We start from the raw sequence: 72089 nt of genomic DNA, 5'->3' as shown, positions 1-72089 counted from the left end.
TCATAGAATACCGAGGAAGGTGTTCCCCTAAGGAGGAGGGGTTTGTAATATCCATGGGTTAAAAGTTCATGTAATAAAGTTATGTTGTAGCCGCTACAACTACCCTCCAAAAGTTTTCCAACACTTCGATTCTGGACCCTCCCTTCTTATCTATAGCATCTCATCTCGCACTAATATAGGTATTCATGCTTCGACTCAGACTTCTATTTTCATTTTTTCTTGTGCTTGTTCACATAGATGATTCTTCTAAGTCACAAGCTGATCTCCCAGCTTCGTATCACAGTAGTTGTGGGCTTGCATATAGAAATTTCACGATCCTTGAGGAAAAGTATCTTTGATGATGGGAATTATGTAGTCTTGACTGCCAGTGAGCCCTAAGCTCAGAAACTGTGCAGTCATGGGAGACAACCCACCACTAAGCCCATAAATTGTGCAACCCTCACTGAGCTCAAAAAATGCACAATGCATTGGGACAAAATGTTTCCCAGATCCCCAAAACTATGCAGTCTTTCCCAGTAGTGTGCATGGAAAGTTTCCCCAGAAAAAGAAAAAAAGTAAAAAACAAAAAAAACAAAAATTATCCCTAAAAATAGGGATCTATTTTTAGTATCTCGGAGGAGGTACTTGCACTATTTATAGAAACTTCTGCCAGGTATCGCTTTTTCCTTAATTTTAGGCATGCGTGTCATAAACCCTAATTTTTCCAAATCTATTTAACCGACAGCTCTAGAGATCATTTTCACAGTTGATCTTGGAGCTACATCATTCCCGAGGAGATCAAGAAACCTCCAGTGTGATCTTTGGTGCTTTTCCAGGGGAGTTTTTTTTGTCATCTTTTGCCACTTTTTCTATCACTTTTTGTTGTTCGGCTTTTGTGAAGGTTGTTTCACTTGTTTATCTTCATGGTTGTTGGCGTTTTAACTTTTTTTTTAACTTATATAAGTGTTGTTCTAAGTTTTTGATTGCCTTTCCCAAGTGTCGCACTAGTTTTCCTATTCTTGCACCCATGGTCGTCATTGCAGCAACTCTCCTCTATTACTTCATTTTCCTTCCATTTGATTAATTTCTACACTTAATACACATGAATTTATATACACTTAGTCAAATATGCACTCAGCTTCAAACAATCTCTCATATTTGCTTGATTTCACACTTCCCTTGGGCATATTTGGGTTTCCCTTGATGGTTTTCACTTTGCCGAGTTGGCACTATGCAATCCTAAGTCTCAAGCCACATGTTTGGCCTCTGAAATTGCACATTGCATAGTCCAAGTTGGCTTGAAATACACATGCATAGTTCTAGAAGCCATCCTTCCATCCTTGGCCACTGAGACTATGCAATGCGTAGTCTCTCCCAGGCCTCTGCCCAGGATGAACTCGACATTGTGCAGTTTCAACCATCAAGCTTCCATTCTAGCTACTGAGATTGTGCAGTGCACATTTCCGATAGAAAAACAGTCCCTCTTATTAGAGAAAATTATGCAATCCTCCCCATTTAGTGCCTGGTTTTCTGATTGAACTCACCTTGTAAGTTGTTTAGCTTAAGAATGACATTTTCTTGCCATTAGTTTCCTTTCTGCCCCACAGGTAGAGAAGTTGTTGAGCACCTCTCCAGTAGTCACCATTACCATGGCATCTAAGAGAGTTGCATCAAATTAAACCACTCAGATCAGTAATGGGGAAGCAGTTGAGAAAACATCAGTTGATTTTCTAGTGTATATAGATACTCAACTGTTTATAGAGAAGGGATCATCATTGACATGGAACCATATTAAAGATGTTCTTGCAAAGTAATTTGAAGAAAACTTAGAGGACTGAAAGGTTTATCTCAACATCCGACATTTAGGGCTATACAAGGTTGCATGTAGGTATCCCACCTTGCTGTGTGCAGATATCATTAGATGGATTATCTCACACATGGATGAGAAAAACATGAAATTGAGCAGTGCCATCGAGAAAAATCTTTCCACTTGCCAGGCATAAGACTTTAAGAAAATGTATCACTTCCCCAAGCTAGTAATACTTTTGGACTCACCCTTCTATTCCACCCACATCTATTTGAACACAAGGGACATTGTTAAACATTGGGTGAAAGAGCCATGAAATTTTTGACAGACACCCACCCATGTCTACAAGACAAAGTCCCTCAGGAAGGCTTACTAGCTCTTTGTTATCTTTTCTTGTACAACACATGGTCAAGAGAGCATGGAAACCTTTCCTGAAGGGTGGGCAGTCTTATTGGACCAGTTGGTGAATGATGGGAGGTCATTCAATTGGTCAGATTTTTTGGCTCAACAATTGAAGGCCCATGTAGCATAGGCTCAGAATCTGCCCAAGGGTGAGTGACCAAGGTTCTATATGCCTGCATACTTGCTAGATGCAGTATGTGCGCAATATAAGTTCCATAACATGAACTAGACATGGACACCATGAGTACCTGTCATACATATCTATTGAAAGTTTCTTTCGGAATACAATTATTGAGGAGCGATGGCACAGATAACTGACCACTTCATCTCTCATTGTACAAGCTTACCTTTGAATAATATCCACCTTGCATTTCATGAGAAGCAATGGAAACGATATTAGACATCGTGGATTGGTTTTCCTCACTGGGTGGAACCTTCATTAGAGTGTTCTGTGGAAAGAAGCCTCTACATGTCTTACCAAGGTATGCCACTGAAAAATTGATCATGTAAGAAGTATCATACCATATCACTACAAGGTTGTCAACATCACTGCACAGGAAGAAGAAATCACCATGGCCCACCCTTCCTTTGCAGATTGGATTATACAAGATAAAGAACTTAAAATTTGTAGATGTCGAGGCTAAGGAGATAGTGAAATTTGAATTCGGCACTAACGAATTTAATATGAATGATTCTCGCAGAATTTACAAGGACCACTATTTCTAGAGTCTACTTTCTGTGGATCAATAGGGAATTTCACTGGCCATAGGAGGATCCTTGGAGGTACTAATACAATGCCTCCAAACTCTATGAACCAGTTAGTTTAGCAAGGACTTCATAGGCTACTCCAAAAATAGCAACAGATTTGGAAGTAGTAGTAGCTAAAGGAAGCAATCACGTGTAGGACAAGGGAAAGAGGAAGAATTATGATAGTCCAGAAGGAGAGAAAAGTTGCAAGATGAAGGAAAATCCCATTTTTGCGAAAGAAACCTTGGAAAAGGAAGTGAAGAGGAAGCAGAGGATACAAAGAGCAGAGTGGAGGAGGAGAGAAAAGAAGAGGTTGCAAGAAGCAAAACTGAGGTTGTAGGAGACAGAGAAGAAGCTAAAGGAAGAACAAGAGTTAAGGAGGAAGGAATGAGAAGAAAGGAAAAATAAAGAAGAATAATAAAGGCAAGGCACAATGACAGAGGAAAAAACACCGATACAGGTTGAAGAATAGGAACAAGAACAAACAAAAACTGAGGAGTAAGATGAATAGATGCATGATCGAGAGCTTGCACAATAGATTGTTCAATTGATCAAAGTAATAGACATGGATATGGAAAAAGAGCCACAACATGAAGATGTTGACCTAATGGTGAGAGCACCACAGGTCATTGCTTAGTCTCCACCACCTCCAGTAGTAGATTCAGCCCCAAGTGAGCAAGGGGACTATTTTTTACTTAATGATAATCTGGTAATGGATGTGTACAATATATCAGTCGATGAGTTCCAAAAGAGGATTGTAAAATAATGGAGAAATTAATTTTTGGATGATCACACGTCACCTTCATTCATTAGAGAAAGGGTGATAATGTGGAACACCAGGAAAGATCCCAATTCCATTGGCAAAGAAAACTTGGCCTATGCAGGAGCAACAAGATCAAATGTTCATCATTTGACAGCCGAGAATGGGCAACTAGCACAAAGCTTGCAGGCTTCCAAGCAAGAGGAAGAATTACTTCGAGTAGCAATGCAAAATGCAACTTTTGCATTGGAGGAGATGAGAGCAGCGATACTTAATGAAGTATCAACAATTGGAGTAACCATGCAGAAGCTCTATGACAGGTTTGTCACTGTACATAAAGTAGTTGTCTGTTTCCATGTTTTATAGAAGTAGAGAAAATATTTTGTTAAAAATCTCAAAAACATACAAGTTTCCATTTCCTATGTGCAAGAATGGACAATGTGGTACAAAGGGGGCCTGCTTCACTTAGTGAAGAAAATAAAGCCACAAACAAACATGCAGAAGGAAAAGGTTCAAATGTTGATTCAGGACAACAAGTAACTCACTTCATTCATTGGAATCATCCAGACCTCATATGTATGGTTATTCAACAGTTTGGATGTCTTGATGAGAACACACTAGATCCCATCAGTCGGTTCCCTCACCAAAGCTAAACCCAAGAACCGAGTCTAACAAGAGTTTGAAGAGTACTTGGAGTAGCTGAGACATAATTACACCAGGGAATACTTAGAGCTGAACGCACAGAACATGGAAGATGTCATCGATGGTCCTTTCAAAGTCAAAACAATGTTGCGCATGCTTCAAAGCAAGTTGGAAATAGGTTCCAAGATAGTGTACCTAAATTCCATGAAGGCTATAGTCTACTTCCATCTTGACACTGTTAAGAAGTTTGGGGACACCATCACACAGTACCAAACTTGGCATCAATATGTGACCAAGAAGCAGCAAGTGGAGGTCATTGAGCTAGACTTCTCCCAAACTCCAACATCATAGTGTTGTGTCTTGTTATGATGTCAAGTTGTCTCTACCCTATTTTGTATTATATGGGTACAAGTGTAAAATGCAATATTATTTGTAATTATGTTGTAAGTGAAATTCCAAGTGTCAATATTGGAATATGAAAATTCATCATGTAATGTAATGTATTATTTTGTGAAGAAGTTGAAGAGCCACGAGGGTAGTCCAAAGGTCCCAAAGGGGAGTTGAAGATTCAACCCCCTCTTGTTATAAATAGAACCTCATAACTCATTTAATGGGCTTTTGGGAGCCAAGCTTTTGGAGAGGCTTAGGCTTAGAAAGAGCTTGGGAGTATTGTGAAGAGCCTTGGATTCTCCATATGATAGAGCGAGTATACTTCTTCAGAGGAGCAAGTGTTCTCAACTGTAATATTACACTACTGGGGCTAGTGGTCGTTAATGGTGTATGTATGGATGGAACTTCCACTTATAATAATAAAATCAGAGCCAACACGCTTTCATGCATATGTTTTTAATATAGTAGGACTATTCTTGTTGTATTGGAAATGTATGTTATTTAACTTATGCATATGCTTATGAACTATTTCATCTGCATTTGTATGAATATTTTTGAATGTGTGTTGTTGTGTTAATTCATCACTTTGACTTGTGGACTATTCTGCATCTTAGCTTGTGACATCATTTTTCTCATGTGTTCCTTTCAAGTTGTGTACTATTACATGCTTCCAAGGGGTGCACTTCCTTCTCCCTTTGTGTGTTGGAACCTTCATGCATTGCACTTGACTCTCTGTAGGGTCACACACTTTCTCTCGCCCAAATTTATCATACTTCCATCTGCACATTTCTGCAATCAAGGAATAACATTACCACCCACTACTGGGACTCCTAATCCAAACGATGTGAGGTCTAGTTGAGACTTCATATCGGGGAGATACCCTAAATGTTGGCTGGTCCAACATCGTCAACATTTATTTCGCTAGAAGGAGGGCCAGATGACAAGTTCAACCCTTGAAGCCTTTTTTGAATTTTTGCACTCATTTACTGACTTCTCACCAAATCATAACCCCGACATGTTTTTTAAGGCATGAAAATATGAAAGTGTGGTGAGAATTATAGATGACTTGTCCAATTTGAAATTTAATGGCGAGGGTGAAATAACATTGTTTGACCACACCGCACAGTTTCTTGATTTCTGCATAGATCACAATATCCATTGTGAGGATGACTCGATTCACTCTTTCGAACAAATTTTCATTAGAGAACTTTTGAGGTCTAAAATGGGCCTCTTAAGAAAAATGTACAACCAAAATAAACTTTATAACAACCAATAGGATTCAAGATGATGATAATGACCATGGGGGATGGTTCACCATTTTTGGGGAAAAAGGTAAAAAGATTAAAAAATAATAAAACTACTTTTTCAACTTGTATTTTCAACTTATCTCCCTAAGGTTTTACTCAAATTTCGAGTGGGAGTACTCGTTGGATGCAAAATTTAATTCCTCATCTAAGGAGTACCCATGTTGTATACTTTAAATGGACCCTACTACACGAAAAAAGAGAAATACATGAAAAATCGTGATTGCAATCACATTTTTCATGTATTTCTCATTTTTCATGTAGCACAATCCATCGAAAGTATGCAACATGGGTACTCCTTGGATGAGGAACCAAATTTTGCATCCAATGAGTGTTCCCACTGAAAATGAGTAAACCCATAGGGAGATAAGTTGAAAATAAGAGTTGAAAAAGTAGTTTTTTCTTTTTTCACTCTATAATTTGGTGATGTAATCTAATATTATTTTATTATTTCCACTATTATTTTATAATTAACTTCGGAACTACATTTTAGACCTCAAAATTACCCCAATTCATAGAGTCACATTGTGCTTTCGATCTCTATGATCGTAAAGCTCTTAATAAGAAAATTTTGAAATTTCAAAAATCACCTGACGAATTTGTTCAGTATTTTCACGATCGTTTTATCCATTACTGGTTTGAATTTCCTGAAGATAAAGTTGATTGGTATTTATTGGTAAACAAATTTCTATATCTTATTCACATTTTAGAAAATCTACACAAGTTAGAATCTTTCGAACCTCTCCAAACATACCTCAGTGTTAGAGCTTCTAAATCTACGACGGTTAAGGTTGCTATTCCAAGTGACCCTCCATCCCCTTCTCATCAAAGAACTCTAGTTACGCAAGTTGAGGTGGGAGAAGTTGAGAAATCACCTATTGATCTGCCACCACCTTCTTCTACCTGACTTACTCAGAATTTTAGCACAGGTTTGGACTGTGAGTCTGATGGTTGCTATAAGTGTTATCTCCTTGTCCTTCATCCTTTGGTCCCTCTGATCATCTAGATTGTGGTGTGTTGTGTTCACCTATTGCGAATCTCTCTTTTGATTTTTATGAGGATGAAGTTATGGATGGAGTTGTTATTGAATAGCCAACCTGTAGTATCATTTTTTATGAGTATGTGTGGGAGTCTAAAAAAGAATATGTGGCAAAGGATGGTCTCCTTTTGTCCATACCTCTTCCATATTATCTTGAGATTTTCCATGATTTTGTCATTCCTGTTCACTCTTGTGAAAATCTAGTTTCTGATCATTTGCGGGAATCGTGGAATGCCAGTTTTTCATTTGAATGCAGAGAAGACAAATATTTTTTGCCTCATTGTCCCAATCTCTTAGCTTACCTTTCTATGAACATAGAGGGTGAATTTCTCATTTTCCATCATCCCCTCTTTATGATTCATCAGATCATGAGGATACCTCTGTTTTTGATCTTGAACTTTCTGATTGTGGTTGTCGTGATCTTTTCATTGATTTATTCAATCACGATCTTGATTTTTCCATTGTTGATCTTTCTAAGCCATCGATCTTTTGATGATACTTCTTCTGATGAATTGTAACCTCCCCAAGTTGTTGAGGCACTTCAGCCCAAGCTCATGGTTCTGTTAGGTTCTCATAGCCTTGAGGTCAGTTCCACTTTCAATTAGATTTTTTTTTAATCTTTCCAGGCTCCTCATCACTTTGTACATTGAAAATAAATCTATTTTACAACTTTTTCATCCTCCATCTATATAACACGAACCTATCACTCTGCCATTGGAGGAGTCGTACGTAGAAAGCAGTGTTGCAAAATGGAATTTTTCTTCTTTCTTCATGTTTGCTCGTTTTTCAAGTTCAAAAGTGTGTACCTTCTTTCCATCGACTCACAATGTGTTTAGACACCATGGTACATATATAGAGTTCCTTTGATGTGCTTTCAGTTTTTACTTTTCTATGGGTACATTCAAGGTTTGAACATTATGGTTTGTATTGTATTGTCTTTATTGTTTACTGGTTTTCTTGTATCTCCTTTTTGACATGCATGCCTTCGCCTACATAGGCTAGCCAATGCATTGGAAGTATCACTTTATGTAAGTTGGCCTATGCTCTGTTTAGGTTAGGAGTAGGAGTAGTTGTTTTTTTTTCTTGTTTTCCTTGGTTTTCTTTTATTCGCTTTTCCTCCACTTCTTTCCTTTACATTTTAGTTGTAGATTAGTTTTCACATGGAACTGTGTTTGGCTTCTAAGACAAGCTCAGTGAAATCCAAGAGGAAATTGTACTGCTATCAACACTTGGTTAGCTATATATTCCCTCTCTTTATGTGAATATTGCATTACTTCTAGTCGATGATACCCTGATGGAAAATATGTCCTTTTCAGAGAGATTCATGGTGAAATCACGATTCTTGAACTTTTAACAAGTATTGCCTACTCTAACCGGTCTTATATTTTCGGTTAATCATTGTCAACTAAGTCGGGTATAGTAAGGAGAGGGGGAAAACCTTAATAAGTATGTCAGAGGTATATATAAATATCCTTCTTTGAAGGGATAACCTATTCTTCTCTCAAATACATTAGGATCCATCTTCCACCCCATGAAATGAATAAGTGCTTATTCATAGTTATCTAAACAAAAATGAAAATAAAAAAAATGAAAAATGAAATAAAGGGTGAAAGAAGAGAAAGGATTCCTACGGAAAGAGGTGAATCAAGTAACTCCACTGGGGTACTATCCAGGCTCGCTGGAAGCAACGAAATTCTTGTGTTTGTGAAGTGACTCCGCTGGGGTAATGTCTAGGCCTGCTAGTAATAGATAAACATTAGAGATGAAACTAAAACTCTGACAATCTATTTTACTTGTGTATCTATATACTCCTCATGTACAATCGAAACAACTCAGTCTGGCTTGGCTTGGTATGTGTGTTTTCGATGAAGAGAATGGTAGGGACTATATCTTTTACTCAAGATCGATCAAAGAACTAAACAATACTTCTGGAAGAGTTAGAACTTCTTTGCATGAGATAAGGTCCATATAGAAAGATGGAGTTTTACTAGTGTGTCACCAATGTTGTAATGACTACAACCACCCTCCAAAATGTTTGGTGTGTAGCCTGATTATCTTCCTGATTTAGAGGTATTTGTTTCAGCTGAATGTATAAACCAAGGAAGACTATACACCCCTCCATGTGGGGGGGGGGGAGGGGACTTCCCCTCCCTACTCCCCGCGAGGGTCCAGGGGCTAGCGCCCCCGAAGCCAAAAAATGGATGTAAAATTTCCTTGTAAAATATTGTAATTTCGTAGTTAATATGGGTCATTCATTAGGCAAATGATCTAATAGTAGAAGTTATGCTTAATTTAGGGTTTTTAGCCCTAGAAGGAAACCCCTCGATTTATATAAGGGAATTTCATTTCGACTTTTTATATGTGTATTTTGAGAAAGAAAGAGAGAGGAGACTGTGTGAGAGTGAAGAGGAAATTAAGAGGATCTTTTGTAGGTTGTATCTCTTCATTGTGCTAGACAATATAAAAGGAAGGATTGACTATTTTTCAGTGGACGTAGACCAAATTGGGTGAACCATGTATATCTGTGTCTCTCTTGTTCTATGCATTTTCTTTGTTTGTGTTTCTACAATATTTTATGTGTTCCATTTCTATGTAATATATAATTTTCTCACACGAAATTTGCCTACACTTCAATTTTGGAGCCTCCCTTCTTATTTGCAACAACTCATCTCGCATTGATCCAGTTATTCATTCTTTTACTAAGACTTATATTTTCATTTTTTCTTGTTCTTTTTCACTTATTTTATTCTTCTAAGTCACAAGTTGATCTTCCAACTTGGTATCACAACAGTTCTAGGCTTGCCTCTAGAAATTGCCCAATGCTTGAGGGAAAGCAACCTTGATGATGGGAATTGCGTAGTATTGACTACCAATGATCCTTGAGATTAGAAACTGTGTAGTAATGGGAGACAACCCAACATTGATCCCATAAATTGTTCAACCCTCACTGATCTTAGAAGCTGCACAATGCACTGAGCCGAAAAGTTGCCTAGTTCCCCATAATTGCACAGTCTTTCCTGACAGTGTGCATGGAAAGTTTCCCCAGAAAAAGAAAAAAAAAAGAAAAAAAGAAAAAGCATCCCTAAAAATAGGGATCTATTTTTAGTATCTTGGAGGAGGCACTTGCATTATTTTTAGAAACTTCCACCAAGTGTCAGTTTTTCCTTGATTTTAGGCACGCACATCATAAACCCTAATTCGTCAAAATCTATTTAATCGATGCCTCTAGAGATCATTTGCACGTTCAATATTGGAGCTCTAGCATTCTTGATGAGATCGTGGAAACTTTAGTACGATTTTTGTTTCTTTTTCGAGTGAGTTTTTCTTTTGTCGTCTTTTGTCGCTTTTTCTATCGCTTTTTGTTGTTCGGCTTATGTGAGTTCTTTTTCACTTGTTTCTCTTCATGGTTGTCGGTATTTTAGCTTGTTTTCACTTGTAGAAGTGTTTTTTTAAGTTTTATATTGCATTTCCCAAGTGTCACATTAGTTTTCTTGTTTTTGCACCCATGCTCGTCGTTGCGACGAATCTCCTCATTTATTTCATTTTCCTTCTGCTTGATTAATTGTTGCACTTGATTCATATGCATTTATCTACAATTAGTGATTTTTCACTCAAATTCACAGAATCTCTTAGATTTTCTCGATTTCACACATCCCTTAGGTAGATATGGGTTTCCCTTGGCTAGTTTTCACTTTTCTCAGCTGGAACTATGCAATCCTGAGGCTCAAGCAACAAGCCTAGCTCTGGAATTGCGAAGTGCATAGTCCATGATGGCTCCAACTACGCATTGCTCAGTTCTAGGAGCCAACCTACCATCCTTGGCCACTAATACTACGCAAAGTGAAGTCTCTCCCATGCCTCTGCCCAGGTTGAACTTGACATTTCACAGTTTCAACCATCAAGATTCCATCCTGGTTGTTAGGACTGCACAATGCGCAGTTACCACAGCCAACCAGTCCCTCTTGTCAAAGAAAATTGTGTAATCCTCCCCATCTAGTGACTAGTTTGTTGCTTAAACTCACGTTGTAAGTTTTTTTGCTTAAGAATGACATTAATTTTCCATTAGTGTCCTTTCTATCACATAGGTACATCAGTTGTTGAGCACCTCTCCAGCAATCATTGTTACAGTGGAATCTAAGATAGCTGCATCAAAGGAAACCATTGAGAGCAATACTAGGGAATTAGTTGAGCAAACATTAGTTGATTTGCTTGTGTATGTAGATACTAAATTGTTTATAGAGAAGGGATCATCACTGACATGGAAGAAGATTAAATATGCTTTTGCAAAGGACTTTGAGGAACACTTAGACAACCGATAGGTTTATCTTAGCATCTGACAGTCAGGACTATATAAAGTTGAATGTGGGTATCCTGCCTTCTTGTATGCAGATATCATCAACTGGATTCTCTCACATGTGTGTTAGGGTCCTATAATAATAGGATTCATACTTTTGAATTGGATATGATCAGCCTTGTAATATTGTACATACTTTTGCTTTTTGCAAAATGTTTTCCTATATTAAAAATAAAAATGTAAAGAGGATAAGTCCTAAAAGAAAAATCAAAGGACTAAAAGAAAAGGATTAAAAAAGAGAATATGAACCCCACCAAGAAGAGATCAAAATAGATTCTGAAAGTGATGCAAATTAAAATTCCACTACTTTTTACTTGCCTTGCAAAATAAGATTGTGTGCAGCTTGTCAAAATGCCACAATCCATGATGGTCAAATAGTTTAATCTTGATCCATTCATGCTTTAAATTTCATGTTGGTAGATAGAGAATGAAGATCTATCCAAACTGTTTAATCTTGGCATATTAGTAGTTAGGTAGAGAATAATAAGGAGCTCATCAGTTTAATCTAAGCCCTCAGAAGTTATAAGGTTAGAAATAGATAGTTTTCTTATCAAAGAAAAACAAATCAAGGGTCAGCAAGCTCAAGTGCACCCAATAAATGAAGAGAAAATGCTAGGGTAAATAAAGGGTAGGTAGAAGATGCTTTGGAATGCACAAGGTTGCTAGCTCAAATACACCTTCATCATGATTAAATCCTATGTTTTTATGTGTAGGAGGAACTATCAATGGAAAAAGGACATTCACAAAAATTTTGTATTACTTTGGGTATTTACCCTAAAAAAGTTCTATAGGATTTAGCCCTAAATACTGAAGCTTATTCACTAATTTCCCCTTCTTGATTCAAAAGTACCCTTCCCTCTTCATTTCCCCTTGTAATAACCCTTTCCCTTCATTTTAACTCTTTTTCCCCTTGATTTCACACTTTCCCTAGACATTACCCTTTAGAAATCATTTTCCCCATATTAATTTCCCTTTTTCCTTGAAAAACCTACTAAACCCCCTTATCCTAAGTTATTTCCTAACCTATATTCCCACTTTATGTATATTACCCCCCCACTATATAAATCCTTGACCCTAACTAAACGTTTGATTATATGTAACTTGCCCCATTATTAATCCCCAGGCCTCACCAGTCACACCCCGACTCAGTCCTTGCAACTCTGCCGCATGATAGCCCTCCGATCAACTACTCCCAGATCTGATGGCCCATACTCAAATCGTGCACTCCCATATTTTGACAATTAAAATTCCAAAAGCACACGAGATTTGTGGTATTGCTCGGGCACTCTTTTGCGACATGGTAGGCCCACATTATATCGTGTGCTCTCAAAAAAATACCGCCCTTCACTCAAAAGCAGTGCAATATGAAATAAAACCACGTCCCAACGTAGTATGAAATCTCGCACTATTCATACTTTAATCATCTCGCGCCAAAAGTTAACCGTTGTCAGTTAAAAGCCAAAAAGCCGCCCTTTTACCCTGTTTTAATTTTATTTCCTTGAAAACACCTCTGCAGACAAACTCTAAACCCTGAGGCTCAACTCAACCATTCTAACCACTTTTACAACCAACAGACACGACACAATCCAAATTCAAGCAGCACATAGACAATTGAAGTCTCAAAAACTTCTGTTGCTACCGTAGAACCCTGACTGCACACCAAAACTCCATTTTTCTAGGTATTCTTGAAAAAACCAGAATGGTCCTCTACTTAAGCTTTACATATTAATTATAAAAGGTTAATTAATTAAAAACCCTACCAAACTAAAGAGACCTATTTTGTATCCAAAGAAACCCTTGCCTGCAGACTGTATTCACACTTCCCACTATTCTTGAAGTCCTGAGTTTACTCCTTGATCCAGAGAAAGAGTAATTCAATAGAATAAACCAAATTATGACTTCCCAAAGCATTCTAAATGAGAAACCCATGCAAAACCCTCACTTGGATGTTGACCACCTCCCTTTGGCTTGCAGAGATTTCCAAACTAAAGACAGTTTCCCCAAGCCATCTATTAAAACTCCACTGCTGGAGTAAAGACAAATTCTTGAACCAAAATGATGAAATTCATCTATGGGAATCCAATTTTCCCAAATACTTATTCCCACAGGCATCCTAGTTCCGTGAAATAATCCATCTATGCCAAAATTGTTATATCCCAATCTCAAGAGCCATAGTCTCTCCTCACAAGTAGATTTTGTTTAAAATCACTGAAAAATCAATAAACCAAATGCTGCAGACCTAGCCAAACCCAAATGAAACCCCATTTTCCATTGAAAACCTACTTGAACTGTATTTGAAGTTGGACCTTCCCAAGAGGGCTCAAATATTTCAGCCTTTCATTCTAGAAGAGTCTCATACCTCTACAGACAGCCCCCCATACTCTCCTACCATTTTCTCTAAGAGGTCCAGACAAATTGTGACCATGCTCTCTTGTATTCTAGGATATACCACTAATGAGCATGTGGATGAGCCTATACATGCTTTCCTCTCCATTTTCTTCCTAGGAAAGCCTCGAGCAACAGTCTTCAATTTTTCCCAGTTCTTGGCAAACAGAATCCATGATTAATTGATCAGATTTCCAAATGAAAGAGTATTTAAATACTCTTTAGTGTTGTTCCACATGTTCTTATATTTCCAGTCACATAATTTTCCAGTCAATATCCATAAGTTGGACACTAAGGGCCATCTTAGATCAGTCATCTTTTCAACACCCTTAATCCAAAAGTATTCCACTATTTTCAGTTACAAAGAGTTCATTGATTGCTTTGTGCATCTAGTTGTAAATATGCTAAACAGTAGCAATCAACCTAGGATCATTGATGAGATAAAAATAGTTTTTCAGTTGTCTAAGAACAATAGAATAGGAGACTGGTATCTATACCAGCATCATACTGAAATTAGAATATATGGATGCCAACTCACTCCCTTTAAGCTGCCCAAATATCTTCCCATGAGGATATTTGCATTAGAATATATTAGGCAAATTATAAACTTAAATGATGTGAACTTCCTATTAGCTAGGAAGAAAACACAATTCAAGATAAAAAAACCAGTTTGGTCCTTTTATCTATAATAATAGGGAAGCTGTAGAAGAAGAAAAGAAGTGTTTACGGGAAATGAAGCTCAGTAGCAATTTTAAATGGTAGTATGACCCTCTAGGAGTCATAAACAAACTAAATCTCAAATTCAAATTAATCCCTTTTATGCATGAGTTCAGGGTAGACATTGAAAAATATGCCAACCAGTCAGAGTGATTGGAAAATACCTTGATAGATATGGAGAAATATATGGATACTAGTTCCATTCTGCATACTCCAGCCCTGCAGGAAAAAAGTACAAAAAGGACCAGGGAAGAAGGTTCTTGCTAAAGCATAGATACAACACATGATAAATTTGGAATCATGTACAGGAAAAAGACCAAGATAAATCCTGTAAATGATCAAGAAGAGGTCATTGAGACAGTAAAGACACTTCAAATCATGGATAGAGATATAGGGGTCAGAGAAAATACAACTCCATTAGTTTCAGAGGAAACTCATCAACCATCCAGCTCTAATACTCATAACATTCAGAAACAACTTATCATAGAGGTTTCATCATCAAGCAAACCAATGGATAAGGAAAAGGACATAAAGAAGAAGTATAAGGAGATCAAATTAAGAAATGAGGCTTTGAAATCTGAAACATATTCCTAGTACATCAGACAGACTCCTGGCAATCAGAATAAGTTGATGTTAGCTTTTGACATTAAAACTGGTAAAATGCAAATGACCTTTTTGCAACCTACAGTCCAACAGCCTAAGTCATCAGCAGACTACAGGAAGACAGAGTTTGAAGCTTTGGCCAGGGATGTTCACCCTATTGATAAAATTGAATTCCATAAGCATGTAGGTGAAATTATATACTCAACAATGACCGACAAGGCCACAAGTGTTCAAAAACTTCAAAACTCTCTAGACAACATCACAACAAATTTTAGGGTAGAGAAAGCATCATCATAGGCAAAGGATAACAGAATCAAGTCACTAGAAGACTTGGTTATTGAAAATGGATATAATCCAAATGATATCAAGGCTGCAGAAAAACTAATAAAGAAGAAAAATGAAGATATTTCTGCTTTAAAGAAGCAACTAAAGTTACCCTCTTCTAAACATGCATAGACCAAGGAGGTCCTAGAGAGCCAAAGCCAGAAAGATGAGATGATGGACTTCATTCTCCAGCTAAATGCTCAATTAAAAGAAATGGAGAATAAATTGGACAATTTAATATAGCTAAAATAGACCAGCATTGAGACAGCTACTGCTACTACTATTCCTACTATTATTACAACAGTTTCTTCTACTTTGGCAGCTTCATTGGCCCCAGCATCTCCACTAGCTACATCACTTCCAACTACATCAACAACTACTTCAACAACAGGTTCAACAATAGCAACTCATCCTAGTGATGAAGCAACTAAATTGGTCAAGGCCATGGAGGATATGTCCTTCCAGACCATGGAAATAAATAGGCTTAAGGAGCAAATGAAAATTCTTGAGGATGAGAATAAAGTGGCTCAGATCATGCATAAGAATGAAATTCAGAAGACAAACAGGTTGAATGAAAGGATACCGAAGTTTGAGAAGGAATTAACAATGGAAGAGCCACTAGCCCAAGAAAAACAAGTTTTATGGGCCAATATCATTGACTTAGTCAATGATATTTGGCCATCTATACAGGTGATCTTTGAACAAAATGATTTAGGTAAAGAGGTTGGTGAAGCAATTCAAAGGGTAAAGGTCGAACTTGGAAATATGCCAGAAGAAGCCTCAAGAATAATGCAATTCCTTAGCTCGAAGAATAAATATGAATTGCAGGAGCTTGGTATAACTAATAGAACTCGTACTATACTAGAGGTGAAGAAGGTAATCACGAAGAGGAACCTGATGATGCAGCTTGAGGACAAATGCCAAACAGTGGAGCTAGCTATAGGAAGGTTCATGTTTTAAATTGATGCTTTGAGGCAGAAAGGTCTGCCTAATCCATTGGTAATAAATGACAGGTTAATTCCACATGAATACTATGACAAGAGAATCAGAGAAGTGGAAAAGGAGCAAGCCAATAGTTCCACCATGAAATGGATCCCTACAGGAAAGGTTCTTTACTAGACTTTTGAGAACCTCTTTTACCTCCAGCATGAGGTAAAAGATCTTTTTGTAAACAAGCCCACCTTTGAAAAATACACAGAAGCTGATGAAGTCTACAGAAGAATGGTAAATATTAAATTACTAGATACAGATACTTGGAAAAATTGAATGATTTACTCTGAAAATGCAAGGTAAATAGTGAATATAGAGCAATGAAAGAAAAGCAGCAGATCAACTAAGTAAAAGAGTCTCAAATGAAAAAGTATCAGTCAAATGGAAAAGTAAAAGAAAAGCCAGCGTAGAGCAACAACAAAGGAGAGAAAGTAGCAAAAGATCAAAGCATAAAACAAAAAAGTCAGTAAAAGAAGGGACAACTAGCCTTTTAGTTTCCTAGGTGTCTCTATCTTCTTGCATGAAGATATTTATTTTCCTTGAATAATTCATAAAAAAATTTAGGATATTTTGTAACTATTTTTTGTACAAATACTTCATAATTCGATGAATAGTGTGTGGATTGATGAACATTTCTATAGTTACATTAATTTGAAAACCTGAGGGTTTTATTGTAAACATTTTCAAGTCAGCAGACTGGACTGAGTAATAAATGCATTGCATTACAGGATTCTTGTGTTGGGCCACTTCAGTGAAGTATCTTTCATTTGTTGAATTGTTATCTTCTTAAGTTTTTTCACATACATACATGTTTTCAAATTTAAATGAAATAAATGGAATTTTACTTCAGAATTTGTTTAAGTACACTATGTCTTGAAAAATTATTCATTTTTATGTTTTCTTCTAATATCGAGAGTAGGGAATTATTCATTGCTCCCTAGTTTCGATTGACCTCTTTCATTTCCTTCATTATTCAGTTTAAGGAATCCTTGATTTCTCCTTGACCCAGATTGAAAAACCACTTCACCATCCAGCCTAAAAGATCTGAAATTACTCGGCTACCTTGCCCTGTGAACACTATCCTTAGAACTTGATTCAATCTTGTTTTTTTGACATTTAGAATCCATGGCCCAATGGTAAAAAGACACTTATCTATCCATCTAAATCAGTGATTCCACCACCAAATCAAATCAAAAACCAAGAAAACTTAAATAACTAGCCTAAAATCAATTAGCTCAACAAAGTTAAATCATTAAGAGAAAGCCCTCTCTGAGCATTAGGAAGGCTAGATCTTGATCTCAAAAGTAGGTTTGTGGTTACCTCTATTATTTCTTTCATGAAAACCATAGGGAAATTTTAGAGTGATAGCATAGTGGAAACCATATTGGGGAACAAGTCCTTAGTTCAATAAACCTTAAAGGAAATCCAAAATCTCATCTTTGCACATTAAGGCCATTTAGGGTTGTAAAATATTTCAATAAAAAATCAAAAAAATTAAAATTCTCACTTCCAGAAGAACATACTTTACCAGGGCACATCCAGATCCAAACCCTGCTATAATTGTTGATAATCCAGACAAAACCTTGAGAAAAAACAATAAAGTATAAAGTCAAGAAAGCATTAGTTAGCTAACCAAAGAAAATTCACTTCCTAAAGAGTTATCAAACTTAGAGGATCTTCAATTTGATTTATCATTTGAGCATTCATTGTTTCGTACCAAATCTGAAACTTTAGTTCATGATACTGTAGTAGACCCTTCTTTTCTTCAATTTATTGAATCAAGGAAGACTACTAGACATCCTGATTTAGATCAACATGTTCTAGACACCTTTGACAAACTTGATACTTTAACCTCAAATTTTATAAGACACATAGATGAAGCTTATTTTCAACAGTCAGTTGAATTAGTTGCCCTAATTGCTGATACTCCTAAGCCTTCTACCATTCTTTCTGAATCTGTAAATTCATCTTTATTTAGTACCACCACATCTATTATTTCCACTACAATTCATTCCATAGAACCATTCATCCCCAAGTTCCCTCTTCAACCTAGAGTTTTATTTCCATCTCCAAATACCCCAAGTTCATATTCTAGCACTTCTGCTACATTTTCTAGCCCTTCAAGCTCAGCTGTAAGCCCTTCAAGTTCATCTTCCAGCACTACTACTTTAAATCCTATCCAAGATAAAATATTAGCCATGGCTACCAAATATCCTCCTTTTACCTTACCAGCTCAAGTGCATGCCATGCCCCAAGACTATCAAAGTAAAACATTTCAGTTTGATGGTACTAGTTAATATACTGCACAAAAACATGTAAATAAAATGAATGATTACTTTGAATTACATGAAATTGATGAAGAAGATGTACAAATGAGATTATTTGCATAAACACTAGTAGGAGATGTCAAGAAATGGTTTAAAGGTATACCTGCTGGTCATATTGTTTATTTACCTGCTTTCCATAGATTGTTCATGAATAGATGGGAAAGGAAGAAAAATCCTTTACAAATATTATCTGAATATGAAAACATTAGAATAGCTCCTAATGAATATGTTCAGGACTATTGTAGTAGGTTTAACAGTGTTTACAATGAAATCCATGCAAATATAAAACCTCCACCAGATTTAGCACTAATTGAATGTCCTGATGGTTTTGACACTGATATGTCTTACCAGTTGAGAGAAAGAAACCCTCCTACTTTAGAACAAATGCAGAGTGATGCAGTTAGTGTAGAAGCTAACCTGTTTGCTAAAAGAGCTAGAACGAGGAGTGAAAAGAGAGTTACCATTAAGGAGGAACCATCCACTTTAGATGTTAAGATAGATACTTTGGCTAAAAGTTTAGAAAATTTAGTGGATAGATTAGAAATTATGGAAGAAAACCACAATGGGAAAATCAACAAGAAGGCCCTCAGATAAGAAATCCAAACTTTAGGAAGAATCCCAATATTGGTAAGCTTAGAGAAGGGGCACCTGATAAACATATTAGACCACCTTTCCAAGAAAACTATGTTGAAAGTTCTCACCAAAATGAGGAAGATGAAGAAACTCAGATTAACTTAATGCAAATAAATGATGGTAATACTATTTTTCTTACCCAAGAAGAACATGAATTACGCATGTTACAACAATTACAATTACATTCTGGAGAGTCCTTCGATTATAAACAAGGTTATGAATTTTCCATTAATGAAGTTCATAAGAAATATAACCTTAGGAGTAGGAAAAACATAGAAGCCCCTACTAATAAAACTATCCAAACTCAGACCAAGAAAATAGTGTGAGCTTCTGTAACCAAAGTGCTGCAAATTCTCTCGAGGGAAACCCAAAACCTCCAAAGATTGCAGCCAATCCAAAAATTATAGACATTACAAATACTATTGTTAAAACTTTAGCTGATATTCAAAAATCAGCTGATGTTAAAACTTCAAAGGGTGTCCAAGCTTCAGATTCTATTCAAATTTCAACTGCTTCCCAAACTGTTCCAAAACAAAGAATTGAAAATAGTAAAACAAAGGATACCCAAACACAAACTGAATTACCAACTGAAGATAAGAAAGATAAAACTACACAAACTCCAATTGCCAAGGAAGAAATCATTCAGTTAGGGAAAACACAGACTCCTTTTAATATCCAAAATGAAATTTCCAAATTAAAAATATCAGTTCCTTTAATAGAATTGATAAGAAATGATTCATACAAGGCCCAAATTACTGAAACACTCAATATAGATGAAGGAGAAGACTCTGTTAATATAAATGCTAACCAACCATAATTAATCTTTGGTCCTGAGTTAAATGGAAAACATGAACAAAGTGGTATTCCTCCATTCTACATTAGCTTGACTATTCATGATCAAATCTTGCACACTGCTATGTTAGATTCAGGAGCATCTCACAATTTAATGCCTAAAGAAATCATGGAAACATTGGATTTAGATATAACCAGACTATACAAAGATATTTTCTCTTTTGTTTCAAGTAAATTCAAGTGCCTAGGCCTGATAAAAGACTTGTTTGTCACTCTAGTTCAATACCCAGGTAAGAGCATTGTCATGGATATTGTAGTTGTTGATATCCTTCCAAAGTATGGAATGTTATTGTCTCATTCATGGGGAGAAAAATTGTAGGGATCTCTACAGTTAGACATGTCTTATGCCACAATTTCAGTATTTGGTTAGTCCAAAAAGCTTTATAGAGAAACATTAATGGAATACATGGTCAGTAGTACAGATAAACCACATAACCATCCTATTTATTCTGTACATTCTGATATGGATTCTTTCATTTTATGTAATTCAGACACTGAAAAGGAAAATAATGTAGTTGTCAAACAAGAACATAAAGAACCTGACAATGAAAATATATTTCATGAATCAAGGTGGTAATTAGACTTTGATGGTTTAGTGAACAGATTAGGAGCAGGTGCACGAGTTTGGATTCATAATATGAAAAATAATCATTCTCAAGGTCATGCTTATAGATTAAACTTTAAATGAACAAACAACATGGAAAAGTATGAAGCTTTAATGTTAGGATTGCAAATAGTGATAAACCTTGGAGCCAAGAGAGTTTCTATGATGGGAGACTCTGAGTTAATCATAAAACAAATTATAGGGGAGTATTCTATGAATAGTCCTAGACTTAGCCAATACAGAGAAACTATTATAGATCTGATTAAAGAACTTCTTGAAATTGATTATTCCAAGGAAATAGAACATGCAAGCTCACAGTTTGGTTACTTTTTCTAGCACTTGTAGATTACCTTTTCAACCCAATCACTAGTACACTGCAGAGGTAAGACATAGGCCTGTTATACCTAATAATATGAAATAATGGTAGATTTTTTCACAAGATTATCAAATCTATGATTTTATGAATGCTGAGGGAGAATTCCGAAAATGTAACATAGATACTGATTGTACGGTAGATGACATCATAGATGGTAAGATAAATGTAAATACTGTAGATAAACCCACCAAATTCACTAAAGTAGAAATAGATAAGTTAGAAAAAGTAGAAATAGAAAAATTAGTTAATGATGATTTTGAGATCTTAAACCTCAAGAATAACTTTTTGCTTAAGGGATTAGTCCCACTAGAAGATTTATTTGATTCAAATGATATATCTAGAAAACCAAAAATGGAGCCTTTAAGATCAGACATAAAAGAATGTAACCTGGGAACAAAAGAAAAACCTAAGCTTATCAAATTATCCAAAGCCTTACCTCGAGCTGAAAAGCTGAAATACATAAGTTTGTTTAAAGAATTTCAAGATGTCTTTGCCTAGAGTTATGAAGACCTCAAGTCTTATGACACCAGCATTATTCAACATAAGATACCCATCAAAGAAGATTAGAAACCCTTTAAACAAAAGTTTAGGAGAATTAATCCAATTCTTATGCCATTAATTGAAAAAGAAGTAAAAAGGATGTATGAGGCACAAATCATAGCACAAATTAGATATTCAGATTGGTCTCTAATTTAGTCACTATTAGAAAGAAAACATGAGAAATTAGACTCTGTGTTGATTTGAAAAACTTGAACAAAGTATCACTAAAGTATTACTATTCCCCCCCAAAATGGACCACATTCTCCAGAGGGTAGTAGGGTCATCTAGAATTTCATTGCTTGATGGATTCTCTGGATACAACCAAATTTTAGTTCAACTAGAGGATCAAGTAAAGACTGCATTTACCACAACCTAGGGTACTTTCATGTAATTAAAGATTCCTTTTGGATTGATGAACGTTGGAGAAACATTCCAAAGAGCAATGGACATATCTTTTTCAAAAGAAATCCATGATTTTCTAGTTGTTTACCAAGATGACATCACAGTGTTTTCCAAATTAGATAATGAACATCGAGATCACCTAAGAAGAGTTTTTATTAAATGTAGAAAATTTGGTATTTCCTTTAATCCCAAAAAGACACTCTTTGGGCTAGAAGAAGGTAAACTCTTGGGACGCATAATTTGAAAAGAGGGCATTAGAATTGATCCAGCTAGTATAGAGGCAATCCTAAATATCACTCACCCTAGGAACATCAAATAATTACAATCATTCTTAGGTAAAATAAATTTTCCTAGAAGATTCATTTCTAACTTAGCAGAACTACTTAGAGAATTGAATAACATGTTAAAGAAAGATTCAACACTTAATTGGATAGTAGAGGCTAAGCAGTGTTTTGAGGCAATCAAAGAAGCCCTTACTAAAACACCTACCCTCATAAGCCCTGATTTCAAAAAATATTTTATAATTTTTTCCTTCGCTTCAGAACACACTATTGCAATAGTGTTGCAAAAGTATGATCAAGGTTATGAGCAACCTATTGCATTTTTCAGCAAATCTTTGAGAGATGCTACACTAAAGTATAATATAATGGAAAAATAGGCACTTGCTTTAGTGAAGGCTATTAAATATTTTAGAGTGTACATTTTACACTCACACATCATTGCATATGTTCCAAATTTAGTAGTAAAGGACATTCTAACACAAAATGAGCCTGAAGGAAAGAGATGCAAATGTATTGCCACTATTTTGGAATATGATATTGAAATAAAGCCCACAAAACTAATCAAAGGCCAAGGTTTGGCTAAACTCATGGATGAATCGAATTGTCAGGCCTTGGGTATAATTTCATTGGTGCTCTAGATGATCAATTAGAGATGGCGACTCCACAGATCAGTGAAGTTTTTTTAGATTCACCTTGGTATACAGATATCATATTTGTTTTACTAAATTTACAAGCTCCTCCTAGTTTATCTAGAACTAAAGGTAGATTCTTAAAAATGAAATCAATGAAATATTGTATCATAGACAATGCTTTATTTTGGAAAGATAATGGTGGAATTTTGTTGAATTGTTTATTAAAAGATGAAACTGACAAAGTTATGCAATATTTTAATGCAAGAGATTGTAGAGGACACCTATACTGCAAAATAAATGATGATGAGATTTTAAGGGCAAGTTTTTATTGGCCCACCCTTTTTACAAATGTCAATAAATTTGTAACCTCTTGTCACAAATGCCAAACCTTTGAAGGCAAGAAAAAGCTATTACCTTTGCCCCTAAAACCCATCTCCACATAAATGCCATTTTAGCAGTGGGGTCTAGACTTCATTGGTGAAATTCACCCATCCTCCTTAGCCCAACATAAATGGATTTTGATAGCCACCGATTACTTCACCAAATGGATAGAAGCCATCCCTTCTAAACAAGCCACTGATTCTATCATCATCTCATTCCCTGAAAACAATATCCTTTCAAGATTTGGATGCCCACAAAAGCTCATTACTAATAATGCAGTTGCTTTCAAATCTAAGAAAATTATAGACTTTTTTTAACAAATATCACATTACCCTTGGCCATTCCACTGCCTATTACCCTAAAGGTAATGGAGTTGCAGAATCCTCAAACAAAAACCTTGTTAATATCATCAAGAAATTGTTAGAAGACAATAAGAAGACCTGGAACAAAAAGTTGGTTAATGCCTTATGGGAAGACAGACTCACTACAAAAAACTCCATTGGTACATCTCCTTATCAACTAGTGTATGGAATGGATGCTCTTTTTCCATCCTCTTTAGGAGTACTAGCGATGAAAATGATTCAAGAAATACAAGTAGAATCCAATGATATCCAAAGGAGGATAAATCAAACAATACATTTGTAGCAAACCAGGGAAGAAGTTTATGTAAAATCCCAAGTGATCTAAGATAAAATCAAAAAGATTTTTGACAAGAAAACCAAAGCTGATGATTTTTACATAGGTGACAAAGAGCTAAAATGGGATTCCAGAAGAGAAGAAAAGGGTAAACATGTTAAATTTGATTTCCTATGGAAAGACCCTTATATCATTTATGGTTAGAGAGGTAACAATGCATTTTTCTTAACGTAGTTAGATGAAACAATTCTACCAGGTGGACTAGTCAATGGTAGAATGTTGAAGCATTACTTCTCCCCAGGTCAACATTAGTTCATTTTGTTTACTTTGCTCATTATACATAACATTGAAAAGTTTAGATTGGATTTGATGATTATTTTTGAGGTTGAAGCCCAAAGAGAAGGCCCTAAGCCTTGAAAGGTGCACCATCATATGTATGAATAAAGCAGATCATAAAGAAGTAGTTACAAGGCAAGCATAGTCAAAGTTCAAAAGGCTACTGATCTTAAAGTTCTTGACATTTCATCAGGAAATGTCATCCCCATGTGGAGCCACTGTTAGGGTCCTATAATAATAGGATTCATAATTTTGAATTGGCTATGATCAGTCTTGTAATATTGTACATACTTTTGCTTTCTGCAAAATGTTTTCCTATATTAAAAATAAAAATGTAAAGAGGGTAAGTCCTAAAAGAAAAATCAAAGGACTAAAAGAAAAGGATTAAAAAAGAAAATATGAACCCCACCAAAAAGAGATCAAAATAGATTCTGAAAGTGATACAAATTCAAATGCCACTACTTTTTACTTGCCTTGCAAAATAAGATTGCGTTCAGCTTGTCAAAATGCCACAATCCATGATGGTCAAATAGTTTAATCTTGATCCATTCATGCTTTAAGTTTCATGTTGGTAGATAGAGAATGAAGATCTAGACAATTTGTTTAATCTTGGCAGATTAGTATTTAGGTAGAGAACAATGAGGAGCTCATCAGTTTAATGTGAGCCCTTGGAAGTTATAAGGTTAGAATTAGATAGTTTGCTTATCAAAGAAAAACAAATCAAGGGTCAGCAAGCTCAAATGCACCCAATAAATGAAGAGAAAATGCTAAGGTAAATAAAGGGTAGGTAGAAGAGGTTTTGGAATGCACAAGGTTGCTAGCTCAAATGCACCTTCATCATGCTTAAATCCTATGTTTTTATGTGTAGGAGGAACTATCAATGGAAAAAGGACATTCACAAAAATTGTGTATTACTTGGGTATTTACCCTAAAAAAGTTCTATATGATTTTAGGCCTGAATACTGAAGCTTATTCACTAATTTCCCCTTCTTGATTCCAAAGTACCCTTCCCTCTTCATTTCCCCTTGTAATAACCCTTTCCCTTTATTATAACCCTTTCCCTTCATTTTAATGTTTTTTCCCCTTGATTTCACACTTTTCCCTAGACATTACCCTTTAGAAATCATTGTCCCCTTATTAATTTCCCTTTTTCCCTTAAAAACCCACTAAACCCACTTATCCTAAGTTATTTCCTAACCTATAGTCCTGCTTTATGTATATTACCTCCCCACTGTGTAAATCCCCGACCCTAACTAAACCTTTGATTATACGTAACCCATCACATTATTAATACCCAGGCCCCGCCAATCACACCCCAACTCAGTGCTTGCAACTCTGCCACGGATAGCCCTCCAATCAACTACTCCCAGATCTGACGGCCCATACTCATATCGCGTGTTCCCGTCATCCGATAGTTAAAATTCCAAAAGAACACGAGATTCGTGGTTTTGCTCAGGCACTCTTTTGCGACGTGGCAACCCCACGTTATATCGCGTGCTCCAAAAAATACCTCCCTTCACTCAAAAGTGGTGCGATATACAATAAAACTGCCTCCCCATGTAGCATGAAACCACCCACTGTTCATACTTCAATCATCCCATGCCAAAAGTTAACCGTTGTCGGTTAAAAGCCAAAAAGTTGCCCTTTTACCATTTTTTATTATTACTTCCTTGCAAACACCTCCGCAGAAAAACTGTAAACCCCGAAGCTTAGCTCAACCATTCTAACCAAGTTTACAACCAGAAGACGCAACAGACTCCAAATTCAACCAACACATAGACAATTGAAGTCTCAGAAACCTCTGTTGCTACCACAGAACCCTGACTGCACACCAAAACTCTGTTTTTCGAGGTATTCTTGAAAAAACCAGAATGGCCCTCTACTTAATATTTGCACAATAATTATAAAAGGTTAATTAATTAAATTAATTAAAAACCTTACCAAACTGAAGAAACCTACTGTGCATCCGAAGAAACCCTTGTCTGCAGACTGTATTCACCCTTCCCACTATTCTTGAAGTCCTGAGTTTACTCCTTGAGCCAGAGAAAGAGAAATTCAATAGAATAAACCAAATTATGGCTTCCCAAAGAATTATAAATGAGAAACCCCTCCAAACCCCTCACCTGGATGTTGACCATCTCCCATTGGCTGACAGAGATTTCCAAATTAAAGACACAGTTTCCCCTAACCATCTATTGAAACTCCATTGCTGGAGTAAATACAATTTCCTGAGCCAAAGTGATGACATTCATATATGGGAATCCAATTTTCCCAAATACTTGTTCCCACAGGTATACGAGTTCCCTGAAATAATCCATTTATGCCAAAACTGCTTTATCCCAAGCCAAGGAGCCATGGTCTCTCTTGACCAGTAGATATTATTTACAATCACTACATAATCAATAAACCAACTACCACAGATCCAACCAAACCCAAATGAAACCCCATTTTCCATTGAAAACCTACTTGAAATCTATTTGAAGTTGGACCTTCCCAACAGGGCTCAAATCTTTCAAACTTTCATTCTAGAAGAGTCTCATACCCCTATAGACAGTCCCCCATACTCTGCTACCATTTTCTCTGAGAGGGCCAGATAAATTGTGACCATGCTCTATTGTATTATAGGATATACCACTGATGAGCATGTGGATGAGCCTATACTTGCTTTCCTCTTCATTGTTTTCCCAGGCAAGCCTCCAACAATAGTCTTCAATTTTTCCCAGTTCTTGGTAGATAGAATACATGATCAATTGATCAGATTGCCAAATGAAAGAGTATTTAAGTACTCTTCAGTGTTGTTCCACATGTTCTTATATTTCCAGTCACATAAATTTCTAGTCAATATCCAGAAGTTGGACACTAAGGGTCATCCAAGATCAGTCATCTTTTGGACACCCTTAATCCAAAAATATTCCACTATTTTCCGTTACAAAGAGTTCATTGGTTCCTTTGTGCATCATGTTGTAAATATGCTAACCAGTATCAATCAACCCAGGATCAGTGATGAGATAAAAATATTTTTACAGTTGTTTAAGAACAGTAGAATAGGAGACTGGTATATATACTAGCATCATACTAAAATTAGAATATATGGATTCCATCTCACTCCCTATAAGCTGCCCAAATATCTTCCCATAAGGATATTTGCATTGGAATATATCAAGCAGATTATAAACTCAGATGATGTGAATTTCCTATCAGCTAGGAAGAAAACAAAATTCAAGATAAAAAAACAGCTTGGTCCTTTTATCTATAATAATAGGGAGGTTGGAGAAGAAGCAGAGGGTGTTTACAGGAAACGAAGTTCAATAACAATTTTAAATGGTAGTGTGACCCTTTAGGAGTCATAAACAAACTAAGGCTCAAATTCAAATTAAGCCCTTTTATGCATGAGTTTATGGTAGACATTGAAAAATATGCCAACCAATCAAAGTGGTTGGAAAATACCTTGATAGATATGGAGAAACAGATGGATACTAGTTCCATTCTGCATACTCTAGCCCTACAGGACAAAAGTACAAAAAGGACTAGGGAAGAAGGTTCTTGCTCAAGCATAGATACAACACATGACAAATTTGAAATCATGTACAGGAAAAATCCCAAGCTAAATCCTGTAAATGAGCAAGAAGAGCAAGAAGAGGTCATTGAGATAGTAAAGACACTTCAAATCATGGACACAGATACAGGGGTTAGAGAAAATATAACTCCATTAGTTTCAGAGGAAACTCATCAACCATCCACCTCTAATACTCAGAGCATTCAGAAACAACTTAGCATAGAGGTTTCATCATCAAGCAAACCAATGGATAAGGAAAAGGACATAAAGGAGAAGTATAAGGAGATCAAATTAAGAAATGAGGCATTGAAAGCTAAAACATATGCCCAGTACTTCAAACAGAATCCTGGAAATTAGAATAGGTTGATGTCAGCTTTTGACATTAAAACGGGTAAAATGAAAATGACCTTTTTGCGGCCTACAGTCCAGCAACCTAAGTCATCAACAGACTATAGGAAGACAAAGTTTGAAGTTTTGGCCAGGGATGTTCACCCTATTGATCAAATTGAATTCCATAAGTAGGTAGGTGAAATGATATACTCAACAATGACCAACAAGGCCATGAGTGTTTAGAAACTTCAAAACTCTCTAGACAACATCACAACACAGTTTAAGCTAGAGAAAGCATCATCATAGGCAAAGGATAACAGAATCAAGTCACTAGAAGACTTGGTTATTGAAATTGGATATAATCCAAATGATATCAAGGCTGCAGAAAAACTAATAAAGAAGAAAAATGAAGATATTGTTGCTTTAAAGAATCAACTGAAGTTACACTCTTCTGAATATCCAAAAACCAAGGAGGTCCTAGAGAGACAAATCCAAAAATATGAGATGATGAACCTCATTCTCCAGCTAAATGCTCAATTAAAAGAAATGGAGAATGAATTAGAAAAATTAATACAGCTGAAATAGGCCATCATTGAGACAGCTACAGATACTGCTATTCCTACTGTTACTACAACAATCTCTTCTACTTTGGCAGCTTCATTGGCCCCAGCAGCTCCACTAGCTACAACACTTCCAACTACATCAGAAACTACTTCAGCAACAGGTTCAACAATAGCAGCAACTCATCCTAGTGATGAAGTAGCTAAACTGGTCAAGGCCATGGAGGATATGTCCATCCAGACCACAGAAATAAATAGGCTTAAGGAACAAATGAAAAGTATAGAGGATGAGAAGAAACTGGCTCAGATCATGCATAAGAATGAAATTTAGAAGACAAATGGGTTGAATGAAAGGATAAAGAAGTTTGAGAAGGAATTAACACTGAAAGAGCCACTAGCCCAAGCAAAACAACTTTTATGGACCAATATCATTGATTCAGTCAATGATATTTGGCCATCTATATAGGTGATCTTTGAACAAAATGATTTAGTCAAAGAGGCTAGTGAAGCAATTCAAAGGGTTAAGGCCGAACTTGGAAATATGCTAGAAGAAGCCTCAAGAATAATCCAATTCCTTAACTTGAAGAATAAATATGAATTGCAGGAGCTTGGTATAGCTGACAGAATTGGCACTATACTAGAGGTGAAGAAGGTAGTCACCAAGAGGAACCTAATGATGTAGCTTGAGGACAAATGCCAAACAATGGAGCTAGCTATAGGAAGGTTTGTGGTCAAATTTCATGCTTTGAGGTAAAAAGGTCTGCCTAATCCATTGGTAATAAATGAAAAATTAGTGCCACATGAAGACTATGACAAGAGAATCAAAGAAGTGGCAAAGGAGCAAGCCAGTAGTTCCTCCATGAAAGGGATGCCTACAGGAAAGTTTCTTTACCAGACTTTTGAGAACCTCTTTTACCTCCAGCATGAGGTAAAACATCTTTTTGTAAACAAGCCCACCTTTGCAAAATATACATAAGTTGATGAAGTCTACAGAAGAATGGTAAATATTAAATTGCGAGATACAAAGACTGGGGAAAAATTGAATGATTTACTGTGAAAATGCAAGGTAAACAATGAATAAAAAGTAGTGAAAGAAAAACAACAGGTCAGCTAAGTAAAAGAGTATCAGATGAAAGAGTATCGGTCAAAAGGCAAAGTAAAAGAACAACTAGCGTAGAGAAATAGCAAAGGAGAGAAAGCAACAAAAGATCAAAGCATAGAACAACAAAGTCAATAAAAGAAGGGACAACTAGCCTTTTAGTTTCCTAGGTGTCTCTAGCCTCTTGCATGAAGATATTTATTTTCCTTGAATAATTCCTAAAATAGTTTAGGATATTTGTAACTATTTTTTGTATAAATACCTCATAATTCGAAGTATAATGTGTGGATTGCTGAACATTTCTATAGTTACGTTAATCTAAAAACCTAAGGGTCTTATTGTAGACATTTTCAAGTCAGCAGATTGGACTGAGTAACAAAGGCATTGAATTACAGGATTCTTTCGTTGGGCCACTTCAGTGAAGTATCTTTCATTTGTTGAATTGTTATCTTCTAAATTTTTTTCACATACATACATGTTTTCATATTTAAATGAAATAACTAGAATTTTACCTCAGAATTTGTTTAAGTACACTCTACCTTGAACAATTATTCATTTTTATGTTTTCTTGTGATATCCAGAGTAGGGAATTCTTCACTGCTCCCTAGTTTCGATTGACCTCTTTCATTTCCTTCATTATCTAGTTTAAGGAATCCTTGACTGCTCCTTGACCTCAATTGCAAAACCACTTCACCATCCAGCCTAAAAGATCTGAAATTACTCAGCTACCTTGCTCTGTGAACACTATATTTAGAACTTGATTTAGACTTGTTTTCTTTACATTTGGACTCCATGGCCCAATGGTAAAAATACAGTTATCTATCCATCTAAATCAGTGATTCCACCACCAAATAAAATAAAAAAACAACCAAGCTTAAATAACTAGCCTAAAATCAATTAACTCAACAAAGTTAAATCATTAAGAGAGAGCCCTCTCTGAGAATTAGGAAGGCTAGATCCTGATCTCAAAAGTAGGTTTGTGGTTACCTCTATTATTTCTTTCATGACAACCCTAGGTAAATTTTAGAGTGATAACAATATGGATGAGAAAACCATGATGTTGAGCAGCGCCAGTAGGCATACGCTTTCCACCTTTCGGGAAACATATTTTTGCAAATGTATCACTTACCCGATCCAACAAAGTGTATGGAATCACTCTTCTATTCCACCCACAACTATGTGAACAGAAGATACATTGTCAAACTCTTGGTGAAAGAGCCATCGAAATTTCGACAGACACCCACCCATGTGTATAAGGAAACTCCCTCAAGAAGGCTTACAAGATCTTGGTTATCTTTTCTTCCATAATCCATGGTTAAGAGAGCACATAATCATTTCTTGAAGGGTGGGTATTCTTATTGGACCATTTGGTGAATGATGGGAGGCCATTCAACTAGTCAGATATGTTGGCTCAACAAATGAAGGCCCATGTAGCACAAGGTCATGTTGGCTTAGTGGGTCCTGATCCAGGTTTAGAGTTAGTTGTGCCAAAAAAATCCCTACACTACTGGCCCCTTCGGCATAAATCCGTGGAGCGCAGATTGAAGTCTCATCTGAATTAGTATGGGGGGATGTTGGAACCAAGTTTCTGCACCTAGAGAGCAGTGCGATGTATTTTTGTGTTCTAGATCTGCCTTCATGTAGATCGATAAGCCCGTATTGATTATCGATGTAGCTTCCTTTAATCAACCTCTGGACCTCCGCAAAGGTCTACGACTAGCTTTCATAGACCATGAACACGTGAATTAGCTAGTTACGTGCATCATAGATTAGTCTTAACCTGGTATTTACTCAAATCTACTTAAGTGTTCGATAATTTTAACATACAATGATATAATATTCGCGTAAGAACTTAAGATCAATTGCATTTAGATAGCAATATAGATCCAGTAAAGTCGCTCATCAATAAATCATTATTTCACAAAACCATTATTTATCATAGCATAAAGTGCATTCATTCGTAACATAAGTAAAGAGATAAAACACGTGAATTTCTGCAATAATATTTTTTTATTGATATTCAGTTAAGCTTATAGACTCAAGACTTTCTTGTTCACTTAGCTACAGGGGTCCGCACACTCAGTGGCAGACTCTACTCTAGGCCTTTGCGCACCTAGCTGTAGAGCCTTTCTTCTACCTTTTGTGCTAACTTAGATTCCTTCTGTTGTCCCTATAAACAACTTCTTTCATCTCTTATTATTCTACCTTAGAATCTCTAAGACACACCTATTTATACAATCCCATGGTCTGCGAACCATGAGTAGATATTCAAAAAGCCGAATTAACTTACATAAAAGAGGGTGAAAACCCTTTTTGACTATTTACTTAACTACGTGCTCTGCGACCACAATTTGCAGAGAATTTACATCTTTATACATCAAAACTTGGTCTTTTGCCCCAAAATTGATCTAGGGGACCCCATCCCAATAGGACCCCAACATAAATATCATGACTTGCCATCGAGTTAGTTGGATGGCATGGATATCTTGCTGCGAAGATCCCCCAGCTCCACTTGTGCAGCCACTACTTCAGCTATGCTCTGCGTGGCTGTCTTCTTGACTTGTTCTACCAGCTGCTCTTTGGATGGTCCTCTGCTATCTTGCTTAATCTTCTATTGCGTACTCTCCAATTTTACCAAATTTTCCTGTATGTTGGCCGAGACTATGTAGGCTTCATCCAACCAAGGCCCCAACCTGTCCTTAAATACTGCCTCTTTTTTCTGGGCCATTTCCACCTCTGTAAGGAGCTACTTAGCTTCCTGTAGCTTGGTGAGGCGTTGTGCTATAGCAATGGTGTGCGTCATCATCCTTACTTTGTCGTATTGTTGTTGGAGCTCGCGGCCATTTGCATTTAATACCTATAGGGTGGGATCTTCCTGCAAGGTCATCACTACTTCCATGGCCTACTCAAATAGCATGGTGCAGTCCACAACCACGACATCCATTGTAGAAACTCCATCCTTAACAACGACTTCACACTGTTCCCTAACATCTGGCGGGGTTGAAGGCTGTGACTTCAGCTCTAGTTCAGTGATTTTCATGTTCAACTCAAATTGAACTCTGGCCACCTTTTCCTTGGCATCATGCATGCCTGCAACACGTTTTCTGATATTGGCCTCCAACTACACTTCCTCAAGTATGTGCGACTCCAACATTGTCCTGCATTCTTTTGCCACCATGGCCGCTAACTAAGCGTTCTATGCTTGGAATGTTTCTTTTCCTTTCAAGACCTCCATCTTCTTAGCAAACATCTGCTCGTTGTTCACTTGATATTATCTTATGAGGTTGAGGGAAAGATACTATTGTGCTCTTAACTCTGTCGTCACACTTGTCTGCAACATGTGAAGATACTCATTGGGGAGTGCAGCGAGGTTGAGGCCGATGTTCTTTAGAGAACTCACGATCACCTTGTCATCAGCTGCCTCCATGCTCAATGATCCTTTCGGTAGCACGACTGCCTGAAGATCTAGTGATCTGACCATCTCTCCTGCTTGAATGGTTCCGGGCGCCAAGCTCGTTGGTGCAGTGCTTACCTGCCCTGTGCTAACTTGGATCCTACTGGTTTGCATATGCAACTCATGCAGATCCTTTTGGATAGTACTTAGTGCTTGTTGTGGCTTAGCGGGTCCTAACGTAGGTTCAAAGTTACTTGCGCCAAACAAATCCCTACACTACTGGCCCCTTCAGCCTCAATCCGCAGAGTGTGGACTGATGTCTCACCCGAAGCACTATGGGGGAATGCTGGAACCAAGTTTCCACATCTAGAGAATAGCGTGATGTCTTTTTGTGATCTAGATCTTCCTTTGTGCATATCGATAAGTAGTTACGGCTTATCGATGTACCTTCCTTTAATCAGCCTCTAAACCTCCACGAAGGTCTATGATTGGTTTTTGTAGACCCTAAACAGGTGAATTAGCTACTTACGTGCATCATATATTACCCTTAACACAATATTTACTCATATCTACTTAAGTGTTCAATAATTTTAACATACAATGATATAATATTCGCGTAAGAACTTAACATCAATTGTGTTCAGATAACAATATAGATCTAGTAAAGTCATGCATTAATACATCATTATTTCACAAAACCATTATTTATCACAGCATAAAGCTCATTCATTCGTAACAGAAGTAAAGCGATAAAACACAGGAATTTCTGGAATGATCCTCTTTTATTGATATTTAGTTAAGCTTACAGACTCAAGACTTCCCTGCGCACTCAGCTACAAGGGTCCATGCACTCAGTTACGAACTCTACTCTAGGCCTATGCGCACTTAGTTGCAGAGCCTTTCTTCTACCTTATGCGCTAACTTAGACTCCTTCTGTCGTGTCTATAGACAACTTCTTTCTTCTCTTATTATCCTTCCTTAGACTCTCTAAGAGACACCTATTTATACAATCCCATGGTCTGTGGACCATGGGTAGATCTTCAAAAAGCCGACTTAACTTACATAAAATAGGGCAAAAATCCTTTTTGACTCTTTACTTAACTACGCACTTCATGACCACAATTTGAGGAGACTTTACATCTTTATACTGATTGGATGCAATGTGTGTGAAACAACAGTTCCATAACATGAACTAGACATGGACACCATGAGTAAATATCATGAACATCTATTGCAAGTTTCTTTCGTAATGAATTTATCGAGGATTAATGAAACAACTAACTGATGACGTAATCATCTCGTTGTACAAGGTTATGTTTGAAGAAGATCCACCTTACATATCATGAGAAGTAATGTATTCGATAGTAGACATCACATATTGGTAGGCCTCACTGGGTGGCAACTTCATTAGAGTGTTTGGTGGAGAGAAGCCTCCACATGTCTTACCAAGGTATGCCACTAACAATCTGATCATGCAAGAAGTATCATCCCATCTCACTACAGGGTTGTCAGCAGCACTACACATGAAGAAGAAATCACCTTGGCACACCCTTCCTTTGTAGATTGGATTATACGAGATAAAGAACTTGAAACTCACAGATGTCGAGGCTAAGGAGATAGTGAAATTTGAATTCTGCACTAAGGACTTTAATATGTATGATCCCCACAGTATTTCTAAGGACCATTGTATGAGAGTCTACTTTTTGTGGATTTGCAAGGAATTTCACTAGCCACAGGATCCTTGGAGGTACTCCTACAATTCCTCTAGACTCTATGAGCTAGTCAGTTTAGCAAGGACTTCACAGGCTGCTCCACAGACAACAGGAGCTACGGAAGTAGTAGCAGTAGAAGGCAATAATTACATGCGGGAAAAGGGAGAGAGGAATATTTCTAACAGTGTAGAGGGAGATAAAAGCTACAAAATGAAGGAAGATCCCATTTTCATGAAATAATCTTTAGCAGCAGAAGTGAAGAGGAAGTAGAGGATACAAATAATAGAGTGGAGGAAGACAGAAAAACAAAAGTTGCAGGAAACAGAACTAAAGCTACAAGAGACAAAGAAGAAGTTGAAGGAATAACATGAGTTAAGGAGGAAGGAATGAGAAGATAAGTAGAATAAAAAAGAAAAACAAAGGAAAGGTGCAATGACAGAGGAAACAATGCCAATACAGGTTGAATAACAGGAACAGGAACAACCAGTATTTGAGGAGGAAGGTGAAAAATGTAGGATCAAGAGATTGCTCAGCAAATTGAGCAATTGATTGAAGTGTAGACATGGAGATGGAACATGATCTGTGACATGAAGATGTCGACCTGATGCTGAGAGCACCACAGGTCATTCCTTAGTCTCCACCACCTCCAGCAGCATAGCCAACCCCAAGCGAGCATGGGGAATTTTTTTTCCTTCATGATGATCAGCAGAGCCAACCCCAAGTGACCATGAGGATGTTGTTTTCCTTCATGATGATCTAGTAATGGATGTGTGCAATATATCATTCAATGAGTTCCAAAATAGGATTATACAACAATAGAGAAAGAACTTTCTGGATGATCGCACATCACCTACATTCATTAGAGAAAGCGTGATAGTGTGGGACACCAGGAAGCATTCAAATGCCATTTTCGAAGCCAACTTGGCCTATGCAGGAGAAACAAGATCAAATGTTCAGTATTGATGGAAGAGAATGAGAAACTGGCACAAAACTTGCAGGATACTAGGAAAGAGGCAGAACAAATCCCAACTGTAATGTAGAATGTAATTTCCACATTGGAGGAGATGAGAGAAGAGATACTTGCTAAAGTATCAACACTTGGAGAAACCATACAGAAGCTCTATGATGGGTTTATCACCATACATAAATTAATTATCTGTTTGCATGGCTTATAGCAGTAGAGCAAAGAGTTTGTGAAAAATGTCAATAAAATACAAGCTGCCATTACCTATGTGTAAGAGTGGATAATGTGGTACAAAGGGGTCCCGCTTGACTAAGTGAATAAAATGAAGCCGTAGGCAGAGCTAGAGAAGGTAAAGGTTCTAATGTTGATTAAGAACAACAAGTAGCTCGCCTCATTCATCGGAACCATTCGGGCCTTGTATGTATGGTTATTCAACAATTTGTATGCCTTGGTGAGAACACACTAGATCCCATTAGTCGGTTCCCTCACTAAAGCTAAACCTAGAAGCCAATTCTGGAAGGAGTTCAGAGAGTACTTGGTGAAATTGAGACAGAATGCCACTAGGGAAGACTTAGAGTTGAAGGCACAGAACATGCATAATTTCATTGATGGTCATGTCAAAGTCAGAAAAATGTTGCTCATGCTACAAAACAAGTTGGACACAGGTTCCAAGACAGTGTAATCAGATACCATGGAGGCTAGAGTCCACTTCCAGCGAGACACCATTAATAAATTTGTGGAAGCCATCACAAAGGACCAAGCTTGACAACAATATGTGATCAAGAAGTAACAAGTGGAGGCCGCTGAGCTAGACTTCTCGCAAAATCCAACATCATAGTTTTGTGTCTTGTTAGGTTGTCAAGTTGTCTCTACCCTATTTTGTCTTATATGGGTACAATTGTAAAATGAAATATTATTTGTAATTATGTTGTAAGTGAAATTCGAGGTGTCAATATTGGAATATGAAAAGTCATCATGTAATGAAATGTGTTATTTTGTGAGGAATTTGAAGAGTCATGAGGGTATTCCAAAGGTCACAAAGGGGAGTTGAAGGGTCACCCCCTCTTTTTATAAATAGAACCTCATAACTCATGTAATAGACTTATGGGAGCCACGATTTTGGCTAGGCTTAGGCTTAGAAAGAGCTTGGGAGTTTTGTGAAGAGACTTGGCTTCTCCGTAGTGTAGAACGAGTATACTTCTTTGCAGGAGCAAGCGTTCTTGACTATAATGTTCCACTATTGGGGCCAGTGGTCATTAATGGTGTATGTATGGATGGAACTTTCACTTATAATAACAAAATCAAAGCCGACACACTTTCATACATATGTTTTTAATATAGTAGGACTATAGTTGTTGTATTAGCAATGTATGTTATTTAACTTATTCATATTCTTATGGACTATTTAATCTGAATTTGTATGAATCTTGTTGAATGTGTGTTGTTGTGTTAATTCATCACTTTAACTTGTGGACTATTCTACATCTTAGCTTGTGATGTCATTCTACTCATGTTTTCATTTCAAGGAACATACTATTATAGACTTCCAAGGGGCACACTTCCTTCTCCCTTCATGTGTTGGAACCTTCAGGCATCACACTTGACTCTCTGCAGGGCCACACACTTTATCTCACCCAAATTTATCGTACTTTGCTCTGCGCATTTCTGCAGTAAAGGCATAACAATACCTCCCATTACTGGAACTCCTACTCCAAACAGTGTAAAGTCTAGTTGGGACTTCATATCAAGGAGCAATAATGTTAGCGAGTACATGTCGAATGAGTTTAAAAATTTATGTGCAAAGGAAGGCATTTGATGAGAGTTGACAACACCCCATAACCCACAACACAATGGGGTGGCTGAGAGGAAGAACAAAATCATTGTTGGAGCATCACAAGTGATGTTGCATGAGCAAAGCCTACCTCTACACTTGTGGGCTGAAGCATGCAACACAGCGGTCTATTTGCAGAACATGAGTCCTCATAGGATTCTTGGCATGAGTACACCAGAGGAATATTTTTTGGGGAAGAAACCATATGTGTCACACTTCAAGATATTTGGATCATCATTTTACTATCATGTTTCCAAGGAAGCAAGGAAAATTCCAGAGCCAATAAAAGAGTTGGGCATATATTTGTGGGGTACATAAACACACCTCAAAACTATTGTGTGTAATTTCCATCCCTGAAGATGATAGTGGTCACAAGAGATGTGAAATTTGATGAGGAGAAAGAAATGAGGTTTTCTCTTGAGAGGGAGATTCGTTTGCAGCTTGATCAAGAGATTTTGGCTCCAAAGGAAGAACCTTAAGAAGTTGTGGAGAAGCCACAAGCAGAGGAGAAGAGAGTGGAGACATCCACTCAAGCAGAGACATCCAGAGAGGGAAGGAACCAAACCAGGGAAGTTGAAAGGTTATTGTAGGATGTTAGAGAGAATGTCGGAGGACCCACAACAAAACATAGGTAGAGGAGGTCACCAGATTGATACACTAGCTACATGGCTCTGATGAGTGAACTTGTAGAGACTAAGCTATCCTCATTTGAGGAATATGTAGAGAAACCACTATGGATTGATTCTATGGTAGAGGAATATCATTCCATTGCTAGAAAAAATGTTTATGAAGTGGTCCCAAGACCAACAGAAAAATCAATGCTTGGTTCTAGATTTCTTTATAAAGTAACGAATGTGGAGGACAAAAGTATAGAGAAACGCAAGCCTAGATTTGTGGCCAATGAGTTCTCTCAAGTTGAGGGAATTGACTATGAGGATACCTTTGCTCTAGTATCAAGATACTCATCGATCAGGTCAATTCTAGCACTGTCAGCACAGATGGGGTGGAAGATCGACCAGATGGATGTGAAGACAACATTCCTCAATGGATTTATTAAGGAGTAGGTGTATAGTGAGTAACCAGAGGGGTTTGAGACCTTTGACAATGAGTTTCATGTGCGCAAACTCAAGAGACAATCGTATGGACTCAAGAAACCACCCTATGCTTGGTATACTAGGATCGATAGTTATCTCACCAGTTTGGACTTCACCAAAAGTGAAGAAAATGAAAACCTTTATCACATTGTGGTAGAAGGTAAATTATTTATTATTGTTTTAAATGTTGATGAATTGATCCTTACTGGTGATGAGTAGTTAACCATATATTGCTAGCAGGACCTTGCAAGAGAGTTCAAGATGAAAGACGTGGGCCTCATGCACTACTTCCTTAGTTTGGAAATATGGAAAGGAGATGGGGAATTATTTGTCTCTCAGGGAAGGTATGCCAATGAGATACTTAAGAGGTTCTGCATGGACAGGTGCAAACCCATGGAGACTCCTCTAACAGGAAATGGGAGGAAAGAGGATGCTACTTCTGGTGAAGTAGTGGAGGCCACAATTTAAAGGTAGCTTGTGGGTTAACTTATGTATTTGGTGAACACATAACCAAACATGTGTTATGCAGTTAACCAACTTAGTCAAGCAATGGTTAAACCAACAAACTATATTCTAAGGAATCAAATCATGTGTTTATATACCTCATAGGAACTACTTAGTTTGGTCTATGGTACAGACAGCCAGAGGAAGTGAAGCTGCAAGGCTTCACATATGCAGTTTGGGCAGGGAGTTCATCATATAGAAAGATCTCTTTAGGAGGAATTTTTAGTGTTGGGTCAACAACGGTTTCTTGGTATAGTAGGAAGCAAATATCTGTGGCACTCAACTCAACAAAAGCAGAGTACATGGTTGCAAGTCAAGCGACATGTGAAGTTATCTAAATGAGAAAGATTCTTGTTGGGTTATTTGGTTATAAGATGGATCCTACTGTGATTTATTGTGACAATCAGAGTTGTATCAAAATCTATGAGAATCTAGTATTTCACGATCGATCCAAGCATATCGACATCCAGTATCACCATCTACGAGATTATGTGCATAGGCATATTATGTTGTTTCCATACATTATGACAGAGGAACAAGATGCAAATATTTTGACAAAGGCCTTGTCAAGAGGTAAATGTGAGTTCCATAGAAGCAATATTGGTTTATTTGATAATACCTTTATTTCTGAGAGGGGATGTTGAAAATGTAGCAAGAAAATCTAGTTTTTACCTTTCCTCGGTCAAACTAGATTAAAATTAAAATTTCTATTTCAATAGAATACTTGGAGGTAGTTAACTGAGGTGACATGGCTCTTTTCACTCAGTTAACTCATTAAATTCAAGTTGGAGACACTTGAGTTCAGTTCTACATGATTTATTACTAATTTGTAGCAATCTATTTCAATTAATTTGAGTTATTGTCAGCTTAACTAGTTCCAACTGTCAAAACAACTAGTGGAGGTTAAGTTGTGGATGTGTAACTTCAAACACAACCAGTGATCAACCAGTCAACTGATCAATTGACCCAAAATAATTGTTTCATACGGATAATTCAAGCTACCCATTTTATATGAAGATTCCAAGGAAATGTACTATCAATTGTAGCATATTCCCATGTGCACAGGTGGTGCATGAAGTCAGAGATTGACCTAAGGCTATTGCACAATTCCTTGGTATGAAATTCCTAAACAAATAGGGGAAATTTCCCAAGGGAATAACTTAGGGAAATAGGAGCTTGGGAAGGATTGAAATTGGCTAAGTATTGGGCTAGGTTTAGTCAGTTAGGTAGAGGGATAGATTATACACTTGCAGGTTGTGCTCAGGCTTGAGCAAGTATTGTATTTCTTCTCTATTCTCTGATTAATGCAATATAGATAGTAAGGGGTTTTGAGTAGCTTCTTTACCCTAGATAAATCTCTATGTATGTGTGATGTTTCCTTTTGCATGTCAATAAATCTTATTTTAGATGGTGAATTAACTTCTGCGGATGAGTAGAGTAGCTTTAAGTCTTGTGATCTAGTAAATTTCACGAGCAATATTGAATCTACACATTAATTTCTACATAGGTTGCATGTTTACCATATGTTTGAAGGAATAGCTGTCGTGGTTGGGAGGAGTTAGGTCAAGTTTTCGTTCAATTTTTGGTTTATAAGACTTGTTTCTATGTCATTTGTCACTTCTAAAAGTTTCACCGAGTTTTGGGTAGAGGCTTAAGTCCTCACCTTGAAAAAGTGGCTCATAATTTGGGGTCGTTTGCATAGAACTGATTCAAAAATTCCACAGATGCATGGAGGCAGGATTATCAGTGCATCTTAAGGGCTACAATTGCTTGCATGCCTTGGAAAGGGAGTGATTAGGGCTCTAGATCAGTGAAAAAGAGAGTTATCTCAGGTGTTGAACACCTTGAGGGGTTGGGTTGCTCCGAGAGGTCCTCTAGCATTCAAGGGAAGTTAGTAAGGTCTTAAGTTATTGACTCCATTTCCTTAAGGTCTTATGGGAGGCTGAATCTTATCATATTGACCCTCAACTCATGTTTACCCTAGGGAAACTTGTACAAGTGGGTAAATGTGGGCAGATGTGGTTACACCCAAATCCTTGAATTATGAATGACCATAATTTAGCAATTGTTTGTGTAAAAGTGATGAAAATTAAAAAAAAAAATGACTAGGTAATTAGATATTACAACATTTGGCTCCATGTGGCATATTATCTCTCTATGAGGTTCTCAGAATAAGTAGACCAAGTTCCTTTTTAATTTCTTCAAAACTTATCCCTACTTAGGATTTCATACCTATCTCTGTTTGTAACCATTCTCGGAAATCTTTTGAATACCTTTTCTGATTTAGTATCAACCAAATAACCTAATACAAAATGTACAACAATTTTTAAAAAGGTTGAGGTTTTCTTTTTCTTCTTCCATTTCTTTCTTTTAATCTTTTCCTTGAAGAACATGCTTACCTCAAAATCTTTTGGTTTTTCTTGCAAAAAACTTCAACATATTGACACACAAAAAACAAACAATTTTTTCAATAAAATAATCAGCCAAAACTTTATAATATTGAGGTTATATATATGTCATTCTACCAAGAAAACATAAGTTTTTTTCGTATTTCTAATTTTTCATGATTGCATAAAGTGCAGGGAAAGGAACATACATAAAAAAGGAAAAAAACTTCAACTCTATTTCTAGTTTGCCAAAATCAAGCAAGGTGCATGACCAAAGAACACATATTAAAGTGAAAGAAATTTCTACTATGTTTTTAGTTTATCAAGATCACACAAGGTGCATTACAATTAGTATATGTAGACAAAAAAAAGAAAGAAAATAGGTTAGATAACCAGAAAAAACCACAATGAAATGTTAAAATAGGGTGAGATAGATTTTAAAAATAATACAAAGCTATATATCTCATTTTTTTTTTTTTTTTTTTTTTTTTCTAGGTTAAGACTAAACTAAGTACCCACGGGGAATTGAACCAGTGACCTATCGCAAGGAGTGCCTTAACAATGCACCCATTCACCATCAATCCAAAGCCCCGTGGGCACAAAGCTATATATCTTAGGATCTAATTAAAATGTTTAATTTTTGAAATATAAATATTTTTGGGTGTAATGAAAAGGGTTTCGATCCAAAAACAACTCTCTTAGTGCATTAAAATGGTTCAACCCATAAATGCTGAAAAAGGAAAAATATGGATTTTTTCATATGTATACAACAATTGATGTTTACTATCTCAATCAACAGTGGGAGTAAGTGTTTATAGGGGATTTTATACTATATTTAATAAATAAGGTATTCAAAATAGTTCAAACACCTCAAGGAAATCTCTCGCATAAGAAAACCAAAGATCATTACATACATGTATTATGTGGTTAAAACCATTAGAGAGGAAATAGTACATAACATCGACTAATACAATCATTTGAGGAAATAAATTAATGTAGAAGAAAAATATTTACATATAAATTTCCATAATAAAACATAAACAAATTACCCTCCATGCTCTTCAGTAAAGATCATGATCCAATTGGGTGTTAAGCCACAACCAAATATAGTCATTAGAATCAAGCACAAGATGAAATGTTGGATCGATTTATGTCTATAACATAATCATGACCATCAAACTATAGAAATGCACTAAAGAAACATACTTTACCTAAATACATATTAGACTAAGTTTACCTTAACTAACTCCTAAGCATCTAAATATCCTAACATCATTGCACAATAAAAATTGATTTCACCATTTCTTGATTGCTAGAGGGTTGTTGAACAATGGAGGACTGTAATTTGTTTTGAATATACTAATATATTATCGGAAGAAGAAATAATTTTTGGTACCAATAAGCTAGAAAAAAAAGCACTTTAATCTCATATTAGTGTTGATGGTTGGAAAAATTCCTCCACCAACAATAAGGGAAAATTACCTAATGGAAAATCCCAATTAGATCTACTCTCATTTGGGATAATCATCTCCACCAATATGTGGGCTCAATTTCCACCAACTAAATATATTGTTCCTTCAAAGGATACTTTCTCATTGAATGTTTTCTAAATCATCAATGTTTTCATAATTTATTATTTCGATAAAATTGTATTCTAACCTATATATCATCCTAATATAATAACTATAAAATGTTGATTGCAATTATAAAGTAAATATTGAAGAAATGATTCATCACTATCAACAAAAATCAAGGCATATTCAACTCTCATAAATATAAAATAATTCACATGGAAATGACATTGAATATGTTCTTGCAATAAAATACATAGCCAATTCATAATTTTCCTATAGAAACAATTTATATAAATGACAAACTATAAGAATCTATAGAAAAAAATAACAACTAACAATAATGCACAGTTGCCTAAAAATACTATGAATTAGCTTCTTCATGTATTTATCCTTAAAAATAAATTTCCTAGTTTGTGGTACAAGAAAAATCCTCCAACCTGATGAGCCCCAAAAATGTACAATTATTTGGGCTCATTCAACCTCCTAATTTGGCTTAGTCCACCATTCTCATTTTTTTATTGCATGTTTTTGATTATTTTTATGTTAATAGAGTGAATTTGGGTAGTCATTATGCCAACAAGTCTAATGGGTGCTTTGTGTAGCCTTTTTGGTCAACTTGGAGACAAAAATGAAGGTCTTAATGAGCACTTGGCAGCCAAATTCGTGGGAGAACAAGCTAGAGGATTTGTAGGAAGGTGTCCCCCTCATTTATGGGCCCTTACCTCGAATTCTCCACCATCAGCTTGGAGTTCAAAGGCCACCAAATCAATGAGCACAAGGGCAGCCAAGCAAGTCAAGTAGGACTGCTGTTAACTACAAGTCTTGGGCAGCCAAGTCCCTAAATTTTAGGAGGACTGTTGGGTCCTCAAATTGTATAAATAAGAAGGCTTAGGGCCTCATTTTGGTTAGCTAGTGGTTAGTCATTTTTGTAGCCAGTTAGTCATTTTGTTTTAGCCATTAGTTAGCTAGCTTGTAGTTCGATTTTTATGCAATATATTAGCTTTGCTTTCAGCTCATTCTCAAGCTCTCCTTGTGGACAGTTTTTGATGTAACTCTTCATTCTCGTTTAATAAAGATGAATCCAGCTTTGCACCAGCTCTAAATCTCTCTTAGGAGGCTGTAGCTCTTGGGGTTGGGCCCATCTCAAGCGCCCAAGACCTCCTTTGCTTACTATCATGTGTTTTGCTGCATTCTTAGAATAAAATCTGCTATTTAGATTTAAATATTGGGTTGTTATTTAGGTTGCTTTTGATGATTAAAAAGGTTCTTCATGTTCAGATTGACTTGATAGGTTAATCACAGGGAATATATTCAGAAAAAGGCTACCAAGTACTTTGGATCTCACCTCCCCTTCAGTGGAACCATGAGCTGGGACCAATGTAACCTTGCTGCCCACAAAAACACATTCTTTGTTTCACCATGCAATTAATAGTGTTGGATTCTTAGTTGTTGAACTTGATATCAGTTTTGGTTGCATGCTTTAGTTTCTGATTGCTTAGTTGCATATTCATTTCACGTATTTCATTTCGAATAAACTTTTGTTCATTTCCTTTTGTTGTTAGGTCAGATTCGAGTAAAGTAACTAGGTCATAGGTTTTATAAGTGTTTGTTTGGTTAAGATTGGAAAAACGACTTGCAGAGCACCTGTACCACTCCTTCATCTGATTATTCTCCATCAGCACCATCCACTCCACCCTCTACTTAGAACCCTTGCTTCACGTTTTCCATTCGCTCCCAAAACCCTAATTTTTGTGCAACATTGCTTCACTCTCCCTTGAACAAATTGAACCATCCTCGCCATTCCTTAGCTCCATCCATCAGTTCCTAGGCCACTTCAGACCCCTATCCTACCTCCATATCCACTCATGCATCTTCCCTCACTCACCCATGCTCCAAAATCCCATTTCAGAACATCCTGTAGAAATCTCTGAACATCCTGTAGAAACCCCTGCAGACATCCTGTAGAAGCCTGCACACTCGGTTGCCGAGCACCTGAACGTTGTGGACTTCTGTGGAATGATGTTTTGGATCCCCTGGAACCTTTCCTAGCCCTCCTGACCTTTCCCAAGCTTCCTTTCCCTTCGAACTACCCCTGCACAGTCAAACCCTAATAAGAAACAAAATCATAATAACTCCAACCACTTAAGCAAAAATACAAAAACAATGTTCTTTCCAATGGAAGTAGTTTGAGTTCATGCATTTCACATCACTAGAGGTAATGGCATCATTTTTAGACATTTTCACTCTCACTATTGCATCATAGAGGTTAAACTAGTCAGATTAGGGTTTACTAGGGTTTCCATGTTTTGGTTGGCTTTCAGTTCATTTTTGCAAAGTAGATTAATTTCCTTTAAGATAGCCTTCGTCCATCATTTAGAAAGCTTCTTCTGAGAGCATATAGAAGTTGGCTTGAGCCCTAGCGGACTTGTGCCAGCTGACCAAGTGACAGCTGCGACAAGAGCTAGTACTTGTGCATACAACACCGCCGCTTCCAAGTTTGTACGAACTACCGGGTTGATAAAATTAAAGAAGGGAGTTCCAGGAGTTGTAGCATTATTGCTACAATACTGGAGCCCACCATCTTTTTGGCGCCGTTGCCGGGGAAGCGACAGAGTATTGGTGATTGTTGCTATTCTTCTACTTTCCACTACAATATTCTTCTAAGTAGTTTATTTCATTTCCATTATGCAATTTCATTTATGCAAAAGTAGATTAGCATTTCCCGCTTTCATAGATTAGCATTTCTCACTTTCATAGATTAGCATTTCAATTCCGCAATTTCAATTTCGCAAGCGTAGATTAGCATTTCCTTCCTGCAATTTCATTTGAGCAAAATAGATTAGTCCTTTACTGCTTTCATTTCAATTCCGCATTTTCATTTCAGCAAGATAGTTAGTTGCAGTTCAATCTATTTCAGTTTTGCATGTAGAAGTAGAAGAAAAGAAAAAATCAAGCAAAAAGATTTCATTTCATGCCTTGTAGGAGTAGAGATAAGTTAGAAAAATGATTGCAAAACACCCCCACTGCTTCACACAGCCTTCTCTCTTCTTCGATGGTTGTGATTGAAGAACCCCTGGGTGGACATCAAGACATATTTGAAGAACCTCTAGGGGAGAAGAAGAAGAAAACATTCCTCTGGAGAAAATGGCTACAAGCAGAGATGTTGGGAGCAACATCTTGTCCAAAGATGAATTTGAAAATCAGATCAAAGATTTCAAGAGTGATATGAGGCAGTTTCTTGCCATGCAACTGGATACCTTTCGGATCCAAAAGAAGCAAGAGGAGGCCAAGAGGGCTTTGGTCATCTTTTGTCCTAGGTGCACTAGAAAGCATCCTAGGAACGAATGTCCAATGCACTCCCTAGAAGTGTGTTTCATCTGTGAAGAATACCATCCTACAGATCAGTGCCCTTCCTTGCCCAGAATCAGAGCTGCATATCAAAGAGCCAAGGGAGCCACTGAATCACTCTATTATATGAACCAAAGTTGGCCGCATGAACCTAGATCTTATCAGCAGGAACTGCAAGGGACACCTGAGACCTATTATGACTCCTACCAAGCCACTTTCATGCCTTCTTGGGGTCCCCCTGCTCATCCTTCCTGGTTCACACCTCCTCCTTGTTCCTTCACAGATCCATATTATACCCAACCAGTTGCTCATTCATTTCACTCTTATGCTCAGCCACAGCCTCAGTGGAATGCACCTTATCAGGAGTGGAGGCCCCAGTACAACTCTCATCCCGCTCATTTTCCTCCACCACCTGCTCATCCACAACCATCGCCTCCTACTCCACCAAGGCAACCCCAAATGCCTACCCAACCACAATGCCATCCATCTCCATCTCAATTTCACACTTCCACTGAACTATCCGTACCATTTCCAAAGCCATACAATGGAGCAGCTCAACCCCATTACAAATCTGAGGCACAACATGTGCAAATGACTCCTCTTGAGCCCAATGATCTTCACCAAAGCTCAGGAAGAGTGTTGCAAAGCAGAGATTCTATTGACAACATTGAAGGACCAAAAGAAAAAGAAGAGTCCAAAGAGGAGATCAAAGAACCATGGGCTGCACTTGATGAAGAGAAGAGATCAGAATCAGAGATCGAGAGAGTTCGCTCATGGTTACCATCAAATCTTCCATGTATTCAAGAGAAAGATTAGCAAAAAGAGGAAGATGACAAAGTCATGTTAGAAGGTGACATGAAGAATGATCTAGATCAGCAAAAGGACCATGGATATCATAGCTATATTGAGACATGGTTCCAGACAGTCATTAAGTTGCAGCAGTACTTTCTTCCTCAGCTATGTTTGATCCCTTCAAAGTCAAATCATTTTGTCTCTAAAGTCCGGATAGTTGTCCAAGCATGCATTTCGAGCCTTCACATCATCTTGTCTCTAATCTCGATGTGCACATGGCTCCATTGGAAGTATTCTTATACTTGAGAATGAGTTTGTTTTTCAAGTAGGGTAGGGTAGAAAAAAGAAAAAAAGACAAAAAAAAAAAATAGAAAAAAAAGGAAAAAAATGAAAAAAGAGGAAAATAGAAATCTAAGGTGAAAACCTCCTCGGAGACGCCTTAGATTGGCTCATTGATTGAAAACCTCTATGAGGCGGTCAATGGGTTGAAAAAAAAAAGAAAAGAGAATAAGATCTTTGGGTGAAAACCTCCCTTGGAGGCGCCCAAGGCAGGGAATTAGGGTGAAAACCTCCATGAGGCGCCCTAGTTGTTTTTCAAAAAAAAAAAAAAGAGAAAAAAGAAAAAGAAAAATAAAGCTAATCTCCATTGAATAAGTTCATGTTGCAGCAATGACATTGCAGGTTAAAGAAGGACGTTTCATGACAGGAGGAGCACTCAAATCAAGGTCAAAGGACTCTTTCTTGTGCCTTCTACAGGAAGCTCTGTATTTCTACAGGAAACATCCTGTAGAACCTTTGGATGAGCCAAATCCAATTTCAAAAGTGAATCTGATGGTGGGAATCTATTGATTAGGCCTACAAGCACTTGTGTGTCCATCCCTTGCCTTCATCCATCATTTTTTCACCTCCTTGTGCTTCTCATTGTGCTTCTACAGGAACATCCTGTAGAAATTGTGGGAAACTAGGCGTGCATTTCAAAAAGTGGTTTGGCGAACATGGTAGCTTCCTTAAGGGTTCAGAAGTCCTCATACAGTCTTCCAACTCCTCCTTCATCATCTCCATACTTGCATCACAGCCAAAATTCATTTTGTCATACCATGCAACCAAAATGCAAAGTGCCTTGAAGCAAAAACACATAGAGCAGAATTTGTTTTTGCCATAACTTGAAAACCATGCATCCATTTGACAAACCGTTTTATGGGGAATTGTACAAGGTTGATGAAAACATGCCTGAGCAGTTTCATGCAATTCCGGTGCACGGTTTCCAAGAAATCAGCCTCCATCACCATCAACCATTTTTGCATTTTCTCCATATCCGTGCATCCGTTTTAAAACCTGTTTCATGGGGAGATGCACATGGGTGATAGTAACCTACCCAAGTAGTTTCAGCCAATTCCGATGCACGGTTTCCGAGGAATCAAGCTCTGAAATCTTCAGCCATCACTACAACAAAACCATCGATTTGCGCCAGATTTAGCGCCAGATTTTAGTGCATTTTTTTTGTAATTGTGATGAGCAACCTGGCGCTAAATCTGGCTCTATTGTACAATTTTTAAAGCGTCCTTTTTTGCACCTGATTTTGCATCCTTTTTCACGCTAGATTTTGCATCATTTTTTACACCAAACTATGCATCATTTTTTGCGTCAAATTTTGAACCAAGATTTGCATCTTATTTTATGACAGGTTTTGCTTCTAGTTTTGTGTCATTTTTTGCATCTATTTTTCATTCTCTTTTGCTTCCTATTTTGTGTCATTCTTTGCTTCCATTTTTGCACCATCATTTGCATCAAGTTTACACTATATTTTGAATCCAATTTAACGTCTCTTTATGCATCCATTTTGTGTCAGTTTTTGCATCTAGTCTTACGCCAGGTTTTGTATCTAGTCTTACACTAGTTTTTGCTTCTATTTTTGCACCAGATTTGGTGCCTATCTTTGCACCATTTGTTGAATTTGATTTAGCACCAAATTTTGCATCCATTTTTGTGCCCATTTTTGCATCCTTTTTTGGACCATTTTTTACATCCACATTTACGTTTGATTTGTCTCCATTTTTCCCATCTCATTTTGCACCATATTTTGCATCATTTGTTTCATCCAATTTTGCATCATTTTTAACACCATCTCTTGCATCTAATGTTACATCATTTTGAGCATCCAAATTTGCATTTATATTTGCATCTTATGTTGAGTCATGTGTTGTGTCCACCTTTGCATCTTATTTTGTGTCTAATGGTACATTCAATTTAGAGCCATTTTTTACGTCTACTTTTGTATTTGTTTTTGCACCAAGTTTTGCATCCAATTTTAAGCTATTTTATGCCCCTTTTTGCACCATTTTTTTGTGTCTACTTGTGTCCAATGTTGCACCATTATTTACACCGACTTTTTCATCCAATTTTGCATTTTTTTGGTGTCTAGTTTTACATCGTTTTCACCATCCAAATTTGCATCTTTTTTTGCCTCATTTTGTGTCCACATTTGCATATAATTTTGTGTCTGAGTTCGAGCCTAAATTTGCATGTGATTAGGAATCATTTTTTACATCCAATATGGCATCCTTGGTTTCACCTTTTTTCAGCCCCATTTTGCATCTTGTTTTATGTCTTTTCTTACATCTTTTTTTTTTCCTTTTTTGCACCCAAGTTTGCATCCCAAATTTACACCATTATTTGCATCATCATTTGGCATATTAATTTGTAACGTTTTTTGCTTCTTTTTAACGCTCAACTTTGCATCTTATTTTACATCTAGTTGTTGTCTTTTTTTGCATCTAATTTGGTGCCCATTTATGTGTCCTTGTTTTTGCCCAATTTGATATCCTTTTGTATGCCATGTTTTGTTCCCTTCTTTGTGTCAACTATTGCACAATTTTTCACTTCTAATTTAAAACACTTTGTATGTCAATTGTTTGCATTTTGTATTAATTTCTAGTTTAACATCCAATTTTACTTTCAATTTTGCATCCATGGTTACATCCGCATTTGACTTCTTATATAGAGTATATTTTTCTTTACATATATGACCCCCTTTATAGATTCATAGTGAAATATATGATAGTTTCTAAATATCATTAAAGCAGATATCACAATTCAAAATCATTTGTAAAGAAATTTAAGAGAAATTGACAACATCCATCCAAAAAAATAACAATGTGTCATTAACAATTTTCAAAACATGTATAAAATAGCAACATAATACTAATAAAATCAGTATTATTTTTAATCAAAACAAGTAAAATTCAAATATGATTAACAAATCAAAATATTTCATGAATATCGTTATTCTACGATAAATTAACAACTTACATAAATCAAACTCATCGTATGATTACAAAATCAAAATGTCTCATTGATATATGGTAAATTCACAACACCCATCTAAACATAACAATGTCATTCTACACAATAATTTCTTCATAAAAAACAATGCATGTGCATGCCTAGCTACCACCACCAAGATCATCCTCATGATCATCTTGACCATCCTCATTACTCTGATCCACATCATCACCAACACCGCAACTATCATCATCATCTCCTCCTTCACCACCATCATCCTCATCCTCATCCTCATCATCTCCTGATATATGTTGAACATAATTTGGATCATCGTCTTGGCAATCATTACCTATAGCATTCTGACAAAAAAAATCAATATTACATGTTAGTATTAATTACATAACACAACACATGTTTTTGTTATACAATGTTAACCATAAAATGAGGTAAGATATAATATCTAATAGTACTAAAAAATAAAATGAAAATATGGTTTAAAAGTATATTGGAAATCCAACTAAGATTACATACCATAGAGTCCATCCAAACAACAAATTCAACCCATCTCTTTTGTTGCAGCACCTCCTTTTCCAAATGATTAGAAGGTCTTCCATATTTTAGTTCCTATCAATCAGTAAATAGGGAGAAATTAGATAACAATGACTTTCTTCTAGTATAAAATTTATTAAAAAAATATCACATGTTTAATATACTTACAAAGGTTGTTATCAGTGCTTTTAAACCTTTCTGGCCACTACGATGAGTGACTTTTGTCTTGGTTAACCTCGCCTTGGATGCCTTGTCCTTAAACATAAACCAATTCAATTTATTTTCACACAAATACTTATAAGTATTAATACATTCTAAATAATGTTTAATGAAAAATTCAATACCTGAATTTTTATTTCATATATCTTATTTATAACATTTTAATGATTACAATAATACTCTTGTTACCAGATATTGTCAGAAGAAATCTTACAAGACCGCTACCTAAGAACATTGGACAGTTGAATGCATTAGTTAACATGTTTGAAGAATTCTATCTTCAAATCTAGATCCATCTCATGTGATTCCCGTATGTGGTATAAATTGTCTTGAAGGTACCTGCATCATTCGACACAAAGCTATTCAGCACAATCGTTAACAAAAAACATCACAACTACACAATATGAACGGTGCATCAAAATTGGCATTCACACGTCTAAGGTCTTTTTGGCATATCTGGTGTGGGTATAAAAGGTTTCCATTAAATCTCGTAAGCCTTTTTAACTATTATAAATAAACCACTAAAGTAAAACAAACAAATCAGTTATAAGAATTGAAAAGAAAGCTTGAAAAAAAATTAACATTTTCTAAAAGGCAAACACTAGAACACACTTCCAAATACTTTTCCTAAAATACTTCTTCAACCTGGCATCAAATTTGAAGGGCATGGTCATATTTGAATATGAAGTCATACTATATTTTCAACCCTTCTATGTTGGCAAGTTAAAACTAATGTTCCACCAAGACTCCGGGATAGGGAGATGCATCTCTGGGGTGATGCACAGGGGGGGCGTGTGAGAGTACCCTCAAATTTTAGGTAAAATTAGGGGGCAGGGGGATATGGGGGTATATAATTTTTTTAATATATATATATTATATATATATATATATATATATATATATATATATATATATATATATATATATATATATATATATATATATATATATATATATATATATATATATATATATATAGATATATATATATATATATATATATGTTTTCAATAATGAAAGCATAAATACATTGATCCGTACATGATTGAATTAAATAATGAAATACAGTGATCCATACTCATCATTCATACTAATACATACATCATTCATTCATACACCACGAGATTTAATAATGAACTAGATTGATCCATATTCATCATTCATTATTCAACATTCTAGAATCTAAATTGATTTAAAAATTAAATTCATCATTCATCATTCTAGATTCTAAATTGATTTAAAATTTAAATTCGTGATTCTAGAATCTAATTAGTACTAACCAAAATAGACTATAGTAGATACTTAAGCCTGAAGATTGGAATAGTAAATTGATATAACTCAAACTCAAAAAAAGTAAAGAGTGAAAGTCAAAGAATCAGTCTAAGGTCATCCATATCTAAAGTCAAGACTCGAAAGTTAAAACTGACGATTAAAAATGGCCAATGAGCATTTTAGGAGTGCCATGGAGGAGGAGGTGCAACAGTTAACTGGTAAGTCAAATAGTGCTGCGCAGCAAGCTGAGTAGACATAAGCTTGGTAACTCGAATGAGTGAGTTAGAGATTGCAAATTAGTTTAGGTTTTGATATTTGTTATGTGTTGTTCTTTTTAATTTTAATTTTTTTTTATGGTTGTTTTATAATTTTTTTTAATTTCTATATTACAACAGTTACTAGAAAAAAATTAAGCAGAACATGGGAAGGGGCAAAATTTAAAAACTATTCTAATCCATCAAAACAATCTGCTGCTCAATCTAATATTATCGGGTTAATCCTAATCATCAATTTTAGCATCTAATGCTTATCACTATGTAGCAAAGTTGCCAGACTTGGTTGGGCTGGGACTTGGCAAGACTCAACGACTCAGCACAGACCCAACAAAGAGAAAAAAACTCAAAACATGGTAAATTTTGAGCACAAACCAATCCATATAAGTTATAAAACCACAATCTATGCAGAATTTCAAAAGATTATCTCATAAAATACGATGACACAACATTTGACACTCGATATTTGTATGCAAAATAGTGAACTGAAATTCCACGATCAAATTCACAAATAGTACTCCATTCAGCTACATAACTCATAGTTTCATAACATAATTAGATAATCAAGGTAGACAATGTCTCCAAGTCCAATTTCAAGCCTCATTCATGACTACAAAGATGCCAAGAATAAGCCCTCAAGGAGTTAGCCAAAATCTCTAGACTGAAGCAATAATTGTGGTGCAAATGTATTTGGTGTTTCCATTAGAGATAATGAAACACTAAAGAGACCCTGAGTCTCTTCATCAAGCCTGTAGGATGACATCCCATCCTACAGGCCTACTAGTATAAACTTTAAAAAAAATGCAAGTTGATAAACTAAACAGTAAAACCTCAATGTGTAATTGCCCACTTACCTGAACTTTGAATGCTGAGAGGGTGAGACGACTTTACTCAGCAACTAGTGATCATTGATGATGCTAAAGCCTCCTTCAATTTCCCTCATAAATTATGATGAACTCAACCCGCTCACAGTGACAGCACACAGCACTCTTCTAAGGAAGAAATGGCTCTTAAAAATATATGGAATGATAAAGAATAAGGGGAGAAATGTCTTTATAAAGACTTCCTGCCCTCTCAAACACTTCATTTCCCTCCTAAAAATCACAAGTGTGGGGTATTTTTGGTCACTGTCATTGGGTCAGCTAAGCCTGGGTCAGACTCCCGAATCTAGCAAGTCTGGCAAGACTCCGCTAAGCCAAAGGGGAGCCTGCCAGGGGAGTCGCTGGGGAATACTCGGTCCAGAGCTGACTTGGCAAGACTCAGCCAGACTCAGGAGACTGGGAAGAGTATGAAGCACTGCTATGTAGCCAAAGGATATATGCATTTTATGGTACTTGTCTACAACTAGATAAGCAAAATTGTTGGGCAATCCAAATAGAAGTCTTCTACATTTGCATAAATCTACAGGACATAACAAAGAGGACTGAACCATCTATCCAAAATGAACCAAGTAAAATACAAAACTTTGAGTCGACTCAGCCAATGCAACAATTTCATTATTTTGTAGATTCTTTTACTTTTACATAAAAAAAACTAGTTTGCATTGTTGTTTTTTTTTCTATGTGGTTCATGAACCCCGGAGATCGGTGACCGCTACATCCCCAAAATATTTGTACCAGGCAGATCCATCTGAAGTGACCACTTACTGCCTGCGCAACCACGGAGCCTAGCCTCGAGAGTGTTGACAACATCGAACCCATGCCCTCTTAATAACAAAGCTGCTTTATTGACAAGACTCGACCAATTGAGCTAACCCTAGGGGCTTAGTTTGTATTGTTGTTACAGTAAGAAACAAAAATATTTATCACTTTCTGTGATTATATTACCAATTTTTTGCAACCAAAATATTGATGATGGTGCACAAAGCATTTTTTGTAAACTATGAAGTTAAGTTTAGTTGTGCAAAAGTTTGTAAAGAGCCTCTCAGAAGCCAATCCCTGCGAGCTGGAATCAACTAGGGCATTATCAAACTCATTCCTATGGAAAAAGACCTAGTGCTAAACACCACCTGGAGACCCATAACTCTTTTAAACACCTTTTAAAAAATCTTGGCCAAGGCATCTGCCTTGTGCATCAAGCATATTCTTCCAAAGAGCATTCGCCTAGAACAAACAAGGTCTATTTGTGGGCAATATATCCTTGACAATTTCAATGCAGTCTTTAAAGGCATAGAATGTGCCCACCATACTAGCCTCAATGGCTTGTTTTTCAAAATAGACTTTGAGAAAACTTATGACCGGGTGAAGTGGTCCTTCATTCAGCAACAAGTGACAGCAAGGAGGCAATCAATTAGCAGCTCCACTGAAGGTTGAGCTGAGGAAGATAACTCTTAATTGCCCAAAGCAGAACATGGCCCCCCTCAAAAGGGGTACTTTTGGGCTTGGTGCTCTTGATTAAATGGTAGTTCCAAACCCTTATATATAATAGAGCCCAATGGAAACATCGCAATTCGCTCATTCCTGAAATCTTAAAAATTGTTATGTCTGATGCATTTTGAGTGGAATCTGAAATTTACTTTCTCCATATGAAATAAAATGAGGTCAGAACCACTCTCAAACATCCTAAGTCAATTAATAGGGCCCTAGGGTTGAATGTTGAGCTTTCCCACTCATAAATTATTGTTTCAAGCAAAATTAAGGGGGAGCACCTAGCCCTTTTTTAGGGGAGCTGCCCAGAAGCACCCCTTTTGGGGAAACACATCCCCACAGTAGGGAAACGTTTCCCCTGCGTCTCCCTGTGTCTCCCTAAAAGGGGGCGTGGGGAAACGTGTCCCTAACTTTCTAGGAAGCTAGGAGGATCATGTTGTTGACAAATAAAAGCAAGGAGATCTAGATGTGGTGTAAAAGGTAACCATTGCCTTTTTGCATGTGCTTCCTAAGAGAGGACTACAACTCATCAATGCAGATCCCAAAGAGAGTTTATGAGAGGTGACAGGAATGCTTGAACCCAATGGTGCTCCTAATGAAGTCTGAGAAGTTGTGAAGAGTGAAATTGACCAAGTATCAACTCATATAGTCTCATGATGGTGACTAGAAGGGTCTCTTAAATATTAATGTCACAAAGCCTTTGGAATAGGGTTCTCTCAAAAGTTCACAAAGAAACATAAGAATTTCAAACAGCAATGTCAAGACCCAAGTCTCCTTAAATAATTGCCTGTAGAGTGATGATGCAGTCAACAGGCTAGTATGTTTCACTAAATCTTGCCCTGTCCTTTGGCCTTGAGGTGCTTCTTATCTACGTCAATTTGCCTCTGCTGTCCTTCAGGGGCCTCCTCTATAGTTCAATGTATAACCACATATGAAGTACCATGCCATTGATCCTGGCGAAAGTGTGTTCAACCATGACAGTTTTGTAATTGTTGTGGTTTGAAGTAATCCCTGACATGGCGGAACCAAGATAGAAACAACATGATTAAACATATCAACAATGTGAAATTTGAGAGAGTGAATACCATGTTTGAGGAACTCAAACTGAAATCTCATCAGCGGCCTTGGTGCTGCCAATGAATTTGATGACTCCTGATGTCACCATGGGAAAACATATGCCAAGAAGAGGGAGGAGAAGCAATGTGGACTGGGGGCTCCCTAAGGACACCATAAAGAGAGGAAGCATGTGAGAACAAGCATTGGTGATCCAAGTTCGTTAGGAAAAGGACATCTGAGAAGGCTTTTGGTGAACAAAAAGGGCTTGGAGAAAAAATACTTTTGATCTCATGTTAAGTTGCAAATTAGAGGGCAACTTAAGAAATGGAAGAATAGGAAAGAGAAGAGGCTTAGCTACATGCCTATCGTACATTCTATGCTTAGAATTATATATCAGTTATAGACTATCCATTTAGTTTTGTACCTATCATTTGCTGTTTATCTCCTGCTGCACCATGAGCTTCTACTGGCATGCAAGGGCAACAATACTGCTGATTATTAGCATTCCTGGCATTTGCAGGTTACAAAAAAGTGGATGTACAATCTGTTGAAATGGGTGCATACATGTTGCTAAAGTGTGTATCTGTGCCCAGTTAGGAACTTGGCGCACATAGTAGGAATTCAGTGACCAAATTTTATAGAAGTTTTGTGGGAGGCTGGCAGGGGCGCTGCCACTTGAACCCTGTGGATGGTCTCGGGCAAGTGGACATAGACACTGGAAGTGCGAGTTTGTCAAGATGGAGGATCCTGGTACAGAGGTTGGGTGGTTCTTGACCTGTATGATGCTGGTTGTGCTCAAATCAACTTTGTACTGGGAATAGAGAACATTCATGATCTTGATTGCTTTGACACATCTGCCTACTCCAATGGTACTTTTCTAAATTTTTATGTGCCTTGCAAAATTGCAGCTTCTCATTTTTTGTGCATGTCAGTGCATGAATTGCCCCAAGTTCACCTTTCCCTGTCCTTCAACTTAAATCTGAACTGGAAAGTTGGTTGTAATTCCGTGGAGGCACTGGTTCAGTGGGAGTTATTTTGACGGTATGGACTTTTGTTTTGAGACCGTGTGGAGTAAACAAACTTTATGTTAAACATTTTTTATTATTTTCTATTGAATTCGCTGGTGTTGCTCCTGGAAAATTTGGAAGATGCCAATCCGGTCATAATATGTTGTGCACAGGGGATTCTTTTGTTTTTATTTTAGTCTCCATGTAAATGCTTCAATCATTTCAAAACATTTCCCAAGTCAATTTTGTTATTGTCTTGTATATCTCAACAAACGTGTTCCCACTGATTGGCACTAAGACTTGTGTTCTTTTTGCAGGTTTGTTCCATATAGCCTTTGGCCAATCTTAAGAAGGGTTGGGTGGTTCCCTGTGTATTTCCATGGCATTTGAATGCCAGAAGGGATGGCAGGTATCTTCTGGTTCAGCTAATGATGCTTGGAATGAAGAGATGGTGTCCTGCCCGGAGCTTCCCAGTCCTCATTCCTTACGAGTAAATGAAGTAGAGATTCAAACTAAGACTAGCAGCAAAGCAGAGAGATCAACTTATGCATTAACAGATATTGATCACAATGGCCATTGCTCATTTCTTGAACTTCCTCCTGTACTAATATCGGAGATCCTCAATCATCTCAATGCAAGAGAACTCAACATTGTTTCCTGTGTATGTGTTCTTTTCCGGAGGATTTCCTCAGATAGCCATGGATGGAAGGAATTCTATTGTGAGAGATGGGGGCTTCCTGCACATTGAAAACCTTCTGAAACATCTACCATACCACCAGAAAAATCATGGAGAGAGCTCTACCTTGAGAGAGAAGCTCGTAGCAAGGCTTTTCTAGGCCGATTTAAAATAGATGTTTTCCATGGCCATACTGAATCCATACGGTCTGTTTGTCTTCTGGCATTTGCAAATCTCATTTTTACTACAGGATATGATACAATGATCAGAATGTGGGACATGGAGGAAGGTTTTCTGATTGAACAGTCACGGCCACTTCGTAGCACTATACGAGCCATAGCAGCAGATATGGAGATGTTAGTTGTGGGTGGAACTGAGGCTTTTGTGAGAGGTTGGCGAGAAATCCCTGAGCTCCCTCATTTGTTTGACATTTCGGGAATTACAGGTCAAAACACTGAATTTTGCCTTCGTGGACATGTTGGACCCATTACATGCCTGGGTCTTGACTCTGCCAGAATTTATAGTGGCTCTTGGGATATGAGCATTCGTGTCTGGGATCGAGCTCCTTTGAAGTGTCTGAAGATTTTCAAGCATGGAGATTGGGTGTGGTCACTGGTTGTGAGAGGCCCTCAACTTATGAGCGCTGCAGGCAGTGACATTTACACATGGGATATTGAAACAGGACACCAGATGAGGGTGAGGCTAAATGTCCATGTTGGCAATGCATACTCTTTGGTATGCAGTCGATCTGGCCATTTGCTGTTTACTGGAGGTGAGGATGGAGCTATTCATATGTTTGAGGACCGATCTCCCCGTCATCACACTAGTCATTCTGATGATGATGTTATAGTTAATGATAAACCAGTTGCTTCATGGGTTCCTCATTCCTGCCCAGTTTATTCACTTGCATTTGAGGATCCATGGCTTGTCTCTGCATCTGGGGATGGCAAGCTTGCCATGATGGATGTCAGGAAGCTGCTAAAGTCAAGCAGTAATTTCAAGTCTGAAAAAGCTGCTAATAGTCGTCAGTGGAAGAACACTGCAATTGTAACATTGCAAAATGTGGAGCCACCTCAACGGTTGCTGCATGGTTTCTATCAAAACTTGTATTCTGTAGACATTGGTGCTGAGAGAATTGTATGTGGAGGTGAGGAGGGAGTTCTGCGGATGTGGGACTTCACCCAGGCTTTGGAGATTGAACGCAGAGTGCAGGCCTCAAGGAATGTGCGTTTGGAGAATAGGTCAAGGAGGAAAAAGGCAAATGCAGAAAATGATAGCAAAGCTAAGCAGGTGGATCCTTGCTCCATTGTAGCTAAAAGCTGTGAGAGACATGGCGGGGGAAACAGGGTTTGGAAAAGGCGCAATGAGACTTGCAAAGTCCAGGCTTAGATTCAGTTTAAAAGCTACTTGGGGGCAATTTACCCTTTATTAGCTTAGGCTTAGATTAATTATGAAAGCTATTCGGGGTTCTTTGCCCTTAGTTTGCTGAAAGAATAGGCTTCTAATTTTCACAATGTCCAGTTAAATGTTACATTCAGGTTAGAATATTGCATTTAATCTCTGGCAGATTATCCGAAAGATCTTATCATAAAGTATGTGTGGTTTGGAGTGAGGAGACCACAAGATTTTATCTATCAGTTCCTTCTAATTGAGGAAGTGTTACTCAATAATCATGTAGGCTACAACACATTCCAACCACAAAGCTGGAAAGAGCACAATAAAAATAAAAGCAAACATTGAATCTTATCACTGTTGTGGATTTTGTCCTTAGAATGACATGAGACATTCCAAATATGATGCCCAATCTGATATGTTGGCTCTTCTAGCATGGATGCAAAGAGAAAGCATTTACAATACTTGATCTGTTTTTTATAATATAAGACTATATTTTGCTAAGAAAACAAAGGTATACAAAAAAGCCCACATGCATTACATATCGAATATCATTCCTTCGGGAAATCCCTAAAAGCCAAGTGTATGTGGAGACTAATATCAAAAGAGGACCTCTGGAATCAGATTCACATTCAAAGATATATTGAGCCCAATTCAGCAGAAGACTGGATTGGAAACCCAAACAAGTCAATCAACAATGCATCCATATTATTGAAAGTACTGACTATAACATTCCCTTTAATAGGCAGATTGCTGGCATGGAAGGTTTGCAATGAGGCTAAGGCGAAGATCAGTATAGGCCCATGGATAAGCAGTGGAGCTGAGTACAAGCTTCCAGAAGTAGTGATAAACTCTCTTCAATCTAGACCAGGCAGCTGGACCAGGAAACTCCTCCATTTGCCAGCAGGATTGGAATAGCGCTGAACAGAGAGACGACTCAAAGGCCAAGAAAATATTCAATCAAAAGGATTTATAAACAAATCAAAAGTGTGCCATGCCTATATAAAAGACTCTGATGATGAACATGTCTGGTCTAAAATCCAGCCTTGGGGATTTACACTCCAAAGTTAGGATAAGAATCGTGTACCCTGGATAGACCAGAATGCACACTCTCATGGTGGAAGCGCATCTGGATAAGATCCTTTCAAAATTTCATTATTTACATGCAGTTGGAAATCTTAAATAGAGCACCCACATAGGAAGTTCTTAAGAGAAGAAATGGATCAAGTCCAAGCAAATGTATCATGTGTAAAAGAGTTGAAAAGAACATAGACCACTTACTGATATTCTGTCCTTAATAAAGGAAATCTGGATGGTTTGACAAGGATAAAGGACTGTGGACAAGAAGGTTATGCTGAAGAGTGCTCTAAAAAGTGGTAGCAAAACTCAGTCCTCAAAGGCCTTCCTCTAATAGTATCATGGGGAATCTAGAAAGATAGAAATGTTGAAATCTTTGAAGACAGGTATATAACTCTTTCAATGTGCCTTCCAAGGTCAGTCAATCTTCTCAAACTTCAAAGCTTTTTCATCAAACCCAACACAGAAAAAGTTGATTCATGCTCCTATGGACAAATCTGGAACATGGGGATTACTTTGATGGAGCTAGTCAAGGTACCCCCCAAAAAAGGGAAGCCATACGTGTTCTCTATCTCAATAACTCTCACTATATCAGATTTAACACAGATTTAGGTGAGGATCAAATAACTACACTGAGCTTATTTCCCTAACAATACTCTAAAAGCTAGCAGCCCATAGTGGCATTTAAAAAAATACCAGTGCTTGTTGGCTCATTGTTGTTAGATAGTGTACCCGAGATCATCTTCTACTAGGTTGGAGCACACATAGCAGATCTGGGCACCTTATATTACATCAGCATTACACAAATCCATGTAGCATTAAATTCCAAACAGCATAATGATCTGTTGGTGAGAATGCAGCAATAAATAGACAGTAGGAGCACATCACAAATTTTACTATTCCAGCAATAAGGGCACACACATGCATGTATGGACCAGCCATAAAAAGAATAAGATAATTTTATCATTATACTTCAGGTTAAAGATAAAGTGCTAAAGTTAGATGAGTCAGTTCTGTTTTATTTTTCAGTCTTTCTGAATTCATTTTTTATCAGTTAGATAGAGCACAGATCCAGAGACTAAGTAATATATCTATTTTTATAAACCCTAGGTGTCACTTATAAGAAAGAGTGAGAGTATGGATCTGTAATAGGGTTAGTTTCAGTTCTTACACAAAATCCTTTCTAGCAGATTTTTATTCAGCAGTATTGGAATAGCAGTAACAGCTGTTTTTGACATTGATCTGTGTGTTCCAATGTATGTATTCCAACTGTGTTTGTAGATTTTAGTGAGATTCAGATTGCAGTTTTGATTAGCCTTTAAATTTAGACAGTGTTAGTTTCCACTAGAAGAAGAATCTGTTTACAATGAGTTAGACAAAAATTCATAATGGTATCAGAGAAAGGTTTGTTGAAACATTCTAAACATCCTTGAATAGATAGTAGGACTGCTACCCATGAAAGGGAGCTGCCAGGAGGATCCAGGGATCGGATGCTGTGATCCATGCTTGAGAAAAGCACAGTGAAGTTTCAAGTTGTCGGGTTCTTTGTTAGGCTGTTGATCTGTCTTAACTTTCGTTTAGGCGATATTACAATGCAGTAGTATGGCTACAGTCAATCTCAAATACATGGACAGATTGGAAGGTCCCTCTTAACTTCATCCCAGGGAAGTCTCAGGTAACCAGCCTGCATCCATCTTAACTACAGATCTTCCAAGCATTTGGCGGGATCAAATTTCTTTTCACTCTAAAAGAGGTTTGCACCTCAATAGATTTGATCCCTCTCGACACTCGATAGATCTGGAGTTAAGATGGATCTAGAGTGAGAAATTATTCTTACATAAGAATACCATTAGCAAAACCATGGGTTGTCAAAACCACCAACAATAAATTGACTATTTTACCTCAAGTTTATTTTAATTATTAATTTTATTTTTTATTTTATTTTTTTTTAATTTTATTTCATTTCCATTTTATGAAATTTGACTGAGTCAAAATGTTTACATATCAAGACACGACATTACAACATCTCTTCCATACCAGGCTGGTGAGCGCCTCTAGGCACAAAGATATTGTTGGAGTAGGATTTGTCTAACTTCATTGAGAAACTGGTTGTAGAGCCTCCCAAACCTGTGTAATTAGTAAATCATAAAAAGAAGATGGCCAAGGTCAAGTGAGTCATACTTGAATCTATGAAGGATCATTAGATCCCTCACATCACCAAAAAGACCACAATAAAGTACATGTTTGATGCTCTAGTCACTCTATCAGAGTGAGAACAACAAACAGAAGACATTCCTAAGAAATAAGCTTAATCCTTGCAAATGAGTAAAAGGATATTGTAGTTTCCTACTTAATGAAGATTATTGATCTCCATGATCAGCTTGCAGCAATTGAGAGGAGGTGAAGGGTGAAAAGCTAGTACTCATTGCATTAAATTGGTCCTGTTCTTTTTGGAAACTTTTTGGCTATGACATCTAGGCCAAAAAAAAGTTAAAACTTCCCATTTTGAAGAGGCTATGGAATGACTTCAACTAGAAGGAGCAGAATGTTGTCCCCATTAGTAAGACGAAGAAGGGCAACAAGAAAAGAGGAACTAAGAAGGGTTAAAAAGGGAAGAAAGAGAAGCCAGGTTCTTGTAACCAGGGAAGGAAGGACTTGAGCCACATCAAGTGCTTCAAGTGTCAAATGTTTGGGCACTTCGCTTCCAATGTCATCAAAAGAAGGGGAAGGGAAAGCAACTTGTAAAGAGTACAAAAGCATCAGCTCAAGTGGATGAGCTTTCATCCAATCTCGAGATACACTTCTCAATGGTCTCATGCCTGTCATCTAACATCATGTCTGATGTGGACTGGTATGTGGACAGTGGAGCCTGCAAACATACAACCTCTAACAAGAGTACCTTTAGTAGAACTTGGTGATGATGCCACATATCCAGTTGCAAGAGTGGGATCCATCAAGTGATATCCTTAAGCTTACTAAGTTAATGATGTTTTGTATGTACCTAGCTTAACTAAAAATCTCTTTCCAATTTCAGTGATGATAGATCCTACATATATGGCTAACTTTGAAGATCAACAAGTCCTCATCCTAAATTGCAAGGGAATCCTATAAGAACTTTAGGGTATGATAGTGACAACATGTGTGAGCTTTGACAAAAGAGACTAGGTCACTTGCACTAGTGAATGTTGCCAATCTTGAAAAACATGGTGTGGGCATTGCCAATCTTCAAGGCTGAGAAGAAAGGAGTGTGCAAAGGTTGTGCACTTGGCCAGCATGTAAAGGATGTTTTCCTGGCAGTAAACATAGGTCAAGAGGGGTTTATGACCTAATCAACTCAAATGTATGTGGGCCCATCCCTTCAACTTCCTTATCAAGTAACATTTACTATGAATATTTTATTGATGATTCTTCTAGGAAGTCCTAGACTTAATTCACAAAAACCAAAGGAGTTTGATACCTTTTGCATGAAATCAAGAATCAAGAAAATGTTGATAGTTCCCTACAACCCTCAGTAGTTTGGGGCCTTGATTCATGATCTAGTTCTGCTCATGTGTCTCTGTGTATAAACATGTCTCATCATTGTCTATATTTTGAATAGGTATCCTCACAGAATTTTGAAGGATAAGACTGGAGGAATTCAGAAGCCTCAAGTAACACATCTTTGAGTTTTTCCGTTGTCCTATCTACATTCATATTCCAGATGGGAAAAGGACCAAGTTGGAACCTTCTAGTTTGAAGGGCATTTTTGTAGGTTAGAGTGAAACCTCAAAAGCTTATAGAATATACATTCCATCTCAACATAAAGTAGTTGTGAGCAGAGATACCAAGTTTGAAGAAAATGCATGGTCCTCTAAGTCTCAAGAACCTCCAATAGTGACCATGGAGGCAGAAGAGCTTGGTATCCCAAAAACAGATCTGCAGAAATCAAAAAGATCATGAAACGCACACTTAGATCAGCAAGCTTTTGGAAGTGCAAGGGGTGCCTCTTTACCTTCAAGTTCAGCTAGAAAGCCTAGATGGCTAATCTAGACATTAAAAGAGGCAACAGAGTAAGTTGGTGCTCCAACTACTTCCCTTCAAATAAGCCACCCTCCTAAAAAGTTCCCTAGTTATGTTGCACTGATATCTTTCATTATTGAAACAAAACCTTCTAGTAACAACAATAAGGAAGCAAGTACTACAAAATGCCATGATGGAGGAATACATCTCCTCCTAAAGAATGATGGGTAGGAGATAGTGCCTAGACTAGTGGAGAAGTCAGTATTTGACTCTAGTTTTTCTTACAACAATCATGCATGGTTAAGCATGCACCAGATAGCAGCATATAAAATTGCAAAGCTCGGTTTGTGGTTGGACGGTTCTCCCATTAAAAAGGAGTTGACTATGAGGAGACTTTTGCTCTTGTTACTAAATATACCTCTATCAGATTTACTATGTCTTTCACAACAATCTTCCATTGGATTTTATATCAAATTTATGTAAAGACAACATTTCTTAATAGGTTGATTAAGGAGTTATATGAATAAACCAACCAAGAGGCTTTTAGGTGAATAGGCTTGAGACCCATGTTTACAAGTTGAAGTAGGCCCTTTATGAGTTGAAACATGCACCATTTGCATGGCACTCCAAGATTGATGAGTAACTTTCAGATTTGGGTTTCACTGAGACAGATGCAGATTCTAATTTTTACAATTTGGTAGATCATTCTAATCTGCTTGTTTTAGTCCCATATGTAGACAATCTTACACTCACACGAAGTTAAAAGGAATCCACAAACTGGTGCAGGGCAAAATTGGCAAGAGAATTTGTCATGACTTGAAGCACTACTTGCTGGCTCTAGGGGTGTAGCAAAGTGCAGGTGAAGTGTTCCTTGGACAGAAAAAGTATGTAATTGAAATTCTTAGAAGATTTCAAATGATGGACTGCAAACCCATGGCTACTCCAGTGTATGCAATTGAAATTCTGATGAGATTTCAAATGATGTACTGCAAACCCATGGCTACTCCCCTGTGGTAGTAAATCCATTGTACTTTGTTGATTCTAATTCAGATTTGATGAACATCTGTATACAGGGAATTGATAGGTTTCCTCATGTACTTAGTTAACACAAGGCCTAACATTTGTTTTGCAGTCAACACTTTCAGTACATGGTGCAGCCTAGGCAAGTTCATCAGGTTTCCACAAAACACAAGTTCTAATACTTGGAAGGGGGCAGTACATTTTGCATTGAGATATGTTAGTGATGTAGCTTTTTATTCAATGATAATGGAATAGCATTAACAGGGGTTCTCGACAGTGATCTACATGTTCTGTGCATGTTTTCTAACTGTGTCCGTTTATAGGCTCAAACGACATTCAGATTACAGTTTCGATTAGCCTTTAAATTCAGACTGTGCTACTTTCCTGTAGGAGAAGAATCTGTTAAACAAGTGTTACTAAATTCATCAGTTGTTAGTAATTAATTGGATGAATGGTAGTAGTAGAAGATGAAATCAAATGTTCTGTCCGTTTTTATTTCGGAGTGCTTTGAACATGTCTACAAAGAATTAAATGGTGAAGCAGACACCTTGAGGAAGGAAGGACTACAGTTGGCTGAGGGTTCAAGGTTATGAAGTGAAATCAAGGATTGTCATATCTTACACGAACATATTTCTGCATCCTCGAATGGGGATTCTTATGACAGTCAGTATTCTGAAGATGATCCAAGTGCCTCAAAAGAAGAATTCTGAATTTTAGAGAAGTTACAGGACCCTTCAATCAATATCAATGCCTTCTTCAGGCTTAGCAAAGAATGTATATTTTCGTTCTGATATTTCTCGAAGCTTAAAGCATTTACAAAATGTATCTCTTTATACTCGGATGAAATAGAAGATTAGAAAAATTGAGGGAAAATATATCAATATCAATCGATATGTAAGCCAATAAATGCGCCAAAAAAAACACAGATTGAAAAAATATGCCTGCTATGAGTCTGTGAAAGCAAATATAAGTAGCACCTCTTCTGGAAAATGTGAAGTGGAAATACAAAACAAAAAAGACATCGTGATAAGAGAATATGGGTTGAGAGGGACAAAAGAAATCAATGCTTAGACTCACCTCTATCCGATTGCATATGAGGATCTGAACCAGCCGCATCGGTTATCCAAAAATGCACCTTTGTCCGTGCACCGATCAAGTCAATCCGCCGCCTAGAAAGAAAAATAGCACAATGCAAATATTTGCAAATGCGTCTACCTGAAAAGGGGGCGCGGCGTAAGAGGCCCTCCTAAAACCCCTCGGAGAAGGATATATCTGCGGACCTGAAACCATATAACAACCCATTTTAAGATATAAATGTTTTAAAAAGTTAAAGAGCATTGTCGCCGACCCTGAAACCCTACATCGTATATAGAACTAGCATTTGCACAAACCGGTGCAACGTCATAGAAGTAACGTCATAGAAGTAGTGGGATATGGAAGTACGTTTGTGCAACGTCATAGAAGTAGTGGGATATGGAAGTAAGTAAAAGTAATATTTTAGTAAAATGTTAAATATGTGTTGTATGAATTAATAATTTTATTATATAATTAATAAAAGAATTAATAGAGAAGGGTTATTATTTTAAAATTTAGGATATAATTATAATAAAAAAAATTGAGAGGAAATATTAGTTTTAAGATCAAAAAAATTAATTAAAAAGAGCGATAAATTTTAGGTTTAATTCTAAAGCCTCAATGCGAAAGGATTATATTAGAACATCCTAAAAAGTCTTTTAAGAAAAATGGCGATTAAAACCTTTTCCAAATAAATTTTAAAGGTTTAAAGCATAAATATAATAAAAGCCGGCATATATATGTAAATAGTAATAAAGAGGTCGACCCCATAAAACTACCACGTTGCATATTGGGATCTCGCGAGTGGCGTTTTTGTTTTATTGTCCATGACCAAACTTCCGAAGCCTCTAACTTGCGACTTTATTTACACCATATCCATTCAATTTAATTATTTACACCATAACCATTGCAACTTTTAATGTCCATGACTAGACACACGTCTTTAAAACTTGTGATATGAAAGGCGTGACATGGCAACTGTGATATTATATTAAGGTGTGCTATGATGGAGCAGTCGAGTCTGCAACACGTATTGCAATCGGAGGTTTCAAAGTGACAAGGCTTCAAAAGTTGAGATATGGCAGATGCGATATTAATGGCCAAATGTGGAGAATTAATGGTTTTCGATAGAATAAATGCATTCATTATTACTAACGGTTTCTTGAGATTTCGCTCATAAAAGTCTTGGATTATTATGTAATCGGTTATTTGCTAAGTTATTCGCTCTGAATGTTAGTTACTCTCACCCTTGTGTTTCTCTTGACAAGTCAGTCCCAACAAGCATAATTCAACAAAAATGTCTTGGTCGACCAAACCCATGAAGAAACCTGTTGTTCAACAACAATCAGTTGCTCTTCCCCTTGAGTTTGCAGAATTGCTTGCATTATTTACCGATACCACATGCACCTCAAACACCGGAACATCTACCTGGGAGGCCACATATCAACTTTTCGAAGATGAAGAGCCGAGAGTCATAGAAAGAGTAGTCATAGCCGAAGATTCATACCCAGTTTCTGATACTACATATAGTGATCTGGCCAATTCATTCCTCCACAGAATTGTTGCTCAGCTGAACATCCTTCCTTACATGGATATGATCACATGTGTTGTTGACCATATAAACATCGCCGACAGAAACTTTATGACCAAGAGGAACACAATCATCGGCTCTTTCACCAACAAAGATTCGACTCGAATGTACCAGTTGTCGGCAGCTCAGAAGAAATATGATATGACTTCATTGAGAAATTCATGAAGGAAAATCAGGATCAATCTGAAGTCATCAAAGGATGGAGAAGAGATGCTAGCAAGCACAAGCGAGAAAATAAGGGTGTGCATTCTATAGCTTCTCTTGTCGGTCCATATTGTTATGTTGCCACTATGATATGTAGATTATTTGGTTATGTCAATACCCAACAGTTTTCATACCAGTGGGTACCCTTGATTGATGCAGCTATGTTATGGACTGGGGGACTGTTCTATCTAATAATTTAAGTATCCAAATCCTATATTATAGGAAGAACTGTAGTTTTTTTATTCTAGAAAACATTGTTCCCCCATTTTACATGAGTGCCTATGTAATGGATGTTATTTTATTTACTTCTAATTTCCCATCCATGGGATGTAAATGGACCATACAGGACCCTATGTCTATCCACGTTTATCATAGTATTCTCTGGGAGTCAAAATATAGGAAAAAGAGCATCATTCCTTTGTTAATTCTCATACAGAATACAAATTAGATGCATGGTGTGAAGGAAAATGAAATTTACAGGCTTGTGGTTGAAATTTATTGGTGTATCTATACGTGTATCTATAAGTTGTATTTTCATAGTCCAGGGGTTGGGAATACACAATTCCCATCCACTTGAGCTCAATTTTATCTCGCAAAACTTCATTGGGATCTACCTAAACACATATGCAAACATAGGTGAAAATGCCTTTCAAAAGTCTTTCCCTGTCTACTTTGACGAATCTTCCAATAAAATTGCCCACTTTTTCTAAGAGATCTAGATGGGTAAAGTGAATGGGAAAACTGGGAATCTTACCCATACTAGAGTAGTCATCGGCAACATAGTGAGAGGATTGAAGTTGGGAAACCATGGCTTCACTAGAAGACCAACTCATCCCCAAAACCATGGACCTTGGTTAAGGATTTTTTTCTTATCCTCAAGACATTTGAAGATCACCACAAAAAAACATGGGTCTACATCCACCCAAACCGACGTTCATCCAATCCTATCATAATCGAACAGAAAAACGCTACTTTTTCAATAGAAAATGGGGAATAAAAGTATCACCCAAGGATAATGACCATCGCATCAAGCGCTCAATCATAGGGGAGGAGCAATAATTTGACAATCACACATCCTTGATTTCTATTGATTTAACTCTGAACGCTCACGTAATATTCTCTTGCTTGGCGAATTAAACACCACTGCATGGAATGGACGAGGATTGAGCCGAACCCTGGATGAAGCCCACTTCATTCTCATCTAAACACAAAACTATATATATGTCAAAGCTATTACAATAGATTCTGACTGTCAACACCTCGAGGTTCTGTTTATATGTGGCTACCCTTTATGGTTACTATTGAATGTGTGATTGGCAATAGTAATGGCAACTTAGGGCTGCCAAATTTCCTTCGATTCCCTCACTACATCCTAACGCAAATAGTTGTTCAATGCCTTGGTTGTCTTTCAAAACTGGTAGGCAGCGTCTTCTTTGATATTTCTCGATGGTTTTAATTCCACTACAATCACAACTTTCATTTACATAAGCTTCGTGTTTTTGCACGAGCGACGATTGTTCAAGGTGAAATGTCACTTGGATGGTTTCAATGTTGTTGACCCATCATAACTAACTAACGGATATGCCCATTACAATTTTATACCACCCCATTATCAATATCAATTATGCATGGAAACCAATTAAAGCAACTTTTCACATTAATTTTATATGAGCATGAGAACATGTGTTAACAAGCAGCCCATAAAGCCTCATTTTGAATGCCATAGTCACTTAGAAGGAATTCCTCTTGTAGTAGCATCCTCCTTACTAAACTTTTCTAGTGCTAACATTAGAACCACCATTACAACAAGATATCTTTCTAGTGTTGACAACACCATTATAGTAAGATACCTCAAGAGAGACAGAAAATTTAAAAAGTATGATAGTAATACGTGTCCAGAAGATGGTATTGAAACTAGTAATTGTTCACGAATCCATAAGATTGTAAGGTCATTCTCATTCTCATAATCATTGTCATCATCATCACCATCATCCTTGTCATTGTTATTGCCATCATTACATTATCATCATAATCACCATTCATGCCATCATCATCATCATTATGGACATTGTTTGCAATTGTTCATAATTGTAGATGTTGTAAGAAATATCATCAACCCAAAAAATGTGATCAGTGCTAGAAAAGGGTTGTTTAGGACACATTGATATACGTAAGAGAAATAACAACTCTATTTTTGACAGATGATCGATGATGATCATCATCACCACCATTATCATCGTCATTGTCATTTTTATCATCCCCATCATCATCATTAATGTAATTTCTATCGACATTGTTGTAATCATGCATCATCATCATTCATGCCATTATTGTCTTTGATGATGATCTAGATGAAAATGATGATCATGACACCAAAGATAATGCTTATGATTATGACAATGACAACATCTAAAATTGGGAAGATTCGCCAACGTCATTAGCATCGTCATCATCATAATCATTGCCATTATCATCATTGTCATTGTAACCACTATCATCTTTATCATCATAATCACAATTCATGTCATCGCCATCATCTTCATTTTCATCATTGTCAATATTATTGACATTGTCATCAATTGTTCATAATTGTCAATGCCATAAGGAATATCATCAATGCAGAAAATATGATGAGTGTTGGAAAAGGGATGCGAAAGCGAACATAGAAATGGGGGCAACAATAGAAGTAAAATTGGATGAAAAGTGGATACAACATAAGTAGATGCACAACAACATGAAAAACCTGACACAAAAGTGGATGCAAAAGTAGATGCAAAAGTAGATGCAGTTGTCAATGCAAACTTGGATGCAAACATGAAGGCAAAAGTGGAAGCAAACATGGGTCCAATGGTAGGTGTAAAACTTGGCACAAATTGTGGTGAAACAAATGTGGATGCAACAACGAAAACAAAAGTATATGCAAAAATGGATGAAACAAAAGTGGATGCAATAGGGGATGCAAACGTGGAAGCAAATGTGGTTGCAATGGTAGGCGCAAGATATGGTGCAACAAAAGTGGATGTAAAATAGACAAAAAAATATGCAAAATAAGATGCAAAAATGGATGTAAAAGTGGAAGCAAACATTGATGCAACAGGCAAAACAAAATTGGATGCAAAAAATGGATATAATGTAAGTAGATGCAAAAGTAGATACAAAACGAAATGCAAAACCCAATGCATAAACCTGACATAAAAGTGGATGCAGAAATAGATGCAATATTTGATGCAAAAGAGGATGTGAACATGGATGCAAAATTGGAAGCAAACGTGGATACAACAGTGAGTGCAAAACATGGTGCAAATTGTGGCATAACAAAAGTGGATGTAATGATAGATGCAAAAAAAGAATCAAAGTATGATGCAAATGAAGATGTAAAAAGGGATGCAAAAAGTGAAATTTAAAATGGGTGCAACAGTGGATGCAAAATTGTGTGCAAAAGTGG

The 72089-nt window shown here is 37.0% G+C and overlaps 1 protein-coding gene and 1 pseudogene across 3 annotated transcripts; one reads left to right on the top strand and one right to left on the bottom strand.

The window, feature by feature from the left end:
- Window positions 1–50917: 50917 nt before the first annotated feature.
- On the bottom strand, window positions 50918–67052 carry LOC149187298 (uncharacterized). 3 transcript variants are annotated; one of them, XM_089412781.1, is made up of 5 exons: window positions 66853–67052; window positions 51853–51977; window positions 51588–51674; window positions 51402–51494; window positions 50928–51229 (listed from the first exon to the last, which is right to left on the bottom strand). In XM_089412781.1, the coding sequence occupies exons 2-5, from the start codon at window positions 51898–51900 to the stop codon at window positions 51032–51034; spliced, it is 426 nt and encodes a 141-aa protein (XP_089268907.1). In that variant the 5' UTR covers window positions 51901–51977; window positions 66853–67052; the 3' UTR covers window positions 50928–51031. The 3 variants fall into 3 exon arrangements, 2 of the variants coding, with proteins under 2 accessions (XP_089268908.1, XP_089268907.1); XM_089412782.1 differs by lacking the exon at window positions 51853–51977 and having other exon boundaries at window positions 50918–51229; XR_016256192.1 differs by lacking the exons at window positions 50928–51229; window positions 51402–51494 and having other exon boundaries at window positions 51587–51674; window positions 51864–51977.
- On the top strand, window positions 57991–59824 carry LOC149187299 (F-box/WD-40 repeat-containing protein At5g21040 pseudogene; annotated as a pseudogene).
- Window positions 67053–72089: the final 5037 nt, after the last annotated feature.

This window comes from Pinus tabuliformis, chromosome 3_1 (genome assembly GCF_031772625.1).
Source record: "Pinus tabuliformis cultivar Carrire ecotype Pingquan chromosome 3_1, CPIR1, whole genome shotgun sequence".
Lineage (NCBI taxonomy): Eukaryota > Viridiplantae > Streptophyta > Pinopsida > Pinales > Pinaceae > Pinus > Pinus tabuliformis.
The sequence above is the reverse complement of the archived record's forward strand: the minus strand, read 5'-3'. Positions and strand labels throughout refer to the sequence as shown.

Excerpts from the sequence above, each read along its gene's own strand:
- LOC149187298 (XM_089412781.1), bottom strand. The coding sequence starts at position 51,900 with ATGTTAACTAATGCATTCAACTGTCCAATGTTCTTAGGTAGCGGTCTT. Across the intron at positions 51,495-51,587 it reads AAGCACTGATAACAACCTTT|GAACTAAAATATGGAAGACC; the intron begins GTAAGTATATTA and ends ACTGATTGATAG. Across the intron at positions 51,230-51,401 it reads TTGTTTGGATGGACTCTATG|AATGCTATAGGTAATGATTG; the intron begins GTATGTAATCTT and ends TTTTTTTGTCAG.